Raw genomic sequence first — 69,837 nt, forward strand, 5'->3', positions numbered from 1 at the left:
ACCTTGCTTTGCAGGCTGTTTACAATATGGTTTTGCAATACTGTGACCAGAGAAGCTCAGGTTCGAATCCTTGCTGTGCTGTGGAAGCTTGTGGGGTGACCTTGGGCCAGTCACACTCAGCCCTGTCACTTGTATTTGGATGGGGATCTCCAAGAAATATCAGGGTCATGACACACAGGGGTGCCATAAATCAGACGTGACTTGACAGCACGCACACACCATCAGTATTTATTCTGTTATTAGGCTTTTTGTCACTAACCTTTTCGTTATTAACCTTCTTGGTTACCTGGTTTTTCTGGGTTGAAGTCCCCCCCCCATCTTTTGGTGTTTGTATCAGATTTTATACAAATGCTTCTAAAAGCAATCAATGATGCAAACAACCTAGTCACAGACTACAGTATAATATATGCAAATAAGTGGATGACAACACAAAATAGCTTCCGCCCTTAGCACAGCAAATAACCTGTTGCTGAAGAAAGCAACTGCCAAAATAGTTGAGTACAATACTTTATTCCACTCAGTTCTGTCACCCAATTATTTTTTGAAAAAAACCAACATGTACAAACCTTTAAATATATTCACACGCACCTAATATATATTAAAAGACAGTCTGTAGAAGTTCAGGGATACTTTGATCTTGGGTTCTCAAAAAATTTCTATTAATTAAAAAAGACACTCTGTACATGTTCACAGGCAAGCAGGCTTTTAAACAAGGAGAACCTTATGCCAGAATTAGAATTTTCTATAATGCTTTTTGCAAGGTTCAATATATTCCCTTCCAAATACTTGACAGGTAAGTTCAAAGGTGTTCTCACTTGACAGGAACTCCAGGAACTTCGTGTGCTGGCTTCCCTTCCAAATACTTGACAGGTATATTCTCCCTGTAACTTGGAGGACACAGAAATTCCAACCTATTCTTTCAAAACTGTAAGTTGTACCATCGCAAGTGCCAACTAAAGATTTCCCCCTGTTGTTGAACGTGAGTGGAAACTCAGCTCAGTCTTATGTCCACTTTCTGTTAGAAGAAAAAGCGGTAGGATTACTTTGGAGGTAGCAAATTTTTGGGCGGAGGTATTTAGACGGAAAAACCCAGAGAATCCCAGATGTCGATTCCTAGTGTAAATTGTATGTTTTAATACTTTGTCTCTTGTGTACGTTCACAATATTTATTTGCTGTTTTGCTATTCAGTGGGTACAGTATTTTCCAATTTGTACATGATTATTTTTATCAGTTTGGTCAGAAGTCTGTAACAAATAAAATTAAAATAATGCTTTTTATCCCCTCCTCCCCCACAAATCCTGCGCATAAAAAAAAAAGATACAAACAAATACTGCAGTATGGTTAAACTTTGCCTCTTCCACTATTGGCCAGGAACTCTTCAGATGTAAATTGAATCATTCTATCAGTTTCTACCAGCATGGCCAATTGGCCATGCTGACAGAGGCTGATGGGAATTGTAGTTCCTGAACATCTGGAGAGCCGTAGGTTCCCTACCCCTGCACTATTGGGAATTCCACTTGTTCCTTCTTGACTCCAGGAACTCGTGTGCTGGCTTCCCTTATCCGCCGTCTCTTAATTCTAGTTGAACAAATGCCCTTCGCAAACATGGCTGCTGCGAAGGTCGGGTACCCTGCCTCAATATGGCCGACGACGATTCACGTTACTCTTTTAAGTTCTACGGAGGGAAGAGCGCCTGCGCAATTGGGGCTCCCTGCCCGTCATCAAAATGGCCGCGCGAGAAAGCGAGAAAAGAAACCGTTACAGGTGCCCTTTACAAATATGGCCGCCCAGGCGCCACTGGGTTAGCAAACTAAGACCAAGCGGCCCTTAAGCAACATGGCCGCGCAACGGTTTCGCCGGAAGGCTCGACGTGCCCTTTACAAACATGGCGGCAGGGGTGACCCTGAGGCGAAGCGCCCCTCTCCAACATGGCCGACTGACGGTTATTGTATTCTGTCAGGCGGCGAGAGGTGAAAGGCGGCGGGCGGCTTAGTGGCTTCGGGAAAATGGCAGAAAGCGAGCGGCAGCCGGGTGAGTCCTGAGGGGACCCTTCCGCCGGGCGGAGGAAGAAAAGGGGGGGGCTGCATTCAATGGGTGCTCTGTCAGGGGGAGCTTCCGGGCAGGATTCCGGGGGACGCGCACCCCATAATAAGGGGGGATCCGTTTAGGCAGGCAGGCGCCCCGGGGTGCGGTGTGGGTTCGTGTGGGGTTCCCAGTGTGGGACTTTCTGCAGCGCGTTGGGGCCTGAGGAGTCCTCGTGGAATGACTTTCGATGCCACGACCTGGGAAGAGGCACCTGGTGACGGTGCGGCTGGGATCGTGGCCCCTCTTACCACAGAGTAACGTGTTTACTAATAGTTAGCTAATAAGCTTGAGCCGACAAGGGCTAATTAAATAAATAATTTTTATTCCAAACCCTCAGAGGGTCTGTTATGGAATCAGAGGAGTCGCCCTGAGTATACAAAAGTCACAGTTCTTATAGGATAAAGACAGCTGATGCATCATAAATGTTGCAAAGCCAAACCCTGTCAATTCATGACGTTTCAATATTCCCATCATGGCGCTACATTGTTAAATAGCATTCTTAAGAATATAGTTTCTCACATGGCTTGACTCTCTTTCTTTGCTTTAATTCTGCTTGGTCAGTTATTTTTCTACACACACACTTTCTCAGCTCATTGCTAAGTAAAAGTATCTTTTCTTTGGAATGTGGGAAGAGACAATAGGGGCTGTTTTGGAAAGCAAAGTACCTTTTGCTATTTCTGAGCCATAATTCTTAACAACACTAAAATGCTCTTCAAGAAAACTTGCTTTAGTTACATATGGCAGTATACTTCAGTTGAAATAATCATTTAAATGCTTTATTTCTATTTTCTATGTCTGTGCTTTAGTTGAAGATATTATTTTCATGAGCCTTTTACTTGCACACAAGCATTAAAAGTATCTTTTTCTGGAATGCAGGAACATTGAATGCTTTTTCTTAACAAAGACACTTTTTCATGATTCTGTGAAATGACTTTAAGCTGTATTTCTGCCAGAATCTTTTTCTCTCCATTATTTTCCTAAATAATGGGGAGAAGGAAGAAATAACCTTCTGGTAAATCTAAAATCATTTCCTTTTTCTCTTTCTCTCACTTTCTTTCACTTTCTCTCACTTTCTATTTCCTTCTTACTTTCACTCTTTTCCTTCTGTGCCTACACTCGTGGAATGACTTTCGATGCCACGACCTGGGAAGAGGCACCTGGTGACGGTGCGGCTGGGATCGTGGCCCCTCTTAAGGGGTTATTTCGGGGCTGGGCTTTTTTCCTAGGGCAGCGATGGCGAACCTTTTCGAGGCCGAGTGTCCCAAATGGCAACCCCAAACCCCACTAATGTATCGCAAAGGGCCCACACGGCCATTGAACCTGAATACTGAAGTTTTAGTCTAGAGAAAACGGCGGGCTCCGAGGCGTGCGTTACTCGGGAGTAAGCCTGGTGGTAGTCGGTGGCTTTGCTTTGAAGCAACCGTGCAACTCTTCCAACGGGTGAATCGCGACCCTGGGAGGGTTTACTCAGAAGCAAGCCCCATTGCCAGCAACCGAGCTTACTCCCAGGTAAAGGATCGTGCTTTAGTTCTTTGCATGAAAATCAGTGGGGTTTAGAATAGAATAGAATAGAATAGAATAGAATCTTTATTATTGGCCAAGTGTGATTGGACACACAAGGAATTTGTCCCCGGTGCATATGCTCTCAGTGTACATAAAAGAAAATACATTTGTCAAGAATCATAAGGTACAGCACTTAATGATTGTCATATAGGTCTAGTAAGCAATCAGGAAACAATCAGTAGTAATGAAAACATAAAATGTAAAATCATAAAAATAAAATCAAATGTCAGCGCAGGCTATCGTCATACAGCCATAATTGGGAGGAGATGGGCAGCTAGGAATGATGAAAAAAAGTAGTGCAGCAATTATTATACAATAAATATATAATAAATAGTTTGACATTATCGAGGGAATTATTTGTTTAACAGAGTGATGGCATTCGGGAAAAAACTGTTCTTATGTCTAGTTGTCTTGGTGTGCAGTGCTCTGTAGCGACGTTTAGAGGGTAAGAGTTGAAACAGTTTATGTCCAGGCTGCGAGGGGTCAGTAAATATTTTCACAGCCCTTTTTTTGACCCGTGCTTTTGAAAGGCTAGTGATGTACCATTTGAAAACCATCACGGATCCACTGTTGGACCCCTTGCAATTTGCATACCGAGCAAATAGATTTAACAGGGTTACCCATACTCCTTCTCCAAAACTAGGTCTTAGGTTTAATGCTAATAATCGAGCCCACGACCCAGGCCACCCTAGATGGGGGGGGGGCACTCTGCACGTGCCCATGGAGAGGGCTCTGAGTGCCACCTCTGGCACCCGTGCCATAGGTTCGCCACCACTGTCCTATGGGGAGCAGGGACTATCAAGGCATAAGGCTGGGATAGGCCCCCAAGCACTGATACTTATGGCTGATAATACACGGTTGCACACTGAAGACGGAGGATCAACGTGTTCAATAAATGTATTCATGTATATTTTATAATTGTCCAGTTACTGAATCCAATGATTGTACATCCAGTTTTTTCCAACAATAAAAGTTCATTTTTTGAGATATACAATCCATATCTTCAATATCTACTGAACAAAAATAGTTCATTTTTTTTCAATATCTTTAAGATAATTATATTCCATATAGAAAGTACTTCCCAAACGACTCGCGCGTTTATAGGTACGTTTTCACCGTAGTCTTCCTCAGGAGAAGCAATTCTTTCAGGAAAAATTATTCATTCGTTTGCCATGTGCAGGTCTTTCTACAAATAAATAAACAACATAGTATAATTTATGCATTAGATCAGGGGTGGCGAACCTATGGCACGGGTGCCAGAGGTGGCACTCAGAGCCCTTTCTGTGGGCACATGTCCACAGAGTTCATCATGTGGGGGGAGCAGAAAATCACCCCCCACACAAACACATTTAGGCTGGCCTGGGCACGATCCTTTACTTGGGAGTAAGCTCGGTTGCTGTCTTGGGTGCTGTCCAAAGGGCCCTTAGACAAAAATGGATTTTTTATGTTGTCTTCACCACACCCTCTTTCTCTGCACTCTTCTGCGGAAGGGAAGTCTGAAATCAAGCAAGATCTGACCTTGGGGGTCAATGCACATCCTGGTGTATGTTCTGCTTTGGGAAAGTCTTCAAATAATTCTACAAGGAGCAGCAGTGGCGTAGGAGGTGAAGAGCTCGTGTATCTAATCTGGAGGAACCGGGTTTGATTCCCCGCTCTGCCGCCTGAGCTGTGGAGGCTTATCTGGGGAATTCAGATTAGCCTGTACACTCCCACACACGCCAGCTGGGTGACCTTGGGCTAGTCACAGCTTCTCGGAGCTCTCTCAGCCCCACCCACCTCACAGGGTGTTTGTTGTGAGGGGGGGAAGGGCAAGGAGATTGTAAGCCCCTTTGAGTCTCCTACAGGAGAGAAAGCAGGGATATAAATCCAAACTCTTCTTCTTCTTCTTCTTCTCTCTGACCTTAATTTGTTTTGGGATTGGAAGGGATCTGTGCAGCTCTGTGTCGGCTTATCTTCCCATATAGGCGGTGGTTTGGCTCACTGGCTCAAGCTATCTCAAATTGTACATACTTACGCCTGATGTGGAAAAAATGGAAGATAATTTTTTTTCCTGTCCAAAATATTAGAAATTAGAGGCACCCAATTGGCCATGCTGGCAGGGGCTGATGGGAATTGTAGTCCCTGAACATTTGGAGTGCCATAGGTTCACCACCACTGACATAGAACGTTAGACTAGAATTTGGGAGATCTGTGTTGAAATTCACACACTTCCACGAGGCTTGTTGGAGCCAGCCACTGTCTTTTTCCACCATATTCTATGACTAAGTTGTAGTGTTGTTTTGAGGATACAGTATGTGCCAGCCTGAACTTCTGACTTAGATGGACAGCTCAACAGATGGGGTGTAGGCGGTGGGGGTATTTATGTATTTCCTGCTTTTTAGCTGGAGGTCTGCTCCCAGAGCAAGTCACTGAACTCCAAAGACAATGCATGTTCCAATTAACATTTGATGAAAAGTAAGCCTTGCAGGGGGTCACTCAGCTGGTTGCTTCCTGACTTCCCTCTTATGTCCTCATCACGGGAGTTGAAAGAAGGGGTGGGGTGGGGGCATTCAACTAGGTCTGGATCTGGGCAGGAGGCAGGCCTGCCTGACCGTGGCGTCCTCCGATGGAGTCTGTTCCAGACCCGGCGGAAGGGTGCCCGTCTACCTCTTGCTTCTGCCCTGCTTCATTGATGGCAACTGGGAATCATTAGGGAATCATCAGGGAACTGGGGATCATTAGGAAAGGAGTTGATAATAAAACTGCAAGGATTGTCATGCCCTTATATAAAACAGTGGTGCGACCACACTTGGAGTCCTGTGTCCAGTTCTGGTCGCCGCATCTCAAAAAGGATATCGAAGAGATAGAAAAAGTGCAGAGAAGGGCAACAAGGATAATTGAGGGACTGGAGCACCTTCCTTATGAGGAGAGGCTGCAGCATTTGAGACACTTTAGTTTGGAGAGGAGACGGCTGAGGGGGGATATGATTGAAGTCTATAAAATTATGCATGGGGTAGAAAATGTTGACAGAGAGAAATTTTTCTCTCTTTCTCACAATACTAGAACCAGGGGGCATCCATTGAAAATGCTAGGGGGAAGAATTAGGACTAATAAAAGGAAACACTTCTTCACGCAACGTGTGTTTGGTGTTTGGAATATGCTGCAGGGGCGTACCTAGGCACACTGGCTACCTCGGGACAAAAACCTTAGTTTGCGCTCCCCCCGTTCAAGCGATATGCCACCCTCCCCCACCATGACTAAATAATGATTTTTTGTACCAGCTCACAAACATCTCCCACCCCAGCAAAACATACATGGCTCTCCCACCAATTCTTTTCCTAATTTCCCAATCACAACAACCCTATGAGGTAGGTTGTTACCTCGAGAAACAACTCCAAGCCAGTGCAAGTGGGTATTAAGTATGTTAATCTCACAAATCACCCCCCAGCAAAACATTTACTAAAACAAATGTCAGCATCATCTCTCACAAAACACCTTAGTGGAATTCACCTCCCCCCAAAAAACAGCATCATTTTCAATGGTGTTTAAACCAGGGAGCTCAGATTCTTCTTTTAAATCTACCTTAAAGGGAGAATCTGGGGTCCCTGTTAAACAAATTGAAAGTGATGCTGTTTGGGTGGATTCTCCCCACCCCGAAACAGCATCACTTTTGAGGGTTGGAGATCCAGATGAAACAAATAGCAGATTTGGGTGGAATTTGGGGCAAATTTGGGCACACGGACAAAAAGTGTCCGGATATGTCCTGCCCAAATATGAACAAATGCTAATGCAAGGTATTTTGGGGTTTGGGGGTATTTTTGGTGTTTTTCGCCTGCAGGGAGCGATTTTTAAAGCTAGTGGCACCATGATTTCAGGGCATCATCCAAAGACTGCCCCTGATGATACCACCCAAGTTTTACGATGTTTGGTTCAGGGCAGCAAACCTATGGGACGCTTCAAAATGGAATGCCCCCATCCCCACTGTTTTCAATGGAGCCAACCTGAGATGGGCTCCACTCCATTTGAGGGACCATAACTTCTTTGGTTCTGAACATAACTTCACTGTGTCTTGTGAGACATAAGAATATTAACACATGATACCCTGAATTTATGTCACTAGCTTTGTAAACAGCGATCCTTTCCATCTTGCTCAAGATTCTATTTGCAGTGACTTTGCTCCATTGTGGAATTTCTGAGGTAGGCTGCACATTTTGAAGATAGAAGCCGCCCAGACTCTCTCACAAGGTGGCCCAAGAGTGTCTTGAGCAATAGCATCCACCTTGGTGAGCTTTGCTTCTGGGTGGAGGGGGGGGAGCTGAGGAGAGTTCTGAGAGAACCCAGCCCACAGGCTTCTGCGTGCAGGAGCAGGGAAACAAAATAAGCCTTTGGGGCCCATAAAATTGAACCCCAGAAGCAAAGGTCTCCAAACCTGATGCTATTACTGAGTAGCCCTCCTAGAGCCACTCCTGAAAGTCTGGAAAATTCTATCTTCAAAATGTAGCCTGCCTACACAGTCAGAAATTCCCCATTGGCTAAGCAATGGAGCAAAGTCACTGCAAAACAAAGAATCTTGGGCAATTCCCTCTTTGGGGTGCCTGAAGGGTGTATTTTAAAGCTAGTGATTTAAATTTCAGGTATCATCTGTTAACTATTCTATGATGCCACCCAAGTTTGGTAGTTATGTTCAGGGAACCAAAGTTATCAGTCCTCAAATGGGTACCCCTATCTCAGGTTATTTCCATTGAAAGTTATGGGGATGGGGCTCCCCATTTGGGGTTCCATATCTTTGCTGCTTCTGAACCAAACATCACCAAATCCTGGGTGGTACTTCATCAGACAGTCTCTGGATGACACCTCGAAATTTTGCGCCGATAGCCTTAAAAATGCGCCCCCTGCAGGCCGGAACGTGAAAAAACACTTTAAAAATTTAAAAACACACAAACGACCCTGAAATGTTGGTGCCCCCCCACGTGACCAAATGGGGGCGCCCGGGGACAAAGGGTACCCCCTGTCCCTAGGCAGGAACGCCACTGATATGCTGCCACAGGAGGTGGTGATGGCCACTCACCTGGATAGCTTTAAAAGGGGCTTGGACAGATTTATGGAGGAGAAGTCGATCTCTGGCTACCAATCTTGATCCTCTTTGATCTCAGATTGCAAATGCCTTAGCAGACCAGGTGCTCGGGAGCACCAGCTGCAGAAGGCCATTGCTTTCACACCTTGCATGTCAGCTCCCAAAGACACATGGTGGGCCACTGCGAGTAGCAGAGAGCTGGACTAGATGGACTCCGGTCTGATCCAGCAGGCTTGTTCTTATGTTCTTATGAAATCTTTGGAAAGAATTATTGAGCTAATGAATGTGGGCTCTCGGGAAGGAAGGACTCCCTCTTAGATGCCCGTGCAATGCCTCCCCTGCCTCGTCTATTATTTTCTCATGGCGGTGCTTCTGGCTTCGCCCTTCTTTTCAGCAATGTGACTGTTTTCACCTTGAAACAGAGTTCTCGGTGCTGCCGTCTCCCCCTCCCTCCCTGAATGCTGAGCAGAGCCATTCATCCTCGGGAGCAGGTAACTTTAGAACGGAAGCATCCTTCGTGTGCAGATTTGGGTGCTTTTGACAGGAGGTCAGGGGCCGGACTGGCTTCCTGGCTAATCAGGAAAAATGAACTGTACACCTAGACGAGGGAGGAGGAGGAGGGAAAGGAGTCCCGCTGACTCTGCGAGATGGCCATCGGCATTTTCCTCTGGGCTCCGGGGACTTCTGAATGCTTGCTCGCTTTGTCCCTCCAGCGCAGTCCAAAAATGCTGGTCCAGTCATCCTTTTTAGGCTTGGGCCGCTTTTAAAGTAAAATTAATGTGTGAGGATCCCCCCCCCCCCCCGCACCCAGCAAGGACATCCAATCATGTTGACCCCCTTCCTCTTTAGAGAATTTCCGTCTCATTTGACTTGTGCTTCTACTGGGAGTACTCACGCACGCCAGTTTCTCTCTGTCAGGCGCTTCTTTGCGCAGATCGTATTCACAAAGACTGGGGGCTTTATGGGTCTTTGGGCGCAGGGTTTCGTGGCTGTCTCCCCTGCAGCTCCCTTCTGGCTGCAGATTCTGCCCCTTTGCTTCCCACAAATTGGGGCTCCCCTTTTCCCCCAGTTGCAAGGACACAGCAGAGAGTGACAAGTCTCTTTCTCACACACCTGTCAGAGAATGGATGAAGGAGACAGCTGCCCATTGTTACGCAATGGAGAGATGGGAAATCTCTCTGAGTGAAAATAACCAGCCTTTCAATAATTTGCTTCTTTCTAAGCCAGTATTTTTGCAAGACCACGATTCCCATGGCTCTTGAGGGAGGGGGCAAAGCCATCCTAGTTGAAACTGGGGTAAGAGACGGAGCATAGATATACTGCACATGTATCAAGAGCAGGCTTAAAACGAAAATGTTCTGTTTTCCTTTGTTGTTGATGACAACTGGGCATTTGATAATTGGAAACATCTCAGGACCTTCGGCGGCGCACCTTGTTAAAACGTCCCAGGTTTGTTGCACAGTGCAGTGATTTGTTGGCAAAGGAAAGTTCCCGGACTGACGGAACTGTGTCTTTCTGAATGGGGGCCTAAACTGGAATGAATATGGCATGGACGTAGCTTTAAAAAGGGCTTGGACAGATTTATGGAGGAGAAGTCGATCTATGGCTACCAATCTTGATCCTCCTTGATCTCAGATTGCAAATGCCTTAGCAGACCAGGTGCTCAGGAGCAGCAGCAGCAACAGAAGGCCATTGCTTTCACCTCCTGCATGTGAGCTCACAAAGGCACCTGGTGGGCCACTGCGAGTAGCAGAGTGCTGGACTAGATGGACTCTGGTCTGATCCAGCAGGCTCGTTCTTATGTTCTTATGTTCTTATGACAATCCTAAAACTGAATCAGGAGCATCTCAGCAGAAAGCGGAGCCCTTAATTATTACAACTGACTCTCTTAGATGACGAAGAATCTCTCTTACTTCATGGCTCTAAAATCCAGAAGTAACTTTGCTGGGTTATTTCCCCCCCAAAAATGTACACAGGAGTAGAGATGATCTTTTGTGTCCTAGCCGTGTTTGACCCCTTCTTCCTCTGTCTTTCAGAGTCATCCGTGGAGGTGCTGCCGCCTCCCCAGCGGAACTTCATGATCCCGCAGAAGGAGATCAACATGGTTCCCGACATGGCCAAGTGGAAACGCTCTCAGGTGCAGAAGGGACTTTGCCTGGGGATGAGGGTTGAAATTACAAGAACCAGGGCTAAACCAATAGATGGGAATCAGTCCAGTCCCTACATATGGAAAACTTCAGGCGTGGCATCCCGGGGTGAGTGGCTTCCTACCTTACACAGGACAAGAGCAAAAAAAGCCAAGCCTCCTACAAACACCCATAGTTCTATCTGCCACAGGGGAAGGGCTGCCTAGGGAATTGTATGCAGTAGTCTAACTCACAGGTCCTTGGTGTGGGACAGAGGTGTACCAGGGGTAAATGGCGCCCGGAGACAAATTGTCTCCAGGACACCCCTAGGCTCTGCCTTGCCCCCCACCCCACAGGCTCTGCCCTGCTCCCCGGCTCCGCCCCCCACTTCCCTCAACCCCGCCCATGTCACCATGGACATGGGCAAGGTCTAGGGTGCCTACCTCCCCCTCCAGACTCCCCCTGCTGGCTGGGCTCCCAGCCGGCAGCCTGCAGTCTCTTCTGACCTCCCCTCCGGGCAGGCCAGAAGAGACTGCAGTCCTGGCCTCGGAGACCTTCTTTTATAAGCACTGAGGCCAGGGGGGTGGGGCTTGGGAAGGGGTGGGACTTCCTGCTCCCCAAGCCCCACCCTCGGCCTCAGTGCTTATAAAAGAAGGTCTCCGAGGCTGGGACTGCAGTCTCTTCTGGCCTCCCCGGAGGGAAGGTCAGAAGAGACTGCAGGCTGCCGGCTGGGAGCCCAGCCAGTAGTGGGGGAAGGAAGGGAGGGGGGAGTCCAGGGCAGGGTTGAGGGCGCTTGGAGGCAACAGGAAGTCCTGCTGTCTCGTCGTTTTTGCTTGCCTTGGGGTCGAGAGCACGAAACAAGCTTGATGAGACGAGCAAGTTTCCTGGCTCTATGGAGAACGACTTGTACCCCCCACGTGACCAGAAGAGTGGCGCCCGGGGACAAGGGGTACCCCTTGTCCCTAGGCAGATATGCCACTGGTGTGGGACCTGCGGGTGCCATGATGCCTGTCAGCATCTTTCCTGGAACCTGCCAACTGTGTGTAGAAAATGGGCAGGGTCAGGTGGATCTTTTGCCCAATAGAGCTGGGGTGTCAAACATGCAGCCCAGGGACCAAATCCACCCCCTTGAGAGGTCTTATCAGGCCAGCAAGCCAGCTGAGGAAACTCCCACTCCCCCCACTCCCCCCTGCTCCCCGGTTGGGCTCGCCAGGCTAGATTGGGAACAAGGATTTTTCAAAACGTTGCTTTGACAGCAGTTGCTACCACAGCACAAGGGTAGTGGTTAGGAGCTGGTGAACTGTAATCTGGAGAACTGGGTTTGATTCCCCACTCCTCCCCATGAGCAGAGGGCTCTTCTCTGGTGAACTAAATTTGTTTCCCTACTCCTACACATAAAGCCTGCTGGGTGATCCTACAACATCCTACAGTATCCTACAATAAAGCCTGCTGGGTGACCTTGGGCGAGTCACAGTTCTTTCAGAACTCTCTCAGCCCCCACCTACTTCACGAGGTGTCCATTGTGCAGAGAGGAAGGGAAGGAGTTTGTAAGCCCCTTTGAGTCTCCTTACAGGAAAGAAAGGGTGGTATAAATCCAAACTCCTCCTCCTCCTTCTCCTTTTCCTTCCCCTCCTCCTCCTGACTGAAGGTGAGCTGTGGCAGTTGCTGACTAATGAGTCTGAGGCTGATTCTGCATGGGCCAAAAACAGTGGTGTGAAGATGGCCCTTTCCCCACTTACCATTTGCGGCGCGCTACTCTCAGCGCGAGTCATTTCTGATGCGGGGTCGTGTTCCCCACGTGCCGTTGTTTCAGTGCCAGAAATGACGCGCGCTGAGGGGGTGCGAGAGCGGCAGAGTCGGGGCGGCTGTGTTGTCGCCGCCCGGACTCGTGGGGAGCGCTGCTGGACCCCGCGCTATTTGGGGAGAGTAGGCGCTTTTAGCCAACGGCAGGTGAGGAAAGGGTAATGATCGAAAACAGTATAAAACCCTTTTACACCTGGCTTTAAATGCTTTCACGCATTTGCTAGCTGGTATTTTCGAAAGCACATGCCGAATGAGCCTGAATTCATACCTCAGATTTTGGAGACTCGCTTGTGTTCGGCTTGTGCAGGGGTAGGGAACCTTTAACACTCAAAGAGCCATTTGGACCCGTTTTCCATGGGAAAAGAAAACACTTGGAGCCGCAAATGGTACGGCATTTTAAGAATAAAGATAACACTGTATATATTGGAGTTTTTTTGCTTTTACTCCGGCTCATTCTGAGAAGCGGAATGTAGTCGTCCGCCCTACTGCCATTTACAGGGCGGGCAAGAATAAAGACCATGACTTGGCATATTGGCCGCCATCAAAACCGAAAGGCGGGCAGACGAGAGGGGAAGCCGGCATTGTAAACCAGTAGGCCGTGGGAATTTGGTATTCCGCCGTGCTGCCTGCTGCGTGGCAAGAATCGAGGCAGGAGCTGCGGCTAAACGTGGAGCTGCGGTTGGGCAGAAGAGCCGCATGCGGCTCTAGATGGGCGGATTCCCTACCCCTGGGCTTGTGTCGCCAGCAGCATAAATTTAATCTGTTTGTACTGCCCCCCCCCCCTTTCTTTGCAGGCTTATGCAGACTACATAGGCTTCATTCTCACTCTCAACGAAGGTGTCAAAGGCAAGAAGCTGACCTGCGAGTACAAAGTGTCCGAGGTGGGTGAATGGATGAGGCGGCCTCAGGCGGAGTCAGACCGTCCAGTTAGGACTGATCAATGTCAGTTGCTCTCGAGAGAGAAAGGGAAGGCCTTGCCCACCACTTGAGTCCCTTTGGCCCAAGAATCTGAGGGTTGACCCTGAGGCAGAGGTGGGATCCAGCAGGTTCTCACAGGTTCCCGAGAGTAGGTTACTAATTATTTGTGTGTGCCGAGAGGGGGTTACTAATCAGGTGAAGTTTTACCCGCGTGATTTTGGCCTGAGGATTCACGCCCCTCCTCTCAGCGGTAGTGGCGCAGAACTTAGAGCAGTCCTAGCAGGAGGTGCACCCGGCGTCGCGTGGCAGCCTGCGCCTTCGTGCATTCCGTTTTAATGACCGGCGCATGGCGGCTTCGTCATACCGCCACAGCCCCGCCCAGCGGTACTTTGCCCCGGAATGCCCGGCCACGCCCCCGTCATGCCCCATTGGTTCTACACCACAGTTTGAATCCCACCACCATGGGAACCTGTTACTAAAATTTTTGGATCCCACCACTGCCCTGAGGCCTTCTGTGCACAAATCACACTGAGACCCCGGAACGCCACACTGTCTTGTTACTGGGCCTATGCTGGTTTCTGAGCCACGTTCCCCAGATAGAATTGAGCGACATGGTGTGTCGAAGGTTCACCCCTGAGTACTAGAAGTCCTACTTGGTCCCCCCCTCCTCTAGTGGCAAGGGTTTTCTTCATCATGCTTTTAGATGGTGGGAAACCATGTATTTTAAATATTTTTAATATATAAATGAGTAACACAGTGAAGATTATAGAAATCCAAGTCCAGTCGCGCCTTAGATTTTCAGAGTATAAACTTTTAAGAGTTAAAGCTGCCTTCATCAAGTACCTGACAGTAAGCATAAGCATTTTATTGTCATTGTGCACGCACAACGAAATTTTCAGCAGCATTCCTCGATGCACACAATTTCAGACTCATACCCCATCCTCACTTCCCCCTTCCTCCACCCATCCCTACACAGCCCCAAACACATCAACACGGAGCCACGGAGTTCAGCATAGCCACAGCTCTAGAGTAGAAGCTGTCTCTAAGCCTCTTTGTCCTAGATTTTGTTGATAGGTCTGTATAAATGCAGGATAGTCGCAGTTCAAAAAGAGAGTGTGCTGGATGGGGCCAGGGTCTCTCCAACAGAATATTTGGAGCTTTCTTTGGAAGCCTTACAGGGAATTATAGAGTTCTTCCAAGGAGGGGAGAGGGCAGCCGATAATCCTCTGTGCAGTAGTGATCACCCTTTGGAGCGCCTTCCTATCTGCCACTGTGCAACTGGAGAACCATACACAGATGCAGTTGGTTAAGACACTCTCTATAGCTCTGACTCTCAGAAGCTGATCCCCTGAAGAGATGGTTCGTCTCTAAGATACTCCTGGCCTTGAATCCAGCTCTTTTCCGTCAGTTAACCCGGCCACTTTCTGAAACACTGAAGACTAGAAACCCATTTCTTTTCCTCCCTCACCAGATTGTCAGGCTTCTGGGTTTTGTATCCATTTCTGCATTTAGGCTGTGCTGTCACAGAGTTTGTGGCAGCGCTTTCAGATCTGTCACCAAATAAACGCACAGGAAAATAGGCCGTTGGTTTGTCTAACGATAGTGGGCCGCTACAGATGCAGTGCTTTGATTTCAGAGCTTGGCAGGCAGCCATAGGATCCACCCAGGGATGCAATTACAGTTAATGCAGATCTGGGTTTTTATTTTAACCAGGTTTTGAATTGGATTTGCAAACCTTGGTTAAAAAAGGAAACTTGGTTAGCTCTAGCAACAGGCAGGTTTGGTGAAGTTTTTATCCAAAACTGTGGCTTCGAGGGGAAGGCAGGGGAGACTGTCACTGAAGAGGCCGAATGGAGTGTCTGTCTCACCCCTGGCTAGAAACCGCAAACCACACTGGTTCAGCAAAGGCAGAGTTGTTGTTGTTGTTGTGGTGGTGGTGGTTGTTGTTGTTTTTCGCCGCCGCCGCCGCCGCCGCCTCCTCCCCCTCCTCCTCCTTCTCCTCCTCCTCCTCCTCCTTCTCCTTCTTCTCCTTCTTCTCCTCCTCTTCCTCCTCCTCCTTCTCCTCCTCCTTCTTCTCCTTCTTCTCCTTCTTCTCCTTCTTCTTCTCCTCCTCCTCTTCCTCCTCCTCCTCCTTCTCCTCCTCCTCCTTCTTCTCCTCCTCCTCCTCCTCCTTCTTCTCCTTCTTCTTCTCCTCCTCTTCCTCCTCCTCCTCCTCCTCCTCTTCCTCCTTCTTCTCCTCCTCCTCCTCCTCTTCCTCCTTCTCCTCCTCCTCCTCCTCCTCCTCCTCCTCCTCCTTCTCCTTCTTCTCCTCTTCCTCCTCCTCCTTCTTCTCCTTCTCCTCCTCCTCCTCCTCCTCTTACTTTTCTTCTCCTTCTCCTCCTCCTCCTTCTCCCCCTCCCCCTCCTTCTCCTTCTTCTCCTTCTCCTCCTCCTTCCTCCTCCTCTTCGATTGGATATCCCATTCTCCCCACCACAAGGGCTCAGAATGACTAACAACTGACATAAATACAATTATAAAACAATAAACACAGTACATAAAGTTGTAAAACAATTTAAACCAGTTAAAAACTATCCAAGATGGTTCATTGAGAGTGGAACAATACTTTGGTTCCTCATTTCAGTTCCAATAATGGGAAAAGGGAGGGTGGCCAGGCACGATTGGAGATGAACTCTGGCAGCTGTCCTCAACTATAGGCCTAGCGGAATAGCTCCACCTTGTAGGCCCTGCAGAACTATTACACGTCCCAGAGGGCCCAGATGCTCGATGGCGGGGAGCATTCCTACGGAAGCCCTGGTTGAGGGGCGGTAGACGCTTTACAGGCAAGGAACCGCCAACAAATAGTTATTAGCAGAGCGTAGTGCCCTCCAGGAACCGCCAACAAATAGTTATTAGCAGAGCGTAGTGTCCTATCAGTGACACTTTTTGACTCGTTCCAGTCCCTCCCCCCCTCCATTTTGTCTTTGCAACAGCCTTGTGAGGTAGGCTAAGCAGAGCGATCACTTTCCCAGTGAGCTTCAAAACGGGGAGGGGAGACATTGAGAACTGAACCCACTTCTAAGCTGCCGCATGGATTTCTAAAGTCCAAATGGAACTGGAGAGGCCAGGCAAACGCAGCCTGCTCTGCATCCCACTATGGTTCCGGCGTTGGTTAGCCCTTGGCAAGCAGCCTGCTTTTCATAATGCTCTCCTTCCCTCCCCAGACAAGTGGCCTGCTCGGTTAATTATTTATCAAGGAGGGGGAGCAGACAGCTGTATTCCACTGGCTCAGCTGCCGGCTGCAGAGCTCTTTGTCATCCCTTCGCGAAAAGCAAAGGGGAGAAGATGCGCGGTTGCTGTTCTTTCCCCCTCAAGACAGAGAAGTTCGCGCGGGGGGTGGGGGTGCGGGGTCTTGCCAACCAGTGGTGTAGGAGGTTAAGAGCTCGTGTATCTAATCTGGAGGAACCGGGTTTGATTCCCAGCTCTGCCGCTGTGGAGGCTTATCTGGGGAATTCAGATTAGCCTGGGCACTCCCACACACGCCAGCTGGGTGACCTTGGGCTAGTCACAGCTTCTCGGAGCTCTCTCAGCCCCACCTACCTCACAGGGTGTTTGTTGTGAGGGGGGAAGGGCAAGGAGATCGTCAGCCCCTTTGAGTCTCCTGCAGGAGAGAAAGGAGGGATAGAAATCCAAACTCCTCCTCCTCCTCCTCCTCCTCCTCTTCTGCTTCCTCTTCTTCTGCTTCTTTTTCATCTTCTTCTTCTTCTTCCGCTGCTGCTGCTGCTGCTGCTGCTGCTTCTTCTTCTTCTTCTTCTTCTTCTTCTTCTTCTTCTTCTTCTTCTCCTTCTCCTCCTCCTCCTCCTCCTCCTCCTCCTCCTCCTCCTCCTCCTCCTCTCCCAGTGCCTGGATTCCAAATGAGGAGCCTTTTGGTGTTGGCTCTAACAGCCAAGGGTGGCTCACTGGTGGTCTTTTGTTACTTAGATCCCATTCACTGGACCCAAGAGTGGATGAGGAACCCACGTGGTGTCTTTCTGCTGGAGATCTCTGGTCTCTAGTACCATCCAAATGCTAGTTGTGTTGGCATCCCAATATACACTCTGATGCTTGTCAGGGGAGGCTCCAGGCGTCGCACACAGTTTTGGAGCTTTGGACTGACATTCGAGAGTCCTGGGTTCAGATCTCTGCAAAACAGAGCGACCATAATTAGTTTCTCTCTTAATGGATCTCGCCGTTTTGCAGAGTTCCGCAGGGCCTGTAAGACTGAGTTGTTCCACCGGGCCTTTGGTGAGACCAGCCGCTGAGGGTGCCCCCTGCCCCTCCTTTTTTGCCCCATATGGGTTCCTTATACTTTTAGGACCCATCATGTATATTTATTTCTGGGGAGGGTCTAAACAAAGGTTCGTGGGACGCTATGTTAGGCATCAACTGTTGTTTTAATTGTATTTATGATTATTAATTTGTGATGATTTTATGTATGATTTTATGTTGTTCACCGCCCTGAGCCCTCGGGGGATAGGGCGGTATATTAAATTAAACAAACAACAACAACAACAACAACAACTACTACTACTACTTATAGTCTATTAAGTTTATAGAAGCTGGGTCCCATTTTTTTAAATCCAAGATTTTAATTCAAGGATTTGACCTTTTTAGCATTGTTTTTCTAGTCCGCTTCTGGTTTGAGGACTGGGTTACGAGCAGTGGTGGGATCCAAAAACTTTAGTAACAGGTTCCCATGGTGGTGGGATTCAAACTGTGGTGTAGCGCCAGTGGGGCTGGGTGGGGCACAACGGGAGTGTGGCCAGGCATTCCGGGGCGGGGCATTCCTGGGCAAGGCTGTGGCAAGGACACAGCCACTGCACCGGTCCTTGGACGGGAAACGAATGCACGCAGGCACAGGCTGCTGCGCACGCCGGTGCACCTCCTGCTAGACTGCTTCAAGTTCTGCGCACTACTGCTGAGAGGAGGGGCGTAACTAAGGCAAAAATCACGTGGCAAAATCACCCATTAGTAACCCCCTCTTGGCACACACAAATAATTAGTAACCTACTCTTGGGAACCTGTGAGAACCTGCTGGATCCCACCTCTGGTTATGATGATTGGTTTTAAGCTGCTCAACATTTTATGTTGTTTAATGACCTGGCCCAGTTTTTAACAGCTGATGAATCATTACCCACCTCAGTGGTGCTTTGTGTTTTTGCGATGTTTTGCTTTGTAAGCTGCCTGAAGCATTTTCTTTGGAAAGGCGGCCCAGAAGATTTCGAAGTAAATAAAAGATAGCTTGTTCAGGGGAGGCCGGCCAAGATGTGAGTTTCGCCCCTTTAGATTTTACCTTTCTGAGCTTCTGCTCCGTTTTTTGGTACATTTCGCCCCCCTACGTCTGTCTCCCGGTCCCATATGGGCCCAGAGAACCAGCTGTGCGCCCGGCCGTGCGCCCAGTTTAGATGACCACTGGTGCTTGCAGAGGCGGAATGAGCTCTGTGCGCGCAGAGGAGACGGCCGCTCTTGGCTCACCTCTCCCCATCACTCTCTCCTCCTCTGGCGACGCTTCAAGGGCTGGGAAGTTGCTGGCCTCAGCAGTTCCTCATCCCTCCTCCCACAAGCTGGCGGAGTGATGGATTGAACTTCTGCTCAGGAGACCGGAGGATTTCTCCCTGACGATGCCTCCAGCAAAGTCAAAGCCGGCGCGGCTATTTTTTGCCCTCTTTGTTCTTGCTTGGTGGAGAATTCCTTTCTGGAGGGGCTGCAGTTGGCCGGCTGCTGCTGCTGAGCCTTGGGTGCCAGGAGCCCCAAATTCATTGCTGGGGGCGAATGAGAGAAAGAACCCGAGCGGGGGTGGGGGAGGATTTATTGAAAGTATTGATATGCCTGCCTTTCTTCTGATAAAATAGGGCTTCAGCCAGGCCTTTACACTTTATTAGTGTTAGTATTTTTTGAAGTCACAGCCACCAGATCTTCAGCCAGTGTTGACCTTCAGAGAGCAGCAGTGGCGTAGGAGGTTAAGAGCTTGTGTATCTAATCTGGAGGAACTGGGTTTGATTCCCAGCTCTGCCGCCTGAGCTGTGGAGACTTATCTGGGGAATTCAGATTGGCCTGTACACTCCCACACACGCCAGCTGGGTGACCTTGGGCTAGTCAAAGCTTCTCGGAGCTCTCTCAGCCCCACCTACCTCACAGGGTGTTTGTTGTGGGGGGGGGGAAGGGCATGGAGATTGTAAGTCCCTTTGAGTCTCCTGCAGGAGAGAAAGGGGGGATATAAATCCAAACTCTCCTTCTCCTTCTCCTTCTCCTTCATATGCATTGGATGATGATGATCTTCTTTGTTATAATTATTAGCAGATGAATGAGCAACACATAGGGCAGTGGTGGCGAACCTTTGGCACTCCAGATGTTATGGCCAATTGGCCATACTGGCAGAGGCTGATGGGAATTGTAGTCCATAACATCTGGAGTGCCAAAGGTTCACCACCACGGACATAGGGGTTTTCCACCTTGGGGCCCCTTTCTGGCAGGGGGAGGCGGGACACAAACATTTTCCTAAGTAAGTAGTCCTCAGACACAGAGTTCAAAAGCACCAGCCCTGCAGACTAAGGTACTCTTTAGTGCTTTCTGTATACAGCAGAGCATTGAAAGCCCCCTCCCCCACCAGAAGAGGAAGTCCTAGAGATAAATGCCTCTCCAAGGAAGAACTGATCTCTGGGTTCCAACTAGGATTGTCAAGTCCTGCTTGAGGAATTCCTGGGGATTAGGGGGCAGTACCTGTGGATCGGGGAATTTGGGGAGAGATCTCACCCTAGAGTCTATCTTAGACCGTGCAGTCAGCCCTCAAGCTGCCATTTTTTCCAAGGGAATTGATCTATACAATCTGGAGATTGGCAACCCTGTTTCCAACCCACAGTTATCCCCATCCTATAGATGTGTTAGTATTGCCTCTAAAGCAGTGGTGGCGAACCTATGGCATGGGTGCCAGAGGTGGCACTCAGAGCCCTCTCTGTGGGCATGCACAGAGTGCCCCCCCCCCGGCCTGGGCCACTGGGCTCGATTATTAGCATTAAACCTAAGACCTAGTTTTGGGGAAGCAGTGTAGGTAACCCTTTTAAGCGCTGTTAAACCCCACTGATTTTCATGTGAAGAACTAAAGCGCAATCCTTTACCTGGGAGAAAGCTCGGTTGCTGGCAATGGAGCTTGCTTCTAAGTAAACCCTCCTAGGGTCGTTGGAAGAGTTGGACGGTTGCTTCAAAGCAAAGCCATTGACTACCAAGCTTACTCCCGAGTAACACACGCCTTGGACTCAACCGTTTTTTCTAAACTAAAACCTCAGTATTCAGGTTAAATTGCCGTGTTGGCACTTTGCGATAAATAAGTGGGTTTTGGGTTGCAATTTGGGCACTCGGTCTCGAAAAGGTTCGCCATCACTGCTCTAAAGCCTTGGATGGCCCCAGACCTCAGCATCTGATGGGTTGGCTGTCTTCTCCTGTGTGAATCTGCCTATTGGTTCCAGGAAGACAGAAGAATCAAAACCCTGTTCATGATTCTCCTGTCTTCTGAGTTTGGTCGGGGGGGGCAGAGGGGCGTCTAGCATGGATGGGGCCTTTGCTGTTGCGGAATCCTCACTATGGAATGCCTTCCCCCATTGTCCATGCTGGCAGGGGCTGATGGGAATTGTAGTCCATGAACATCTGGAGAGCCGCAGACCCCTGCTTTAGTGTGTCTGTTCCAAGGGGTATGTGTATGTGTGTGTTTAGAACGTCTTTATTTTTCAGTATTGTTTCTTGACCATGATTTCAGTAAGATGGAAAGGAAGGAATGTTTCAACTGTGGGTGTGGTTTAGGACTGCCAATCTCCAGCTGCCAATCTCCAGCTGCCAATCTCCAGACTACCGAATTCAATTCTGCTGGAGCAAATGGCCCCACCGTCCCAGGCACTGTCTGCAAATTGCCGGGAATTTGTCAAGCTGGAGTTGGCAAGTAAGACAGAGAGGGGCTGCAAGGCAAAAATCGTCAAAATCGGCGGGGGATATTTTGCCCTACTTACGCTGCTGCGTGCCAGGTAGCAGAGGCTGCGCCTGAAGCGGCTTGCCAAATGTGCTTACATGACAACGAAAGGCGGGAGGGCCCTTTCAGAGTTGCACCCGAGTATGGGGAGAGACTTGGTGTTCGTCAGCATCCCCTTGCCTCCCTTCCTGAATGACCGGCTGCCTTTCCCTCGTGACAGGCCATAGAAAAGCTGGTTGCTCTCCTGAATACGCTCGACAGGTGGATCGATGAGACCCCGCCGGTGGACCAACCCTCTCGCTTCGGGAACAAGGCCTTTCGGACTTGGTATGCCAAGTTAGACCAGGTAGGTCTGAGCAGGAGAATGGCCAAGTTCTCTCGTCAAAGTTGGGTCCCTGTGCCTTTTGGTAGGGATGCAGGGTGGTTTAATGTGGCCAGTCTGTTGCATTTGAAAAGAAATTCACCCTTTAAGCAGGGATCCGGGCACACAGCCCAACCCAATAGAAATTACACTGAAGAAGGCCTGCAGCAATTGTGTAGTGCAGTGGCGTAGTGGTTAAGAGCAGGTGTACTTTGATCTGGAGTTTGATTCTCTGTTCTGCCGCCTGAGCTGTGGAGGCTTGTCTGGGGAATTCAGATTAGCCTGTAAACTCCAACACACACCAGCTGGGTTACCTTGGGCTAGTCACAGTTCTTCTGAGCTCTCTCAGCCCCACCTACCTCACAGGGTGTTTGTAGTGAGTGAGAAAAAGAAAGGAGATTGTAAGCCCCTTTGAGTCTCCTACAGGAGAGAAAGGGGGGATATAAATCCAACTCTTCTTCTACTACTTTCAGATGAAGTCTTGCTATAAATACAATACGTGTGCAAAACCAACAACAATACAGCAGTACCACGAGGTATCTGAAATACAGACCCTAGTAACACTGATAAAAAATCCTGTGTAATACAGTGACAATCCACTAAGCCACAGGTGTCAAACTCGTGGTCCTCCAGATGTTATGGACTACAGTTCCCATCATCCCCAGCCAGCATGATGCTGGCAGGGGATGATGGGAACTGTAGTCCATAACATCTTCCACCCCCCCCCCCCCCCACCCCCCCCCCCCCCCACCCCCCCCCCCCCCCACCCCCCCCCCCCCCCACCCCCCCCCCCCCCCACCCCCCCCCCCCCCCACCCCCCCCCCCCCCCACCCCCCCCCCCCCCCACCCCCCCCCCCCCCCACCCCCCCCCCCCCCCACCCCCCCCCCCCCCCACCCCCCCCCCCCCCCACCCCCCCCCCCCCCCACCCCCCCCCCCCCCCACCCCCCCCCCCCCCCACCCCCCCCCCCCCCCACCCCCCCCCCCCCCCACCCCCCCCCCCCCCCACCCCCCCCCCCCCCCACCCCCCCCCCCCCCCACCCCCCCCCCCCCCCACCCCCCCCCCCCCCCACCCCCCCCCCCCCCCACCCCCCCCCCCCCCCACCCCCCCCCCCCCCCACCCCCCCCCCCCCCCACCCCCCCCCCCCCCCACCCCCCCCCCCCCCCACCCCCCCCCCCCCCCACCCCCCCCCCCCCCCACCCCCCCCCCCCCCCACCCCCCCCCCCCCCCACCCCCCCCCCCCCCCACCCCCCCCCCCCCCCACCCCCCCCCCCCCCCACCCCCCCCCCCCCCCACCCCCCCCCCCCCCCACCCCCCCCCCCCCCCACCCCCCCCCCCCCCCACCCCCCCCCCCCCCCACCCCCCCCCCCCCCCACCCCCCCCCCCCCCCACCCCCCCCCCCCCCCACCCCCCCCCCCCCCCACCCCCCCCCCCCCCCACCCCCCCCCCCCCCCACCCCCCCCCCCCCCCACCCCCCCCCCCCCCCACCCCCCCCCCCCCCCACCCCCCCCCCCCCCCACCCCCCCCCCCCCCCACCCCCCCCCCCCCCCACCCCCCCCCCCCCCCACCCCCCCCCCCCCCCACCCCCCCCCCCCCCCACCCCCCCCCCCCCCCACCCCCCCCCCCCCCCACCCCCCCCCCCCCCCACCCCCCCCCCCCCCCACCCCCCCCCCCCCCCACCCCCCCCCCCCCCCACCCCCCCCCCCCCCCACCCCCCCCCCCCCCCACCCCCCCCCCCCCCCACCCCCCCCCCCCCCCACCCCCCCCCCCCCCCACCCCCCCCCCCCCCCACCCCCCCCCCCCCCCACCCCCCCCCCCCCCCACCCCCCCCCCCCCCCACCCCCCCCCCCCCCCACCCCCCCCCCCCCCCACCCCCCCCCCCCCCCACCCCCCCCCCCCCCCACCCCCCCCCCCCCCCACCCCCCCCCCCCCCCACCCCCCCCCCCCCCCACCCCCCCCCCCCCCCACCCCCCCCCCCCCCCACCCCCCCCCCCCCCCACCCCCCCCCCCCCCCACCCCCCCCCCCCCCCACCCCCCCCCCCCCCCACCCCCCCCCCCCCCCACCCCCCCCCCCCCCCACCCCCCCCCCCCCCCACCCCCCCCCCCCCCCACCCCCCCCCCCCCCCACCCCCCCCCCCCCCCACCCCCCCCCCCCCCCACCCCCCCCCCCCCCCACCCCCCCCCCCCCCCACCCCCCCCCCCCCCCACCCCCCCCCCCCCCCACCCCCCCCCCCCCCCACCCCCCCCCCCCCCCACCCCCCCCCCCCCCCACCCCCCCCCCCCCCCACCCCCCCCCCCCCCCACCCCCCCCCCCCCCCACCCCCCCCCCCCCCCACCCCCCCCCCCCCCCACCCCCCCCCCCCCCCACCCCCCCCCCCCCCCACCCCCCCCCCCCCCCACCCCCCCCCCCCCCCACCCCCCCCCCCCCCCACCCCCCCCCCCCCCCACCCCCCCCCCCCCCCACCCCCCCCCCCCCCCACCCCCCCCCCCCCCCACCCCCCCCCCCCCCCACCCCCCCCCCCCCCCACCCCCCCCCCCCCCCACCCCCCCCCCCCCCCACCCCCCCCCCCCCCCACCCCCCCCCCCCCCCACCCCCCCCCCCCCCCACCCCCCCCCCCCCCCACCCCCCCCCCCCCCCACCCCCCCCCCCCCCCACCCCCCCCCCCCCCCACCCCCCCCCCCCCCCACCCCCCCCCCCCCCCACCCCCCCCCCCCCCCACCCCCCCCCCCCCCCACCCCCCCCCCCCCCCACCCCCCCCCCCCCCCACCCCCCCCCCCCCCCACCCCCCCCCCCCCCCACCCCCCCCCCCCCCCACCCCCCCCCCCCCCCACCCCCCCCCCCCCCCACCCCCCCCCCCCCCCACCCCCCCCCCCCCCCACCCCCCCCCCCCCCCACCCCCCCCCCCCCCCACCCCCCCCCCCCCCCACCCCCCCCCCCCCCCACCCCCCCCCCCCCCCACCCCCCCCCCCCCCCACCCCCCCCCCCCCCCACCCCCCCCCCCCCCCACCCCCCCCCCCCCCCACCCCCCCCCCCCCCCACCCCCCCCCCCCCCCACCCCCCCCCCCCCCCACCCCCCCCCCCCCCCACCCCCCCCCCCCCCCACCCCCCCCCCCCCCCACCCCCCCCCCCCCCCACCCCCCCCCCCCCCCACCCCCCCCCCCCCCCACCCCCCCCCCCCCCCACCCCCCCCCCCCCCCACCCCCCCCCCCCCCCACCCCCCCCCCCCCCCACCCCCCCCCCCCCCCACCCCCCCCCCCCCCCACCCCCCCCCCCCCCCACCCCCCCCCCCCCCCACCCCCCCCCCCCCCCACCCCCCCCCCCCCCCACCCCCCCCCCCCCCCACCCCCCCCCCCCCCCACCCCCCCCCCCCCCCACCCCCCCCCCCCCCCACCCCCCCCCCCCCCCACCCCCCCCCCCCCCCACCCCCCCCCCCCCCCACCCCCCCCCCCCCCCACCCCCCCCCCCCCCCACCCCCCCCCCCCCCCACCCCCCCCCCCCCCCACCCCCCCCCCCCCCCACCCCCCCCCCCCCCCACCCCCCCCCCCCCCCACCCCCCCCCCCCCCCACCCCCCCCCCCCCCCACCCCCCCCCCCCCCCACCCCCCCCCCCCCCCACCCCCCCCCCCCCCCACCCCCCCCCCCCCCCACCCCCCCCCCCCCCCACCCCCCCCCCCCCCCACCCCCCCCCCCCCCCACCCCCCCCCCCCCCCACCCCCCCCCCCCCCCACCCCCCCCCCCCCCCACCCCCCCCCCCCCCCACCCCCCCCCCCCCCCACCCCCCCCCCCCCCCACCCCCCCCCCCCCCCACCCCCCCCCCCCCCCACCCCCCCCCCCCCCCACCCCCCCCCCCCCCCACCCCCCCCCCCCCCCACCCCCCCCCCCCCCCACCCCCCCCCCCCCCCACCCCCCCCCCCCCCCACCCCCCCCCCCCCCCACCCCCCCCCCCCCCCACCCCCCCCCCCCCCCACCCCCCCCCCCCCCCACCCCCCCCCCCCCCCACCCCCCCCCCCCCCCACCCCCCCCCCCCCCCACCCCCCCCCCCCCCCACCCCCCCCCCCCCCCACCCCCCCCCCCCCCCACCCCCCCCCCCCCCCACCCCCCCCCCCCCCCACCCCCCCCCCCCCCCACCCCCCCCCCCCCCCACCCCCCCCCCCCCCCACCCCCCCCCCCCCCCACCCCCCCCCCCCCCCACCCCCCCCCCCCCCCACCCCCCCCCCCCCCCACCCCCCCCCCCCCCCACCCCCCCCCCCCCCCACCCCCCCCCCCCCCCACCCCCCCCCCCCCCCACCCCCCCCCCCCCCCACCCCCCCCCCCCCCCACCCCCCCCCCCCCCCACCCCCCCCCCCCCCCACCCCCCCCCCCCCCCACCCCCCCCCCCCCCCACCCCCCCCCCCCCCCACCCCCCCCCCCCCCCACCCCCCCCCCCCCCCACCCCCCCCCCCCCCCACCCCCCCCCCCCCCCACCCCCCCCCCCCCCCACCCCCCCCCCCCCCCACCCCCCCCCCCCCCCACCCCCCCCCCCCCCCACCCCCCCCCCCCCCCACCCCCCCCCCCCCCCACCCCCCCCCCCCCCCACCCCCCCCCCCCCCCACCCCCCCCCCCCCCCACCCCCCCCCCCCCCCACCCCCCCCCCCCCCCACCCCCCCCCCCCCCCACCCCCCCCCCCCCCCACCCCCCCCCCCCCCCACCCCCCCCCCCCCCCACCCCCCCCCCCCCCCACCCCCCCCCCCCCCCACCCCCCCCCCCCCCCACCCCCCCCCCCCCCCACCCCCCCCCCCCCCCACCCCCCCCCCCCCCCACCCCCCCCCCCCCCCACCCCCCCCCCCCCCCACCCCCCCCCCCCCCCACCCCCCCCCCCCCCCACCCCCCCCCCCCCCCACCCCCCCCCCCCCCCACCCCCCCCCCCCCCCACCCCCCCCCCCCCCCACCCCCCCCCCCCCCCACCCCCCCCCCCCCCCACCCCCCCCCCCCCCCACCCCCCCCCCCCCCCACCCCCCCCCCCCCCCACCCCCCCCCCCCCCCACCCCCCCCCCCCCCCACCCCCCCCCCCCCCCACCCCCCCCCCCCCCCACCCCCCCCCCCCCCCACCCCCCCCCCCCCCCACCCCCCCCCCCCCCCACCCCCCCCCCCCCCCACCCCCCCCCCCCCCCACCCCCCCCCCCCCCCACCCCCCCCCCCCCCCACCCCCCCCCCCCCCCACCCCCCCCCCCCCCCACCCCCCCCCCCCCCCACCCCCCCCCCCCCCCACCCCCCCCCCCCCCCACCCCCCCCCCCCCCCACCCCCCCCCCCCCCCACCCCCCCCCCCCCCCACCCCCCCCCCCCCCCACCCCCCCCCCCCCCCACCCCCCCCCCCCCCCACCCCCCCCCCCCCCCACCCCCCCCCCCCCCCACCCCCCCCCCCCCCCACCCCCCCCCCCCCCCACCCCCCCCCCCCCCCACCCCCCCCCCCCCCCACCCCCCCCCCCCCCCACCCCCCCCCCCCCCCACCCCCCCCCCCCCCCACCCCCCCCCCCCCCCACCCCCCCCCCCCCCCACCCCCCCCCCCCCCCACCCCCCCCCCCCCCCACCCCCCCCCCCCCCCACCCCCCCCCCCCCCCACCCCCCCCCCCCCCCACCCCCCCCCCCCCCCACCCCCCCCCCCCCCCACCCCCCCCCCCCCCCACCCCCCCCCCCCCCCACCCCCCCCCCCCCCCACCCCCCCCCCCCCCCACCCCCCCCCCCCCCCACCCCCCCCCCCCCCCACCCCCCCCCCCCCCCACCCCCCCCCCCCCCCACCCCCCCCCCCCCCCACCCCCCCCCCCCCCCACCCCCCCCCCCCCCCACCCCCCCCCCCCCCCACCCCCCCCCCCCCCCACCCCCCCCCCCCCCCACCCCCCCCCCCCCCCACCCCCCCCCCCCCCCACCCCCCCCCCCCCCCACCCCCCCCCCCCCCCACCCCCCCCCCCCCCCACCCCCCCCCCCCCCCACCCCCCCCCCCCCCCACCCCCCCCCCCCCCCACCCCCCCCCCCCCCCACCCCCCCCCCCCCCCACCCCCCCCCCCCCCCACCCCCCCCCCCCCCCACCCCCCCCCCCCCCCACCCCCCCCCCCCCCCACCCCCCCCCCCCCCCACCCCCCCCCCCCCCCACCCCCCCCCCCCCCCACCCCCCCCCCCCCCCACCCCCCCCCCCCCCCACCCCCCCCCCCCCCCACCCCCCCCCCCCCCCACCCCCCCCCCCCCCCACCCCCCCCCCCCCCCACCCCCCCCCCCCCCCACCCCCCCCCCCCCCCACCCCCCCCCCCCCCCACCCCCCCCCCCCCCCACCCCCCCCCCCCCCCACCCCCCCCCCCCCCCACCCCCCCCCCCCCCCACCCCCCCCCCCCCCCACCCCCCCCCCCCCCCACCCCCCCCCCCCCCCACCCCCCCCCCCCCCCACCCCCCCCCCCCCCCACCCCCCCCCCCCCCCACCCCCCCCCCCCCCCACCCCCCCCCCCCCCCACCCCCCCCCCCCCCCACCCCCCCCCCCCCCCACCCCCCCCCCCCCCCACCCCCCCCCCCCCCCACCCCCCCCCCCCCCCACCCCCCCCCCCCCCCACCCCCCCCCCCCCCCACCCCCCCCCCCCCCCACCCCCCCCCCCCCCCACCCCCCCCCCCCCCCACCCCCCCCCCCCCCCACCCCCCCCCCCCCCCACCCCCCCCCCCCCCCACCCCCCCCCCCCCCCACCCCCCCCCCCCCCCACCCCCCCCCCCCCCCACCCCCCCCCCCCCCCACCCCCCCCCCCCCCCACCCCCCCCCCCCCCCACCCCCCCCCCCCCCCACCCCCCCCCCCCCCCACCCCCCCCCCCCCCCACCCCCCCCCCCCCCCACCCCCCCCCCCCCCCACCCCCCCCCCCCCCCACCCCCCCCCCCCCCCACCCCCCCCCCCCCCCACCCCCCCCCCCCCCCACCCCCCCCCCCCCCCACCCCCCCCCCCCCCCACCCCCCCCCCCCCCCACCCCCCCCCCCCCCCACCCCCCCCCCCCCCCACCCCCCCCCCCCCCCACCCCCCCCCCCCCCCACCCCCCCCCCCCCCCACCCCCCCCCCCCCCCACCCCCCCCCCCCCCCACCCCCCCCCCCCCCCACCCCCCCCCCCCCCCACCCCCCCCCCCCCCCACCCCCCCCCCCCCCCACCCCCCCCCCCCCCCACCCCCCCCCCCCCCCACCCCCCCCCCCCCCCACCCCCCCCCCCCCCCACCCCCCCCCCCCCCCACCCCCCCCCCCCCCCACCCCCCCCCCCCCCCACCCCCCCCCCCCCCCACCCCCCCCCCCCCCCACCCCCCCCCCCCCCCACCCCCCCCCCCCCCCACCCCCCCCCCCCCCCACCCCCCCCCCCCCCCACCCCCCCCCCCCCCCACCCCCCCCCCCCCCCACCCCCCCCCCCCCCCACCCCCCCCCCCCCCCACCCCCCCCCCCCCCCACCCCCCCCCCCCCCCACCCCCCCCCCCCCCCACCCCCCCCCCCCCCCACCCCCCCCCCCCCCCACCCCCCCCCCCCCCCACCCCCCCCCCCCCCCACCCCCCCCCCCCCCCACCCCCCCCCCCCCCCACCCCCCCCCCCCCCCACCCCCCCCCCCCCCCACCCCCCCCCCCCCCCACCCCCCCCCCCCCCCACCCCCCCCCCCCCCCACCCCCCCCCCCCCCCACCCCCCCCCCCCCCCACCCCCCCCCCCCCCCACCCCCCCCCCCCCCCACCCCCCCCCCCCCCCACCCCCCCCCCCCCCCACCCCCCCCCCCCCCCACCCCCCCCCCCCCCCACCCCCCCCCCCCCCCACCCCCCCCCCCCCCCACCCCCCCCCCCCCCCACCCCCCCCCCCCCCCACCCCCCCCCCCCCCCACCCCCCCCCCCCCCCACCCCCCCCCCCCCCCACCCCCCCCCCCCCCCACCCCCCCCCCCCCCCACCCCCCCCCCCCCCCACCCCCCCCCCCCCCCACCCCCCCCCCCCCCCACCCCCCCCCCCCCCCACCCCCCCCCCCCCCCACCCCCCCCCCCCCCCACCCCCCCCCCCCCCCACCCCCCCCCCCCCCCACCCCCCCCCCCCCCCACCCCCCCCCCCCCCCACCCCCCCCCCCCCCCACCCCCCCCCCCCCCCACCCCCCCCCCCCCCCACCCCCCCCCCCCCCCACCCCCCCCCCCCCCCACCCCCCCCCCCCCCCACCCCCCCCCCCCCCCACCCCCCCCCCCCCCCACCCCCCCCCCCCCCCACCCCCCCCCCCCCCCACCCCCCCCCCCCCCCACCCCCCCCCCCCCCCACCCCCCCCCCCCCCCACCCCCCCCCCCCCCCACCCCCCCCCCCCCCCACCCCCCCCCCCCCCCACCCCCCCCCCCCCCCACCCCCCCCCCCCCCCACCCCCCCCCCCCCCCACCCCCCCCCCCCCCCACCCCCCCCCCCCCCCACCCCCCCCCCCCCCCACCCCCCCCCCCCCCCACCCCCCCCCCCCCCCACCCCCCCCCCCCCCCACCCCCCCCCCCCCCCACCCCCCCCCCCCCCCACCCCCCCCCCCCCCCACCCCCCCCCCCCCCCACCCCCCCCCCCCCCCACCCCCCCCCCCCCCCACCCCCCCCCCCCCCCACCCCCCCCCCCCCCCACCCCCCCCCCCCCCCACCCCCCCCCCCCCCCACCCCCCCCCCCCCCCACCCCCCCCCCCCCCCACCCCCCCCCCCCCCCACCCCCCCCCCCCCCCACCCCCCCCCCCCCCCACCCCCCCCCCCCCCCACCCCCCCCCCCCCCCACCCCCCCCCCCCCCCACCCCCCCCCCCCCCCACCCCCCCCCCCCCCCACCCCCCCCCCCCCCCACCCCCCCCCCCCCCCACCCCCCCCCCCCCCCACCCCCCCCCCCCCCCACCCCCCCCCCCCCCCACCCCCCCCCCCCCCCACCCCCCCCCCCCCCCACCCCCCCCCCCCCCCACCCCCCCCCCCCCCCACCCCCCCCCCCCCCCACCCCCCCCCCCCCCCACCCCCCCCCCCCCCCACCCCCCCCCCCCCCCACCCCCCCCCCCCCCCACCCCCCCCCCCCCCCACCCCCCCCCCCCCCCACCCCCCCCCCCCCCCACCCCCCCCCCCCCCCACCCCCCCCCCCCCCCACCCCCCCCCCCCCCCACCCCCCCCCCCCCCCACCCCCCCCCCCCCCCACCCCCCCCCCCCCCCACCCCCCCCCCCCCCCACCCCCCCCCCCCCCCACCCCCCCCCCCCCCCACCCCCCCCCCCCCCCACCCCCCCCCCCCCCCACCCCCCCCCCCCCCCACCCCCCCCCCCCCCCACCCCCCCCCCCCCCCACCCCCCCCCCCCCCCACCCCCCCCCCCCCCCACCCCCCCCCCCCCCCACCCCCCCCCCCCCCCACCCCCCCCCCCCCCCACCCCCCCCCCCCCCCACCCCCCCCCCCCCCCACCCCCCCCCCCCCCCACCCCCCCCCCCCCCCACCCCCCCCCCCCCCCACCCCCCCCCCCCCCCACCCCCCCCCCCCCCCACCCCCCCCCCCCCCCACCCCCCCCCCCCCCCACCCCCCCCCCCCCCCACCCCCCCCCCCCCCCACCCCCCCCCCCCCCCACCCCCCCCCCCCCCCACCCCCCCCCCCCCCCACCCCCCCCCCCCCCCACCCCCCCCCCCCCCCACCCCCCCCCCCCCCCACCCCCCCCCCCCCCCACCCCCCCCCCCCCCCACCCCCCCCCCCCCCCACCCCCCCCCCCCCCCACCCCCCCCCCCCCCCACCCCCCCCCCCCCCCACCCCCCCCCCCCCCCACCCCCCCCCCCCCCCACCCCCCCCCCCCCCCACCCCCCCCCCCCCCCACCCCCCCCCCCCCCCACCCCCCCCCCCCCCCACCCCCCCCCCCCCCCACCCCCCCCCCCCCCCACCCCCCCCCCCCCCCACCCCCCCCCCCCCCCACCCCCCCCCCCCCCCACCCCCCCCCCCCCCCACCCCCCCCCCCCCCCACCCCCCCCCCCCCCCACCCCCCCCCCCCCCCACCCCCCCCCCCCCCCACCCCCCCCCCCCCCCACCCCCCCCCCCCCCCACCCCCCCCCCCCCCCACCCCCCCCCCCCCCCACCCCCCCCCCCCCCCACCCCCCCCCCCCCCCACCCCCCCCCCCCCCCACCCCCCCCCCCCCCCACCCCCCCCCCCCCCCACCCCCCCCCCCCCCCACCCCCCCCCCCCCCCACCCCCCCCCCCCCCCACCCCCCCCCCCCCCCACCCCCCCCCCCCCCCACCCCCCCCCCCCCCCACCCCCCCCCCCCCCCACCCCCCCCCCCCCCCACCCCCCCCCCCCCCCACCCCCCCCCCCCCCCACCCCCCCCCCCCCCCACCCCCCCCCCCCCCCACCCCCCCCCCCCCCCACCCCCCCCCCCCCCCACCCCCCCCCCCCCCCACCCCCCCCCCCCCCCACCCCCCCCCCCCCCCACCCCCCCCCCCCCCCACCCCCCCCCCCCCCCACCCCCCCCCCCCCCCACCCCCCCCCCCCCCCACCCCCCCCCCCCCCCACCCCCCCCCCCCCCCACCCCCCCCCCCCCCCACCCCCCCCCCCCCCCACCCCCCCCCCCCCCCACCCCCCCCCCCCCCCACCCCCCCCCCCCCCCACCCCCCCCCCCCCCCACCCCCCCCCCCCCCCACCCCCCCCCCCCCCCACCCCCCCCCCCCCCCACCCCCCCCCCCCCCCACCCCCCCCCCCCCCCACCCCCCCCCCCCCCCACCCCCCCCCCCCCCCACCCCCCCCCCCCCCCACCCCCCCCCCCCCCCACCCCCCCCCCCCCCCACCCCCCCCCCCCCCCACCCCCCCCCCCCCCCACCCCCCCCCCCCCCCACCCCCCCCCCCCCCCACCCCCCCCCCCCCCCACCCCCCCCCCCCCCCACCCCCCCCCCCCCCCACCCCCCCCCCCCCCCACCCCCCCCCCCCCCCACCCCCCCCCCCCCCCACCCCCCCCCCCCCCCACCCCCCCCCCCCCCCACCCCCCCCCCCCCCCACCCCCCCCCCCCCCCACCCCCCCCCCCCCCCACCCCCCCCCCCCCCCACCCCCCCCCCCCCCCACCCCCCCCCCCCCCCACCCCCCCCCCCCCCCACCCCCCCCCCCCCCCACCCCCCCCCCCCCCCACCCCCCCCCCCCCCCACCCCCCCCCCCCCCCACCCCCCCCCCCCCCCACCCCCCCCCCCCCCCACCCCCCCCCCCCCCCACCCCCCCCCCCCCCCACCCCCCCCCCCCCCCACCCCCCCCCCCCCCCACCCCCCCCCCCCCCCACCCCCCCCCCCCCCCACCCCCCCCCCCCCCCACCCCCCCCCCCCCCCACCCCCCCCCCCCCCCACCCCCCCCCCCCCCCACCCCCCCCCCCCCCCACCCCCCCCCCCCCCCACCCCCCCCCCCCCCCACCCCCCCCCCCCCCCACCCCCCCCCCCCCCCACCCCCCCCCCCCCCCACCCCCCCCCCCCCCCACCCCCCCCCCCCCCCACCCCCCCCCCCCCCCACCCCCCCCCCCCCCCACCCCCCCCCCCCCCCACCCCCCCCCCCCCCCACCCCCCCCCCCCCCCACCCCCCCCCCCCCCCACCCCCCCCCCCCCCCACCCCCCCCCCCCCCCACCCCCCCCCCCCCCCACCCCCCCCCCCCCCCACCCCCCCCCCCCCCCACCCCCCCCCCCCCCCACCCCCCCCCCCCCCCACCCCCCCCCCCCCCCACCCCCCCCCCCCCCCACCCCCCCCCCCCCCCACCCCCCCCCCCCCCCACCCCCCCCCCCCCCCACCCCCCCCCCCCCCCACCCCCCCCCCCCCCCACCCCCCCCCCCCCCCACCCCCCCCCCCCCCCACCCCCCCCCCCCCCCACCCCCCCCCCCCCCCACCCCCCCCCCCCCCCACCCCCCCCCCCCCCCACCCCCCCCCCCCCCCACCCCCCCCCCCCCCCACCCCCCCCCCCCCCCACCCCCCCCCCCCCCCACCCCCCCCCCCCCCCACCCCCCCCCCCCCCCACCCCCCCCCCCCCCCACCCCCCCCCCCCCCCACCCCCCCCCCCCCCCACCCCCCCCCCCCCCCACCCCCCCCCCCCCCCACCCCCCCCCCCCCCCACCCCCCCCCCCCCCCACCCCCCCCCCCCCCCACCCCCCCCCCCCCCCACCCCCCCCCCCCCCCACCCCCCCCCCCCCCCACCCCCCCCCCCCCCCACCCCCCCCCCCCCCCACCCCCCCCCCCCCCCACCCCCCCCCCCCCCCACCCCCCCCCCCCCCCACCCCCCCCCCCCCCCACCCCCCCCCCCCCCCACCCCCCCCCCCCCCCACCCCCCCCCCCCCCCACCCCCCCCCCCCCCCACCCCCCCCCCCCCCCACCCCCCCCCCCCCCCACCCCCCCCCCCCCCCACCCCCCCCCCCCCCCACCCCCCCCCCCCCCCACCCCCCCCCCCCCCCACCCCCCCCCCCCCCCACCCCCCCCCCCCCCCACCCCCCCCCCCCCCCACCCCCCCCCCCCCCCACCCCCCCCCCCCCCCACCCCCCCCCCCCCCCACCCCCCCCCCCCCCCACCCCCCCCCCCCCCCACCCCCCCCCCCCCCCACCCCCCCCCCCCCCCACCCCCCCCCCCCCCCACCCCCCCCCCCCCCCACCCCCCCCCCCCCCCACCCCCCCCCCCCCCCACCCCCCCCCCCCCCCACCCCCCCCCCCCCCCACCCCCCCCCCCCCCCACCCCCCCCCCCCCCCACCCCCCCCCCCCCCCACCCCCCCCCCCCCCCACCCCCCCCCCCCCCCACCCCCCCCCCCCCCCACCCCCCCCCCCCCCCACCCCCCCCCCCCCCCACCCCCCCCCCCCCCCACCCCCCCCCCCCCCCACCCCCCCCCCCCCCCACCCCCCCCCCCCCCCACCCCCCCCCCCCCCCACCCCCCCCCCCCCCCACCCCCCCCCCCCCCCACCCCCCCCCCCCCCCACCCCCCCCCCCCCCCACCCCCCCCCCCCCCCACCCCCCCCCCCCCCCACCCCCCCCCCCCCCCACCCCCCCCCCCCCCCACCCCCCCCCCCCCCCACCCCCCCCCCCCCCCACCCCCCCCCCCCCCCACCCCCCCCCCCCCCCACCCCCCCCCCCCCCCACCCCCCCCCCCCCCCACCCCCCCCCCCCCCCACCCCCCCCCCCCCCCACCCCCCCCCCCCCCCACCCCCCCCCCCCCCCACCCCCCCCCCCCCCCACCCCCCCCCCCCCCCACCCCCCCCCCCCCCCACCCCCCCCCCCCCCCACCCCCCCCCCCCCCCACCCCCCCCCCCCCCCACCCCCCCCCCCCCCCACCCCCCCCCCCCCCCACCCCCCCCCCCCCCCACCCCCCCCCCCCCCCACCCCCCCCCCCCCCCACCCCCCCCCCCCCCCACCCCCCCCCCCCCCCACCCCCCCCCCCCCCCACCCCCCCCCCCCCCCACCCCCCCCCCCCCCCACCCCCCCCCCCCCCCACCCCCCCCCCCCCCCACCCCCCCCCCCCCCCACCCCCCCCCCCCCCCACCCCCCCCCCCCCCCACCCCCCCCCCCCCCCACCCCCCCCCCCCCCCACCCCCCCCCCCCCCCACCCCCCCCCCCCCCCACCCCCCCCCCCCCCCACCCCCCCCCCCCCCCACCCCCCCCCCCCCCCACCCCCCCCCCCCCCCACCCCCCCCCCCCCCCACCCCCCCCCCCCCCCACCCCCCCCCCCCCCCACCCCCCCCCCCCCCCACCCCCCCCCCCCCCCACCCCCCCCCCCCCCCACCCCCCCCCCCCCCCACCCCCCCCCCCCCCCACCCCCCCCCCCCCCCACCCCCCCCCCCCCCCACCCCCCCCCCCCCCCACCCCCCCCCCCCCCCACCCCCCCCCCCCCCCACCCCCCCCCCCCCCCACCCCCCCCCCCCCCCACCCCCCCCCCCCCCCACCCCCCCCCCCCCCCACCCCCCCCCCCCCCCACCCCCCCCCCCCCCCACCCCCCCCCCCCCCCACCCCCCCCCCCCCCCACCCCCCCCCCCCCCCACCCCCCCCCCCCCCCACCCCCCCCCCCCCCCACCCCCCCCCCCCCCCACCCCCCCCCCCCCCCACCCCCCCCCCCCCCCACCCCCCCCCCCCCCCACCCCCCCCCCCCCCCACCCCCCCCCCCCCCCACCCCCCCCCCCCCCCACCCCCCCCCCCCCCCACCCCCCCCCCCCCCCACCCCCCCCCCCCCCCACCCCCCCCCCCCCCCACCCCCCCCCCCCCCCACCCCCCCCCCCCCCCACCCCCCCCCCCCCCCACCCCCCCCCCCCCCCACCCCCCCCCCCCCCCACCCCCCCCCCCCCCCACCCCCCCCCCCCCCCACCCCCCCCCCCCCCCACCCCCCCCCCCCCCCACCCCCCCCCCCCCCCACCCCCCCCCCCCCCCACCCCCCCCCCCCCCCACCCCCCCCCCCCCCCACCCCCCCCCCCCCCCACCCCCCCCCCCCCCCACCCCCCCCCCCCCCCACCCCCCCCCCCCCCCACCCCCCCCCCCCCCCACCCCCCCCCCCCCCCACCCCCCCCCCCCCCCACCCCCCCCCCCCCCCACCCCCCCCCCCCCCCACCCCCCCCCCCCCCCACCCCCCCCCCCCCCCACCCCCCCCCCCCCCCACCCCCCCCCCCCCCCACCCCCCCCCCCCCCCACCCCCCCCCCCCCCCACCCCCCCCCCCCCCCACCCCCCCCCCCCCCCACCCCCCCCCCCCCCCACCCCCCCCCCCCCCCACCCCCCCCCCCCCCCACCCCCCCCCCCCCCCACCCCCCCCCCCCCCCACCCCCCCCCCCCCCCACCCCCCCCCCCCCCCACCCCCCCCCCCCCCCACCCCCCCCCCCCCCCACCCCCCCCCCCCCCCACCCCCCCCCCCCCCCACCCCCCCCCCCCCCCACCCCCCCCCCCCCCCACCCCCCCCCCCCCCCACCCCCCCCCCCCCCCACCCCCCCCCCCCCCCACCCCCCCCCCCCCCCACCCCCCCCCCCCCCCACCCCCCCCCCCCCCCACCCCCCCCCCCCCCCACCCCCCCCCCCCCCCACCCCCCCCCCCCCCCACCCCCCCCCCCCCCCACCCCCCCCCCCCCCCACCCCCCCCCCCCCCCACCCCCCCCCCCCCCCACCCCCCCCCCCCCCCACCCCCCCCCCCCCCCACCCCCCCCCCCCCCCACCCCCCCCCCCCCCCACCCCCCCCCCCCCCCACCCCCCCCCCCCCCCACCCCCCCCCCCCCCCACCCCCCCCCCCCCCCACCCCCCCCCCCCCCCACCCCCCCCCCCCCCCACCCCCCCCCCCCCCCACCCCCCCCCCCCCCCACCCCCCCCCCCCCCCACCCCCCCCCCCCCCCACCCCCCCCCCCCCCCACCCCCCCCCCCCCCCACCCCCCCCCCCCCCCACCCCCCCCCCCCCCCACCCCCCCCCCCCCCCACCCCCCCCCCCCCCCACCCCCCCCCCCCCCCACCCCCCCCCCCCCCCACCCCCCCCCCCCCCCACCCCCCCCCCCCCCCACCCCCCCCCCCCCCCACCCCCCCCCCCCCCCACCCCCCCCCCCCCCCACCCCCCCCCCCCCCCACCCCCCCCCCCCCCCACCCCCCCCCCCCCCCACCCCCCCCCCCCCCCACCCCCCCCCCCCCCCACCCCCCCCCCCCCCCACCCCCCCCCCCCCCCACCCCCCCCCCCCCCCACCCCCCCCCCCCCCCACCCCCCCCCCCCCCCACCCCCCCCCCCCCCCACCCCCCCCCCCCCCCACCCCCCCCCCCCCCCACCCCCCCCCCCCCCCACCCCCCCCCCCCCCCACCCCCCCCCCCCCCCACCCCCCCCCCCCCCCACCCCCCCCCCCCCCCACCCCCCCCCCCCCCCACCCCCCCCCCCCCCCACCCCCCCCCCCCCCCACCCCCCCCCCCCCCCACCCCCCCCCCCCCCCACCCCCCCCCCCCCCCACCCCCCCCCCCCCCCACCCCCCCCCCCCCCCACCCCCCCCCCCCCCCACCCCCCCCCCCCCCCACCCCCCCCCCCCCCCACCCCCCCCCCCCCCCACCCCCCCCCCCCCCCACCCCCCCCCCCCCCCACCCCCCCCCCCCCCCACCCCCCCCCCCCCCCACCCCCCCCCCCCCCCACCCCCCCCCCCCCCCACCCCCCCCCCCCCCCACCCCCCCCCCCCCCCACCCCCCCCCCCCCCCACCCCCCCCCCCCCCCACCCCCCCCCCCCCCCACCCCCCCCCCCCCCCACCCCCCCCCCCCCCCACCCCCCCCCCCCCCCACCCCCCCCCCCCCCCACCCCCCCCCCCCCCCACCCCCCCCCCCCCCCACCCCCCCCCCCCCCCACCCCCCCCCCCCCCCACCCCCCCCCCCCCCCACCCCCCCCCCCCCCCACCCCCCCCCCCCCCCACCCCCCCCCCCCCCCACCCCCCCCCCCCCCCACCCCCCCCCCCCCCCACCCCCCCCCCCCCCCACCCCCCCCCCCCCCCACCCCCCCCCCCCCCCACCCCCCCCCCCCCCCACCCCCCCCCCCCCCCACCCCCCCCCCCCCCCACCCCCCCCCCCCCCCACCCCCCCCCCCCCCCACCCCCCCCCCCCCCCACCCCCCCCCCCCCCCACCCCCCCCCCCCCCCACCCCCCCCCCCCCCCACCCCCCCCCCCCCCCACCCCCCCCCCCCCCCACCCCCCCCCCCCCCCACCCCCCCCCCCCCCCACCCCCCCCCCCCCCCACCCCCCCCCCCCCCCACCCCCCCCCCCCCCCACCCCCCCCCCCCCCCACCCCCCCCCCCCCCCACCCCCCCCCCCCCCCACCCCCCCCCCCCCCCACCCCCCCCCCCCCCCACCCCCCCCCCCCCCCACCCCCCCCCCCCCCCACCCCCCCCCCCCCCCACCCCCCCCCCCCCCCACCCCCCCCCCCCCCCACCCCCCCCCCCCCCCACCCCCCCCCCCCCCCACCCCCCCCCCCCCCCACCCCCCCCCCCCCCCACCCCCCCCCCCCCCCACCCCCCCCCCCCCCCACCCCCCCCCCCCCCCACCCCCCCCCCCCCCCACCCCCCCCCCCCCCCACCCCCCCCCCCCCCCACCCCCCCCCCCCCCCACCCCCCCCCCCCCCCACCCCCCCCCCCCCCCACCCCCCCCCCCCCCCACCCCCCCCCCCCCCCACCCCCCCCCCCCCCCACCCCCCCCCCCCCCCACCCCCCCCCCCCCCCACCCCCCCCCCCCCCCACCCCCCCCCCCCCCCACCCCCCCCCCCCCCCACCCCCCCCCCCCCCCACCCCCCCCCCCCCCCACCCCCCCCCCCCCCCACCCCCCCCCCCCCCCACCCCCCCCCCCCCCCACCCCCCCCCCCCCCCACCCCCCCCCCCCCCCACCCCCCCCCCCCCCCACCCCCCCCCCCCCCCACCCCCCCCCCCCCCCACCCCCCCCCCCCCCCACCCCCCCCCCCCCCCACCCCCCCCCCCCCCCACCCCCCCCCCCCCCCACCCCCCCCCCCCCCCACCCCCCCCCCCCCCCACCCCCCCCCCCCCCCACCCCCCCCCCCCCCCACCCCCCCCCCCCCCCACCCCCCCCCCCCCCCACCCCCCCCCCCCCCCACCCCCCCCCCCCCCCACCCCCCCCCCCCCCCACCCCCCCCCCCCCCCACCCCCCCCCCCCCCCACCCCCCCCCCCCCCCACCCCCCCCCCCCCCCACCCCCCCCCCCCCCCACCCCCCCCCCCCCCCACCCCCCCCCCCCCCCACCCCCCCCCCCCCCCACCCCCCCCCCCCCCCACCCCCCCCCCCCCCCACCCCCCCCCCCCCCCACCCCCCCCCCCCCCCACCCCCCCCCCCCCCCACCCCCCCCCCCCCCCACCCCCCCCCCCCCCCACCCCCCCCCCCCCCCACCCCCCCCCCCCCCCACCCCCCCCCCCCCCCACCCCCCCCCCCCCCCACCCCCCCCCCCCCCCACCCCCCCCCCCCCCCACCCCCCCCCCCCCCCACCCCCCCCCCCCCCCACCCCCCCCCCCCCCCACCCCCCCCCCCCCCCACCCCCCCCCCCCCCCACCCCCCCCCCCCCCCACCCCCCCCCCCCCCCACCCCCCCCCCCCCCCACCCCCCCCCCCCCCCACCCCCCCCCCCCCCCACCCCCCCCCCCCCCCACCCCCCCCCCCCCCCACCCCCCCCCCCCCCCACCCCCCCCCCCCCCCACCCCCCCCCCCCCCCACCCCCCCCCCCCCCCACCCCCCCCCCCCCCCACCCCCCCCCCCCCCCACCCCCCCCCCCCCCCACCCCCCCCCCCCCCCACCCCCCCCCCCCCCCACCCCCCCCCCCCCCCACCCCCCCCCCCCCCCACCCCCCCCCCCCCCCACCCCCCCCCCCCCCCACCCCCCCCCCCCCCCACCCCCCCCCCCCCCCACCCCCCCCCCCCCCCACCCCCCCCCCCCCCCACCCCCCCCCCCCCCCACCCCCCCCCCCCCCCACCCCCCCCCCCCCCCACCCCCCCCCCCCCCCACCCCCCCCCCCCCCCACCCCCCCCCCCCCCCACCCCCCCCCCCCCCCACCCCCCCCCCCCCCCACCCCCCCCCCCCCCCACCCCCCCCCCCCCCCACCCCCCCCCCCCCCCACCCCCCCCCCCCCCCACCCCCCCCCCCCCCCACCCCCCCCCCCCCCCACCCCCCCCCCCCCCCACCCCCCCCCCCCCCCACCCCCCCCCCCCCCCACCCCCCCCCCCCCCCACCCCCCCCCCCCCCCACCCCCCCCCCCCCCCACCCCCCCCCCCCCCCACCCCCCCCCCCCCCCACCCCCCCCCCCCCCCACCCCCCCCCCCCCCCACCCCCCCCCCCCCCCACCCCCCCCCCCCCCCACCCCCCCCCCCCCCCACCCCCCCCCCCCCCCACCCCCCCCCCCCCCCACCCCCCCCCCCCCCCACCCCCCCCCCCCCCCACCCCCCCCCCCCCCCACCCCCCCCCCCCCCCACCCCCCCCCCCCCCCACCCCCCCCCCCCCCCACCCCCCCCCCCCCCCACCCCCCCCCCCCCCCACCCCCCCCCCCCCCCACCCCCCCCCCCCCCCACCCCCCCCCCCCCCCACCCCCCCCCCCCCCCACCCCCCCCCCCCCCCACCCCCCCCCCCCCCCACCCCCCCCCCCCCCCACCCCCCCCCCCCCCCACCCCCCCCCCCCCCCACCCCCCCCCCCCCCCACCCCCCCCCCCCCCCACCCCCCCCCCCCCCCACCCCCCCCCCCCCCCACCCCCCCCCCCCCCCACCCCCCCCCCCCCCCACCCCCCCCCCCCCCCACCCCCCCCCCCCCCCACCCCCCCCCCCCCCCACCCCCCCCCCCCCCCACCCCCCCCCCCCCCCACCCCCCCCCCCCCCCACCCCCCCCCCCCCCCACCCCCCCCCCCCCCCACCCCCCCCCCCCCCCACCCCCCCCCCCCCCCACCCCCCCCCCCCCCCACCCCCCCCCCCCCCCACCCCCCCCCCCCCCCACCCCCCCCCCCCCCCACCCCCCCCCCCCCCCACCCCCCCCCCCCCCCACCCCCCCCCCCCCCCACCCCCCCCCCCCCCCACCCCCCCCCCCCCCCACCCCCCCCCCCCCCCACCCCCCCCCCCCCCCACCCCCCCCCCCCCCCACCCCCCCCCCCCCCCACCCCCCCCCCCCCCCACCCCCCCCCCCCCCCACCCCCCCCCCCCCCCACCCCCCCCCCCCCCCACCCCCCCCCCCCCCCACCCCCCCCCCCCCCCACCCCCCCCCCCCCCCACCCCCCCCCCCCCCCACCCCCCCCCCCCCCCACCCCCCCCCCCCCCCACCCCCCCCCCCCCCCACCCCCCCCCCCCCCCACCCCCCCCCCCCCCCACCCCCCCCCCCCCCCACCCCCCCCCCCCCCCACCCCCCCCCCCCCCCACCCCCCCCCCCCCCCACCCCCCCCCCCCCCCACCCCCCCCCCCCCCCACCCCCCCCCCCCCCCACCCCCCCCCCCCCCCACCCCCCCCCCCCCCCACCCCCCCCCCCCCCCACCCCCCCCCCCCCCCACCCCCCCCCCCCCCCACCCCCCCCCCCCCCCACCCCCCCCCCCCCCCACCCCCCCCCCCCCCCACCCCCCCCCCCCCCCACCCCCCCCCCCCCCCACCCCCCCCCCCCCCCACCCCCCCCCCCCCCCACCCCCCCCCCCCCCCACCCCCCCCCCCCCCCACCCCCCCCCCCCCCCACCCCCCCCCCCCCCCACCCCCCCCCCCCCCCACCCCCCCCCCCCCCCACCCCCCCCCCCCCCCACCCCCCCCCCCCCCCACCCCCCCCCCCCCCCACCCCCCCCCCCCCCCACCCCCCCCCCCCCCCACCCCCCCCCCCCCCCACCCCCCCCCCCCCCCACCCCCCCCCCCCCCCACCCCCCCCCCCCCCCACCCCCCCCCCCCCCCACCCCCCCCCCCCCCCACCCCCCCCCCCCCCCACCCCCCCCCCCCCCCACCCCCCCCCCCCCCCACCCCCCCCCCCCCCCACCCCCCCCCCCCCCCACCCCCCCCCCCCCCCACCCCCCCCCCCCCCCACCCCCCCCCCCCCCCACCCCCCCCCCCCCCCACCCCCCCCCCCCCCCACCCCCCCCCCCCCCCACCCCCCCCCCCCCCCACCCCCCCCCCCCCCCACCCCCCCCCCCCCCCACCCCCCCCCCCCCCCACCCCCCCCCCCCCCCACCCCCCCCCCCCCCCACCCCCCCCCCCCCCCACCCCCCCCCCCCCCCACCCCCCCCCCCCCCCACCCCCCCCCCCCCCCACCCCCCCCCCCCCCCACCCCCCCCCCCCCCCACCCCCCCCCCCCCCCACCCCCCCCCCCCCCCACCCCCCCCCCCCCCCACCCCCCCCCCCCCCCACCCCCCCCCCCCCCCACCCCCCCCCCCCCCCACCCCCCCCCCCCCCCACCCCCCCCCCCCCCCACCCCCCCCCCCCCCCACCCCCCCCCCCCCCCACCCCCCCCCCCCCCCACCCCCCCCCCCCCCCACCCCCCCCCCCCCCCACCCCCCCCCCCCCCCACCCCCCCCCCCCCCCACCCCCCCCCCCCCCCACCCCCCCCCCCCCCCACCCCCCCCCCCCCCCACCCCCCCCCCCCCCCACCCCCCCCCCCCCCCACCCCCCCCCCCCCCCACCCCCCCCCCCCCCCACCCCCCCCCCCCCCCACCCCCCCCCCCCCCCACCCCCCCCCCCCCCCACCCCCCCCCCCCCCCACCCCCCCCCCCCCCCACCCCCCCCCCCCCCCACCCCCCCCCCCCCCCACCCCCCCCCCCCCCCACCCCCCCCCCCCCCCACCCCCCCCCCCCCCCACCCCCCCCCCCCCCCACCCCCCCCCCCCCCCACCCCCCCCCCCCCCCACCCCCCCCCCCCCCCACCCCCCCCCCCCCCCACCCCCCCCCCCCCCCACCCCCCCCCCCCCCCACCCCCCCCCCCCCCCACCCCCCCCCCCCCCCACCCCCCCCCCCCCCCACCCCCCCCCCCCCCCACCCCCCCCCCCCCCCACCCCCCCCCCCCCCCACCCCCCCCCCCCCCCACCCCCCCCCCCCCCCACCCCCCCCCCCCCCCACCCCCCCCCCCCCCCACCCCCCCCCCCCCCCACCCCCCCCCCCCCCCACCCCCCCCCCCCCCCACCCCCCCCCCCCCCCACCCCCCCCCCCCCCCACCCCCCCCCCCCCCCACCCCCCCCCCCCCCCACCCCCCCCCCCCCCCACCCCCCCCCCCCCCCACCCCCCCCCCCCCCCACCCCCCCCCCCCCCCACCCCCCCCCCCCCCCACCCCCCCCCCCCCCCACCCCCCCCCCCCCCCACCCCCCCCCCCCCCCACCCCCCCCCCCCCCCACCCCCCCCCCCCCCCACCCCCCCCCCCCCCCACCCCCCCCCCCCCCCACCCCCCCCCCCCCCCACCCCCCCCCCCCCCCACCCCCCCCCCCCCCCACCCCCCCCCCCCCCCACCCCCCCCCCCCCCCACCCCCCCCCCCCCCCACCCCCCCCCCCCCCCACCCCCCCCCCCCCCCACCCCCCCCCCCCCCCACCCCCCCCCCCCCCCACCCCCCCCCCCCCCCACCCCCCCCCCCCCCCACCCCCCCCCCCCCCCACCCCCCCCCCCCCCCACCCCCCCCCCCCCCCACCCCCCCCCCCCCCCACCCCCCCCCCCCCCCACCCCCCCCCCCCCCCACCCCCCCCCCCCCCCACCCCCCCCCCCCCCCACCCCCCCCCCCCCCCACCCCCCCCCCCCCCCACCCCCCCCCCCCCCCACCCCCCCCCCCCCCCACCCCCCCCCCCCCCCACCCCCCCCCCCCCCCACCCCCCCCCCCCCCCACCCCCCCCCCCCCCCACCCCCCCCCCCCCCCACCCCCCCCCCCCCCCACCCCCCCCCCCCCCCACCCCCCCCCCCCCCCACCCCCCCCCCCCCCCACCCCCCCCCCCCCCCACCCCCCCCCCCCCCCACCCCCCCCCCCCCCCACCCCCCCCCCCCCCCACCCCCCCCCCCCCCCACCCCCCCCCCCCCCCACCCCCCCCCCCCCCCACCCCCCCCCCCCCCCACCCCCCCCCCCCCCCACCCCCCCCCCCCCCCACCCCCCCCCCCCCCCACCCCCCCCCCCCCCCACCCCCCCCCCCCCCCACCCCCCCCCCCCCCCACCCCCCCCCCCCCCCACCCCCCCCCCCCCCCACCCCCCCCCCCCCCCACCCCCCCCCCCCCCCACCCCCCCCCCCCCCCACCCCCCCCCCCCCCCACCCCCCCCCCCCCCCACCCCCCCCCCCCCCCACCCCCCCCCCCCCCCACCCCCCCCCCCCCCCACCCCCCCCCCCCCCCACCCCCCCCCCCCCCCACCCCCCCCCCCCCCCACCCCCCCCCCCCCCCACCCCCCCCCCCCCCCACCCCCCCCCCCCCCCACCCCCCCCCCCCCCCACCCCCCCCCCCCCCCACCCCCCCCCCCCCCCACCCCCCCCCCCCCCCACCCCCCCCCCCCCCCACCCCCCCCCCCCCCCACCCCCCCCCCCCCCCACCCCCCCCCCCCCCCACCCCCCCCCCCCCCCACCCCCCCCCCCCCCCACCCCCCCCCCCCCCCACCCCCCCCCCCCCCCACCCCCCCCCCCCCCCACCCCCCCCCCCCCCCACCCCCCCCCCCCCCCACCCCCCCCCCCCCCCACCCCCCCCCCCCCCCACCCCCCCCCCCCCCCACCCCCCCCCCCCCCCACCCCCCCCCCCCCCCACCCCCCCCCCCCCCCACCCCCCCCCCCCCCCACCCCCCCCCCCCCCCACCCCCCCCCCCCCCCACCCCCCCCCCCCCCCACCCCCCCCCCCCCCCACCCCCCCCCCCCCCCACCCCCCCCCCCCCCCACCCCCCCCCCCCCCCACCCCCCCCCCCCCCCACCCCCCCCCCCCCCCACCCCCCCCCCCCCCCACCCCCCCCCCCCCCCACCCCCCCCCCCCCCCACCCCCCCCCCCCCCCACCCCCCCCCCCCCCCACCCCCCCCCCCCCCCACCCCCCCCCCCCCCCACCCCCCCCCCCCCCCACCCCCCCCCCCCCCCACCCCCCCCCCCCCCCACCCCCCCCCCCCCCCACCCCCCCCCCCCCCCACCCCCCCCCCCCCCCACCCCCCCCCCCCCCCACCCCCCCCCCCCCCCACCCCCCCCCCCCCCCACCCCCCCCCCCCCCCACCCCCCCCCCCCCCCACCCCCCCCCCCCCCCACCCCCCCCCCCCCCCACCCCCCCCCCCCCCCACCCCCCCCCCCCCCCACCCCCCCCCCCCCCCACCCCCCCCCCCCCCCACCCCCCCCCCCCCCCACCCCCCCCCCCCCCCACCCCCCCCCCCCCCCACCCCCCCCCCCCCCCACCCCCCCCCCCCCCCACCCCCCCCCCCCCCCACCCCCCCCCCCCCCCACCCCCCCCCCCCCCCACCCCCCCCCCCCCCCACCCCCCCCCCCCCCCACCCCCCCCCCCCCCCACCCCCCCCCCCCCCCACCCCCCCCCCCCCCCACCCCCCCCCCCCCCCACCCCCCCCCCCCCCCACCCCCCCCCCCCCCCACCCCCCCCCCCCCCCACCCCCCCCCCCCCCCACCCCCCCCCCCCCCCACCCCCCCCCCCCCCCACCCCCCCCCCCCCCCACCCCCCCCCCCCCCCACCCCCCCCCCCCCCCACCCCCCCCCCCCCCCACCCCCCCCCCCCCCCACCCCCCCCCCCCCCCACCCCCCCCCCCCCCCACCCCCCCCCCCCCCCACCCCCCCCCCCCCCCACCCCCCCCCCCCCCCACCCCCCCCCCCCCCCACCCCCCCCCCCCCCCACCCCCCCCCCCCCCCACCCCCCCCCCCCCCCACCCCCCCCCCCCCCCACCCCCCCCCCCCCCCACCCCCCCCCCCCCCCACCCCCCCCCCCCCCCACCCCCCCCCCCCCCCACCCCCCCCCCCCCCCACCCCCCCCCCCCCCCACCCCCCCCCCCCCCCACCCCCCCCCCCCCCCACCCCCCCCCCCCCCCACCCCCCCCCCCCCCCACCCCCCCCCCCCCCCACCCCCCCCCCCCCCCACCCCCCCCCCCCCCCACCCCCCCCCCCCCCCACCCCCCCCCCCCCCCACCCCCCCCCCCCCCCACCCCCCCCCCCCCCCACCCCCCCCCCCCCCCACCCCCCCCCCCCCCCACCCCCCCCCCCCCCCACCCCCCCCCCCCCCCACCCCCCCCCCCCCCCACCCCCCCCCCCCCCCACCCCCCCCCCCCCCCACCCCCCCCCCCCCCCACCCCCCCCCCCCCCCACCCCCCCCCCCCCCCACCCCCCCCCCCCCCCACCCCCCCCCCCCCCCACCCCCCCCCCCCCCCACCCCCCCCCCCCCCCACCCCCCCCCCCCCCCACCCCCCCCCCCCCCCACCCCCCCCCCCCCCCACCCCCCCCCCCCCCCACCCCCCCCCCCCCCCACCCCCCCCCCCCCCCACCCCCCCCCCCCCCCACCCCCCCCCCCCCCCACCCCCCCCCCCCCCCACCCCCCCCCCCCCCCACCCCCCCCCCCCCCCACCCCCCCCCCCCCCCACCCCCCCCCCCCCCCACCCCCCCCCCCCCCCACCCCCCCCCCCCCCCACCCCCCCCCCCCCCCACCCCCCCCCCCCCCCACCCCCCCCCCCCCCCACCCCCCCCCCCCCCCACCCCCCCCCCCCCCCACCCCCCCCCCCCCCCACCCCCCCCCCCCCCCACCCCCCCCCCCCCCCACCCCCCCCCCCCCCCACCCCCCCCCCCCCCCACCCCCCCCCCCCCCCACCCCCCCCCCCCCCCACCCCCCCCCCCCCCCACCCCCCCCCCCCCCCACCCCCCCCCCCCCCCACCCCCCCCCCCCCCCACCCCCCCCCCCCCCCACCCCCCCCCCCCCCCACCCCCCCCCCCCCCCACCCCCCCCCCCCCCCACCCCCCCCCCCCCCCACCCCCCCCCCCCCCCACCCCCCCCCCCCCCCACCCCCCCCCCCCCCCACCCCCCCCCCCCCCCACCCCCCCCCCCCCCCACCCCCCCCCCCCCCCACCCCCCCCCCCCCCCACCCCCCCCCCCCCCCACCCCCCCCCCCCCCCACCCCCCCCCCCCCCCACCCCCCCCCCCCCCCACCCCCCCCCCCCCCCACCCCCCCCCCCCCCCACCCCCCCCCCCCCCCACCCCCCCCCCCCCCCACCCCCCCCCCCCCCCACCCCCCCCCCCCCCCACCCCCCCCCCCCCCCACCCCCCCCCCCCCCCACCCCCCCCCCCCCCCACCCCCCCCCCCCCCCACCCCCCCCCCCCCCCACCCCCCCCCCCCCCCACCCCCCCCCCCCCCCACCCCCCCCCCCCCCCACCCCCCCCCCCCCCCACCCCCCCCCCCCCCCACCCCCCCCCCCCCCCACCCCCCCCCCCCCCCACCCCCCCCCCCCCCCACCCCCCCCCCCCCCCACCCCCCCCCCCCCCCACCCCCCCCCCCCCCCACCCCCCCCCCCCCCCACCCCCCCCCCCCCCCACCCCCCCCCCCCCCCACCCCCCCCCCCCCCCACCCCCCCCCCCCCCCACCCCCCCCCCCCCCCACCCCCCCCCCCCCCCACCCCCCCCCCCCCCCACCCCCCCCCCCCCCCACCCCCCCCCCCCCCCACCCCCCCCCCCCCCCACCCCCCCCCCCCCCCACCCCCCCCCCCCCCCACCCCCCCCCCCCCCCACCCCCCCCCCCCCCCACCCCCCCCCCCCCCCACCCCCCCCCCCCCCCACCCCCCCCCCCCCCCACCCCCCCCCCCCCCCACCCCCCCCCCCCCCCACCCCCCCCCCCCCCCACCCCCCCCCCCCCCCACCCCCCCCCCCCCCCACCCCCCCCCCCCCCCACCCCCCCCCCCCCCCACCCCCCCCCCCCCCCACCCCCCCCCCCCCCCACCCCCCCCCCCCCCCACCCCCCCCCCCCCCCACCCCCCCCCCCCCCCACCCCCCCCCCCCCCCACCCCCCCCCCCCCCCACCCCCCCCCCCCCCCACCCCCCCCCCCCCCCACCCCCCCCCCCCCCCACCCCCCCCCCCCCCCACCCCCCCCCCCCCCCACCCCCCCCCCCCCCCACCCCCCCCCCCCCCCACCCCCCCCCCCCCCCACCCCCCCCCCCCCCCACCCCCCCCCCCCCCCACCCCCCCCCCCCCCCACCCCCCCCCCCCCCCACCCCCCCCCCCCCCCACCCCCCCCCCCCCCCACCCCCCCCCCCCCCCACCCCCCCCCCCCCCCACCCCCCCCCCCCCCCACCCCCCCCCCCCCCCACCCCCCCCCCCCCCCACCCCCCCCCCCCCCCACCCCCCCCCCCCCCCACCCCCCCCCCCCCCCACCCCCCCCCCCCCCCACCCCCCCCCCCCCCCACCCCCCCCCCCCCCCACCCCCCCCCCCCCCCACCCCCCCCCCCCCCCACCCCCCCCCCCCCCCACCCCCCCCCCCCCCCACCCCCCCCCCCCCCCACCCCCCCCCCCCCCCACCCCCCCCCCCCCCCACCCCCCCCCCCCCCCACCCCCCCCCCCCCCCACCCCCCCCCCCCCCCACCCCCCCCCCCCCCCACCCCCCCCCCCCCCCACCCCCCCCCCCCCCCACCCCCCCCCCCCCCCACCCCCCCCCCCCCCCACCCCCCCCCCCCCCCACCCCCCCCCCCCCCCACCCCCCCCCCCCCCCACCCCCCCCCCCCCCCACCCCCCCCCCCCCCCACCCCCCCCCCCCCCCACCCCCCCCCCCCCCCACCCCCCCCCCCCCCCACCCCCCCCCCCCCCCACCCCCCCCCCCCCCCACCCCCCCCCCCCCCCACCCCCCCCCCCCCCCACCCCCCCCCCCCCCCACCCCCCCCCCCCCCCACCCCCCCCCCCCCCCACCCCCCCCCCCCCCCACCCCCCCCCCCCCCCACCCCCCCCCCCCCCCACCCCCCCCCCCCCCCACCCCCCCCCCCCCCCACCCCCCCCCCCCCCCACCCCCCCCCCCCCCCACCCCCCCCCCCCCCCACCCCCCCCCCCCCCCACCCCCCCCCCCCCCCACCCCCCCCCCCCCCCACCCCCCCCCCCCCCCACCCCCCCCCCCCCCCACCCCCCCCCCCCCCCACCCCCCCCCCCCCCCACCCCCCCCCCCCCCCACCCCCCCCCCCCCCCACCCCCCCCCCCCCCCACCCCCCCCCCCCCCCACCCCCCCCCCCCCCCACCCCCCCCCCCCCCCACCCCCCCCCCCCCCCACCCCCCCCCCCCCCCACCCCCCCCCCCCCCCACCCCCCCCCCCCCCCACCCCCCCCCCCCCCCACCCCCCCCCCCCCCCACCCCCCCCCCCCCCCACCCCCCCCCCCCCCCACCCCCCCCCCCCCCCACCCCCCCCCCCCCCCACCCCCCCCCCCCCCCACCCCCCCCCCCCCCCACCCCCCCCCCCCCCCACCCCCCCCCCCCCCCACCCCCCCCCCCCCCCACCCCCCCCCCCCCCCACCCCCCCCCCCCCCCACCCCCCCCCCCCCCCACCCCCCCCCCCCCCCACCCCCCCCCCCCCCCACCCCCCCCCCCCCCCACCCCCCCCCCCCCCCACCCCCCCCCCCCCCCACCCCCCCCCCCCCCCACCCCCCCCCCCCCCCACCCCCCCCCCCCCCCACCCCCCCCCCCCCCCACCCCCCCCCCCCCCCACCCCCCCCCCCCCCCACCCCCCCCCCCCCCCACCCCCCCCCCCCCCCACCCCCCCCCCCCCCCACCCCCCCCCCCCCCCACCCCCCCCCCCCCCCACCCCCCCCCCCCCCCACCCCCCCCCCCCCCCACCCCCCCCCCCCCCCACCCCCCCCCCCCCCCACCCCCCCCCCCCCCCACCCCCCCCCCCCCCCACCCCCCCCCCCCCCCACCCCCCCCCCCCCCCACCCCCCCCCCCCCCCACCCCCCCCCCCCCCCACCCCCCCCCCCCCCCACCCCCCCCCCCCCCCACCCCCCCCCCCCCCCACCCCCCCCCCCCCCCACCCCCCCCCCCCCCCACCCCCCCCCCCCCCCACCCCCCCCCCCCCCCACCCCCCCCCCCCCCCACCCCCCCCCCCCCCCACCCCCCCCCCCCCCCACCCCCCCCCCCCCCCACCCCCCCCCCCCCCCACCCCCCCCCCCCCCCACCCCCCCCCCCCCCCACCCCCCCCCCCCCCCACCCCCCCCCCCCCCCACCCCCCCCCCCCCCCACCCCCCCCCCCCCCCACCCCCCCCCCCCCCCACCCCCCCCCCCCCCCACCCCCCCCCCCCCCCACCCCCCCCCCCCCCCACCCCCCCCCCCCCCCACCCCCCCCCCCCCCCACCCCCCCCCCCCCCCACCCCCCCCCCCCCCCACCCCCCCCCCCCCCCACCCCCCCCCCCCCCCACCCCCCCCCCCCCCCACCCCCCCCCCCCCCCACCCCCCCCCCCCCCCACCCCCCCCCCCCCCCACCCCCCCCCCCCCCCACCCCCCCCCCCCCCCACCCCCCCCCCCCCCCACCCCCCCCCCCCCCCACCCCCCCCCCCCCCCACCCCCCCCCCCCCCCACCCCCCCCCCCCCCCACCCCCCCCCCCCCCCACCCCCCCCCCCCCCCACCCCCCCCCCCCCCCACCCCCCCCCCCCCCCACCCCCCCCCCCCCCCACCCCCCCCCCCCCCCACCCCCCCCCCCCCCCACCCCCCCCCCCCCCCACCCCCCCCCCCCCCCACCCCCCCCCCCCCCCACCCCCCCCCCCCCCCACCCCCCCCCCCCCCCACCCCCCCCCCCCCCCACCCCCCCCCCCCCCCACCCCCCCCCCCCCCCACCCCCCCCCCCCCCCACCCCCCCCCCCCCCCACCCCCCCCCCCCCCCACCCCCCCCCCCCCCCACCCCCCCCCCCCCCCACCCCCCCCCCCCCCCACCCCCCCCCCCCCCCACCCCCCCCCCCCCCCACCCCCCCCCCCCCCCACCCCCCCCCCCCCCCACCCCCCCCCCCCCCCACCCCCCCCCCCCCCCACCCCCCCCCCCCCCCACCCCCCCCCCCCCCCACCCCCCCCCCCCCCCACCCCCCCCCCCCCCCACCCCCCCCCCCCCCCACCCCCCCCCCCCCCCACCCCCCCCCCCCCCCACCCCCCCCCCCCCCCACCCCCCCCCCCCCCCACCCCCCCCCCCCCCCACCCCCCCCCCCCCCCACCCCCCCCCCCCCCCACCCCCCCCCCCCCCCACCCCCCCCCCCCCCCACCCCCCCCCCCCCCCACCCCCCCCCCCCCCCACCCCCCCCCCCCCCCACCCCCCCCCCCCCCCACCCCCCCCCCCCCCCACCCCCCCCCCCCCCCACCCCCCCCCCCCCCCACCCCCCCCCCCCCCCACCCCCCCCCCCCCCCACCCCCCCCCCCCCCCACCCCCCCCCCCCCCCACCCCCCCCCCCCCCCACCCCCCCCCCCCCCCACCCCCCCCCCCCCCCACCCCCCCCCCCCCCCACCCCCCCCCCCCCCCACCCCCCCCCCCCCCCACCCCCCCCCCCCCCCACCCCCCCCCCCCCCCACCCCCCCCCCCCCCCACCCCCCCCCCCCCCCACCCCCCCCCCCCCCCACCCCCCCCCCCCCCCACCCCCCCCCCCCCCCACCCCCCCCCCCCCCCACCCCCCCCCCCCCCCACCCCCCCCCCCCCCCACCCCCCCCCCCCCCCACCCCCCCCCCCCCCCACCCCCCCCCCCCCCCACCCCCCCCCCCCCCCACCCCCCCCCCCCCCCACCCCCCCCCCCCCCCACCCCCCCCCCCCCCCACCCCCCCCCCCCCCCACCCCCCCCCCCCCCCACCCCCCCCCCCCCCCACCCCCCCCCCCCCCCACCCCCCCCCCCCCCCACCCCCCCCCCCCCCCACCCCCCCCCCCCCCCACCCCCCCCCCCCCCCACCCCCCCCCCCCCCCACCCCCCCCCCCCCCCACCCCCCCCCCCCCCCACCCCCCCCCCCCCCCACCCCCCCCCCCCCCCACCCCCCCCCCCCCCCACCCCCCCCCCCCCCCACCCCCCCCCCCCCCCACCCCCCCCCCCCCCCACCCCCCCCCCCCCCCACCCCCCCCCCCCCCCACCCCCCCCCCCCCCCACCCCCCCCCCCCCCCACCCCCCCCCCCCACCACCCCCCCGCCCCCCCACCCCCCCCCCCCCCCCCCCCCCCACCCCCCCCCCCCCCCCCCCCCCCCCCCCCCCCCCCCCCCACCCCCCCCCCTCCCCCCCACCCCCCCCCCCCCCCCCCCCCCCCCCCCCCCCCCCCCCCACCCCCCCACCCCCCCCTCCCCCCCCCCCCCCCACCCCCCCCCCCCCCCCCCCCCCCCCCCCCCCCCCCCCCCCCCCCCCCCCCCCCCCCCCCCCCCACCCCCTACCCCCCCCCCTCCCCCCCCCCCCCTCTCCTCTCCTCTCCTCTCCTCTCCTCTCCTCTCCTCTCCTCTCCTCCCATCCACTGCAGTTGGAAGTTGGGTCAGTTCAGGGGTCTGCAACCTGCGGCTCTCCAGATGTTCATGGGCTACAATTCCCATCAGCCCCTGCCAGCACGGCCAATTGGGATTTGTAGTCCATGAATATCTGGAGAGCCGCAGGTTGCAGACCTCTGGTCCAGTTCCTATTGGGGGGGGAGGGGGAGCATCCGCTGCCTCTGCTTGTTCTTCCTCAAGTAAAGAGGGAAGATAGCTCAGTCTCTTCACCCTCTCCTGTCACATGATATCTGTCCCCTGGGGGGGAGGCTGCCCTTTATCACCCTTACTGTCCCGGAGGGCTTGTCTGCACGAGACCTGTGATGTAAGCCCAGTTGAGCTCAGTCACAAGACCGGGGTGAAGAGGGCCATCCCGTGGCCTTTGCCACTCTGGAAAAGGATGCGGGAGGGAAGGCAGGAGCGATCCGTTCCTTCAAGCAGCACCCCTGAGCTGCAGCAAGCAACAGAGAGCTTCCTGTGGTGAATTCCCCAAAGGTACTTGTGATCGCATGACAGGTCAGTGGATGAGTTGCATCGAACGCTTTGTGTAGACAAGCCCTTGGGCCAGCCCTTTAAGCTGGGCACAGAAGCCAATGCGGAGCCAGGAAAAAAACGATAAGGGCCATCCACAGGCCCGGAAGGATTGCTCTGGGTGCTTAACTCTAAGGGTGATCTGTAACATCTGTGTTGGCTTGGTCATGTCTGTAAAGCTAAAGAAAAGGGGGAGGAGTGGATATATTGAGCTGACCCAGGAGCACCCCAAAGGGCTAATCCCAGAGGTGGGATCCAGCAGGTTCTCACAGCTTCCCGAGAGTAGGTTACTAATTATTTGTGTGTGCCGAGAGGGGGTTACTAATGGGTGATTTTGCCACGTGATTTTTGCCTTCGTTACGCCCCTCCTCTCAGCAGTAGCGTGCAGAACTGGAAGCAGTCTAGCAGGAGGTGCACCGGCGTGCGTGGCAGCCTGCGCCTGCGTGCATTCGTTTCCCGCCCAAGGATTGGTGCAGCAGCTGCGTCCTTGCCACAGCCCCGCCCAGGAATGCCCTGCCCCCGGAATGCCCGGCTATGCCCCCGTCATGCCCCGCCCAGCCCCATTGGTGCTACGCCACAGTTTGAATCCCACCACCATGGGAACCTGTTACTAAAATTTTTGGATTCCACCACTGGCTAAGCCCCTGTTGGAGCCACCCTTTCTCATCTGGGAGCTCACCTGTTCTCTTCTCCCGCCCCTTCCTGTTCATACTCAGTATCCTGTTTGGGTTTTTTTTTTAAATCTAGAAGGGATTCCCTTCTAAGGCCTCAGCTGAATCTTCCCAATCGTAGTTTTGCGCAGCTTCTCTTTGTCTCCTTTGCCCCCCTCCCCCGTGGCAATCTGTGCAAACCATTTATCTTTTCTTTTGGACTCTGAGCCAACTGACCGTTTTTGGGAATGCATCTGTAGCCTGTGCCCAAGATTGCATGGTCGTGGTAAAATGTTTCCAAACGCGTTCCTCTTTGGCACAGTGAAAACAACAGGCATCAAGTCGGATAAATTCTGCATCATTCTAAACTGGGGCTGGGGAGGATTGGGTGACGATGAACATCACCGCACAGTGGGACTCACGATAAAAGTGGGGGAGCAACTTAAGCCATGAAAAATGCTGGCTTTTAAGCCCGTCTTCCTCTTCTTTCTTTGCAGTGCCTGGAGAAGTTTCCGGTGATCCAGCACTTCAAGTTTGGCAGCCTGCTGCCCATCCAGCCCGTCACATCTTAAGGAGGTCATCTTTGGGACAAGGCTCTGGAGAAAGCGGGGCACAGTCCGTGCTCTTCTCCCCCCTCCCCCCCTCCCCCCTTGCCTCCACGCAACCCACTCTTCCTGGTGGGTTCTATCGTGCCAGCACGTGGGGCGGGGCAAGGGGGAAGAAGCGCTTGAGGATCTTGCGTGCAAGAAGCTGGAGGGGGAGGACCTGCCAAAACGCAAGAGCTCAAAGCGACCGTGGACCACGACAATCCGGCACCCGTGTTCCTCGCCGCACCTCCGTACCGAGCCTCCCGTCACCCCCAGCATGTTCAGCCTCTCGCCGCTTGCATTTTATTTTTGGAGGCCTGCTGTTGACAGCTCCAGGGAGAACACGGGTGCTTTAAACGGAGGGGTGAGGCTCATAACGCTGAGGCTGTTCAGGGTGCGTGTGGCTTTCCTCTTTATTTTTCTTTAATTCACTGGAAGACTGGACTGGGGAGGGGCACACATGCGGTCTGGGTGTATTGCACAGTGTGAAGGCCAATCGGGTGTTTTGTTTTGCCGCAGAGGGTGTTAGTTGCCTCCTCTGTGCTCGAGGCTCCTTTCTTATGAATTATCGGCAGGAGGCGTGTGCCTGTGTATGGTAGTCTTCCTATTGCTGGGGTGGCTCAAATGCAAGAGTCCGGACGGTTGGGGCCACACGAGCAAAGCTTTCTGTCCATCATCTCTGTGTGCACCTTCGACACGCCTTGCAGCTTCCCTCCGGAAGTTCCAAATGTGGGCAGAGACGGATGGGTTGTGCAAATGACACCAGTTGTGCAAATATGGTACCGGAGCAGTTCCTTCCTAGTCCGCCTCTCTTTTTTGTAGCTCATGGCAATGATCCTCTCTCGTCATAGCCAGGATTAGAGCAGGATGGGGGGACCCCTCCCCACCCTTTTCCTGGTCTTTGGAAACCTCCCCATTTATTTCTCAGCAGATATCAACTTTGAAGGAAGATGAGCCCTTCAGAATGGCTTCTGAGATTTTGGCAGTACTCCCACTTTTTTTTTAAAGCCCTCTCCCCCCCGCCCCCCCACAAATAGCCAAACCATTCATAGAGGAGCGGCTCATCTCTTAAAACTAGACAAGCCAACCAGCCTTCCTGTTTTTCTAGCAGGACTCTTAGTGCTCAATATACTGGGCGTCTCTGCGGTGGTTTGACCAACGATCGGCTTGTTTAGCTGTCGTGTCTTTCCGCTCGCGACGGATCGGATCCACTGCTCAAGGCTCCTCGCAATTTTGCCTAAGCTGCGACCCCCATACGGGAAACCATGAGGCACCTTCACGGATATAAAAAGGGTTTCTGATCTGTCAGCTCAACATGCCCCTCCTGGGCATCTCAAGACATCACCTGCTGCTCCGTGTTCCTTTCAGACCCGCAAAGCTTAAGCTACCCGAACACACTTCCTCTCCAGCCGCACCTGACATCGAGGAACCTTTGGGGTCTGCAGCTTGCCTGGGCCTCCAAAAGCACAAAATGCACGTGGAGCACCTTGTAGGCATGGCTGGTGGCTAAGGACGTAGCCGTCTTAACAAAAATCTGAACAAAAATCCTGAAGTCCTATGTTTGAACCAGGTTTGAACAAATCTGGATTGTTCCCCCCACCCACCCCCCCACCCCCTAAATATAAGGTAACATCAGAGACTTCTGATTTCTGGCAGTGACAGGCAGAAAGAGGCGGCCAGAACATTGCTAAGGCTGCTGCAAAACCAAGTGTCAAAGATTTGCTTGAGTTTGCCTCGGCCTCTCCTAAGTCTAAGCTTGATAGGAATTCATCCCGCCACATGGAGCCTCTTTTTGCGTCTGCCCCATTTTGTGTTCATCCATATTTGAGAGGCGTGAGCACGTTGCATCCCAAGGAAGCTGGGGTGGGGGGTGGGGTTGACTGGTTATCCCTCCCCCTTGTTGGCACAAGCGGGGGGCTGGAGTGGCTTACACTGTTTGGGACTGCAGTCCGCAGATGCCAGCTTCGAAGGTTATGTTCACATAAGCGTCTCAGTACAAACAGGAAGATAGCTCAGCCGGTCAACATGTTCTCTTTGCTTGCTGCGCTAGATTTCCATTTGCAAAGAAGTGGTTTTTTTTTTCCTCAGCGGGGAGCCTTCCAAAACGGTGGTCCTCCATCGCTTTCTGAAGGGAAGCAGTGTCTTCTGCCACCTCAGGTCTCTGCCTTGGCAGCTCAGGGTGTGTGGGGGAGAGCATGACTCTTGCCTGCTCAGAATCTGGTTCCTTAGCTCTTGTGCATAACCCTTCAGCCGTGTTCTTCTTCCACCTCTGTGTGTTACATGTAGCAGCCAGCCTGTGTCCAAAATCTTGTGTTTAAGCATAACTAAAAAATAAAATGGAAAGATTTAAGACGTACGTGCAAAGGGGGAAATTGGACTGTGGAGGATACGCCGGGGTTTCCGAAGTGATTTGATTGGTCAAGGTGATGATGCATTTTACAAGCTTCGAAGGATCAGAATGAGATGAAGGGGTCGTCTCTATTGCCACAATGAAATATTGGGCCCATCCCTTGGGCAGGGTGGGTATAATGATGCCCCGGCTTTAAACAGTCTGTACTGTCCCCAAAAGGTTCTGATGAGGGCTTGGGGAATGTGGAAAAAAATTGCCACCCTCTCTGCTTCTTTGCCTGGGCCAGCAGGTACCACTAATGTAGGGATTTAGCTGGGACTTATCACAACACAACACAAGCCTTTATTGGCATACAAAACAGGATGAAAATTTAAAACAAAACAAGGTTAAGCAATGCAGTTAAAATTACTAATTTCCAGTATAAAATTTGCAACAGTTTCACAAATGAGCACATCAGAGCTGTTCAGGAGATTGGGTATCTTATAACACTCACGCCACTGAGAACATTGCAAGAAAATGGAATTAATGTATTTCATGCGTATCTTATCATATTTAGGGCATACAAACAGAGAATGGTCAAGTGTTTCAACCGTAATCAGATCACATGAACAAACTCTTTTAGAACGTTCCATATTCTTAAATCTTCCCTCCAGCAGAGCTGATGGCAGCATATTACATCTTGCAGTAGCCAAGGCTCTCCTCTGGGTGGGATTAATCAGCAGACGAAGATATGCTGCCATAATTCCACGCTTACATGGGATTAATAATGTAGTCGGAGAACAGGTTGTCTTGGCAGCAAGAGTCAAATTATGAAAATCAAGATCCAAGAGCCTATTCTTAACTAGTCTGAAGGCTTCCGCCTTTGTGAGCATAAGGAGTGATTCCAAGGGGAAACCAATAGCTTCAACCTTTCTAAAGATCAAAGTATACCATTCTGAAATAAAGTGATCTGATAACAGAGAGGGAATATAGCTATTGGATCCCACTAGAAAATGTATATGCAGCCAATACTTTATGGCCCTTATCCATGCCAAGGTTTCTAAGAGTTGTTTGGCCCATCTCTATGCACAACGCAGCTATCAAGGGGAGCTGCATCTTAGCTCAGTAATATTGGAATTGGGGGCTGCCTGTCTCCCTATTTTAAAATAAAAGTTCCTGCAGGAGATGAAAAAGCACTGCCAGGCATGAGAGAGAAAGAGTGGGGGATACACACTGAAATAGATTATAGCAAATGTAGATTTTTCAGAAGAGATCCACTGACACAAAGAACAGATTCCCAACACTTGGGGGGAAAGAAGTTATGTTATACTAATATCACACAATGCAGGTTGTTCTAAGTTGGAGGCAGGCAGATGTTCTTCAGAGAGGAAGGCGAAAAATTTGTCCAGTAGCAAAACTTAAGGTAAAAAAAACCTCACTTTTCTTCATACTGGGAAGAGAATTACAAACCACCTTCAGCTTTTAAAAAAACTCTTGTTTCCCTCCAAACTAATTTTCTTGGGGGAGGGGGCAGAATGTTCAGCACTGTAAAGGAGGATAATTTCTCACTTTTTGGGATATCGTGTGTTTGAGCTGGTTTCCATGTGGCTCTGTGTGGGAGATGTATGCGTAAAAAGGTATAGAAATGACACAGACCCCAGCCGCGAACCTCCGAGAAGTGGCAGTCCTGAGCAGGTACATCTACTTTTGCAATTAGGAACACGAAAAGGACAGACAACCTGGATCCGTTTAGTTAGCAGGGCCGATTAAAAAATTCTACGTCCGAGTGGGAATGCTGTGTCCCACCCCCAATCGATGCATATTCCAGACCAGTGGTGGCGAACCTTTGGCACTCCAATTGGCCATGCTGGGAGGGGCTGATGGGAATTGTAGTCCATAACATCTGGAGTGCCAAAGGTTCGCCACCACAGGTTCCAGACCATCTGTGAACTTGCTTGATGAGGCATTAGCAGTTTAAGAACATAAGAACATAAGAACAAGCCAGCTGGATCAGACCAAAGTCCATCTAGTCCAGCTCTCTGCTACTCGCAGTGGCCCACCAGGTGCCTTTGGGAGCTCACATGTAGGATGTGAACGCAATGGCCTTCTGCGGCTGTTGCTCCCGATCACCTGGTCTGTTAAGGCATTTGCAATCTCAGATCAAAGAGGATCAAGATTGGTAGCCATAAATCGACTTCTCCTCCATAAATCTGTCCAAGCCCCTTTTAAAGCTATCCAGGTTAGTGGCCATCACCACCTCCTGTGGCAGCATATTCCAAACACCAATCACACGTTGCGTGAAGAAGTGTTTCCTTTTATTAGTCCTAATTCTTTCCCCAGCATTTTCAATGGAATGCCCCTTGGTTCTAGTATATTGTGAGAAAGAGAGAAAAATTTCTCTCTGTCAATATTTTCTACCCCATGCATAATTTTGTAGACTTCAATCATATCACCCCTCAGTCAGCTTCCTCTCCAAACTAAAGAGTCCCAAATGCTGCAGCCTTCTCCTCATAGGAAGGTGCCCAGTCCCTCAATCATCCTTTTGTTGCCCTTCTCTGCACTTCTTCTTTTCTATCTCCCTCAATATCCTTTTGAGATGCGCGACCAGAACTGGACACAGTACTCCAAGCAGCGGGTCGTACTCAATTCTTTATATAAGGGCTATGACAATCTTTGCAGTTTTATGACTCAATTCCTTTTCTAATGATCCCCAGCATAGAGTTTCGCCTTTTTCAAGGAAGCTGCCAAGTTATTGCATTGAGTTGACATTCCCATGGAACTATCAACTAAGGACGCTTAAATCCCTTTCCTGGTTCTGTAGACTTGATAGCACTGACCCCCCTCAGCAGTCATGGTATGTGAAGTTTGGATTTTTGCCCCTATGTGCATCACTCTACATTTTGCTACATTGAACTGCATTTGCCATTTCTGAGCCCACTCACCTAATTTATCAAGGTCCGCTTGGAGCTCTTCGCAATTCTTTGTGGTTCTCACCACCCTACATAATTTGGTATCATCTGCAAACTTGGCCACCACGCTACCCACCCCTACTTCCAGGTCATTTATGAATAGGTTAAAGAGCACTGGTCCCAAAACGGATCCTTGGGGGACACCACTCCCGACATCTCTCCATTGTGAGAACTTCCCATTTACACCCACTCTTTGTTTCCTGTTTCTCAACCAGTTTTTAATCCATAGGAGGACTTCCCCTCTTATTCCTTCATTGCTGAGTTTTCTCAACAGTCTCTGGTGAGGAACTTTGTCAAAGCCTTTTGGAAATCCAAGTAGACAATGTCCACCGGTTCACCCCTGTCCACATGCCTGTTTACACCCTCAAAGAACTCTAGTAAGTTTGTAAGACAGGATTTGCCTCTGCATTTCATTTCTAATCTTCTGGATTGTGACCTACCACTTAATTATTTGGGCTAGTAAGGCCTTGGCCCATCAGGTCAAATGTATTTCTGTGCATACATAGCTGTCTCAGTGGCGAAGCTGCCACAGGGGCACGTGGGGACACACGCCCCGGGCGCACGCCAATTAGTCCCATGGGGGCGGTGGCGCAAAATGGCTTCCCCCTCCGAGCAGGCTGCTCGGCCTCCTGTCTGCTCATGCTCCAGGAAGCGCCGCAGTTGGAACGCGGCTGCCCTGATCCCCTCTCCGAGCAAGCTGCTTGGTCTCTGACCAGCCAGAGGCCAAGCAGCTCGCTCACACTCCAGGAAGCGGTGCGGCTGCAGGTTGGAACTCAGCTGTGGCCATGCCGCCCAGAGGTGGGATCCAGCAGGTTCTCACAGGTTCCCGAGAGTAGGTTACTAATTATTTGTGTGGGCCGAGAGGGGGTTACTCATGGGTGATTTTGCCACGTGATTTTTGCCTTAGCTACGCCCCTCCTCTCAGCAGTAGCGCACAGAACTTGAAGCAGTCTAGCAGGAGGCGCACCGGCCTGCGTGGCAGCCTGCACCTGCATTCGTTTCCCGCCCAAGGACTGGCGCAGCGGCTGCGTCCTTGCCACAGCCCCACCCAGGAATGCCCTGCCCCCGGAATGCCCGGCCACGCCCCCCGTCATGCCCCGCCCATCCCCATTGGTGTTATGCCACAGTTTGAATCCCACCACCATGGGAACCTGTTACTAAAATTTTTGGATCCTACCACTGATGCCGCCTACCTCTCCGAGCAGGCTGCTTGTGCTCCAGGAAGCGGCGCAGCTGCACCTGGAGCTCAGCAGTGGCCGTGCCACTTCCTTCTCTGAGCAGGCTGCTTGGCCTCCGGCTGGCGCCTTCTCGGAGCAAGGTGTTCTGTGCAGGCACCAGCGGGCACGCTTCCCCGCTGAGTGGGGGGGGTGGGGCCGCCTGGCAGGGGGGCGCCCAGGGCTGGTCATGCCCCAGGCACTATTTCTCCCTGCTATGCCTCTGACCTGTCTACAGTGGTGGGATCCAAAAATTTTAGTAACAGGTTCCCTCGCCAGCCCCCCCTCAGCAAAGGGGGCAGAGGCGTACCTAGGCAAACCTGAGCCCTGGGCACAACCCCATGGGCAGCCACCCCACCACGTCCTTAAAAATTTTTTTTGCACCAGGTCATTTCTAAATCATCATCACATTATAGAAAATGCCCCAACTCACAAATCTGAGCACAGCAATGGTGAAAACACACAGGTTCTTTGATAGAGACTGGTGAGATAAAAGGTACGAAAGGCTGAGAATCCATGAATTGCAGGACCTGGAAGGGATTAACCCAGTTCAGGGAGTGACATTATTCGTCGCAATTGCTATATGGAACCTTCACGTTCAAAGGCAGGATGCCTCTCGGGGAGGCGAGGGCGAAAGCGGACCCCAATTAGTAACCCCCTCTTGGCACACTCAAATAATTAGTAACCCACTCTCCGGAACTGGTGAGAACCTGCTGGATCCCACCTCTGCCTGTCTACCAGGAATTGCCATCCAACGTCTACGATGTAATCATTCCACGTGGCACACTTTAGCCTCTGAAGCTTCCCCGGTGCTGCGGCTTCGGTCATTTGCACCCAGTGAATGTTTTGCTTGATTCTGCACGAGCGAAAGAAAGTTTCATTGGAAATCTAAGGATGGAGGTAAGGATGTGGTTACACAGCCTACTCTTGAATCCTCGTCGAACTCCCATTATAGGGCTTGGCAGTCAGCGCCAAGTGATGCTGACTGTTTGTTCCTCTATACCAGGGGTCTTCAAACTATGGCCCTCCAGATGTTCATGGACTACAATTCCCATCAACCCCGGCCAAGTGGTAGGGCTCATGGGAATTGTAGTCTCTGAACATCTGGAGGGCCACAGTTTGAAGACCCCGGCTCTATACAGTCATGGCGATCCATGACCGGATCTTACAATGCATTTTTAATTTATTAATCAAAATCATAACATCGTCGTTGGAAAGACCCCAAGGGCCATCGAGTCCAATCTCTGCCATGCAGGAACACAATCAAAGCACTCCTGACAGATGGCCACCCAGCCTCTGTTGAAAAAACCTCCAAGTACCTGCTGAGGCAGCATATTCCACGGTTGAACGGACCTTACCGTCAAGATGTTTTTCCTAAAGTTTAGGTCAAATCTCTTTTCCTGTACCTTGAATCCATGACTCCTTGTCCTACTCTCTGGAGCAGCAAACAAAATAAGCTTGCTCTATCTTCAACATGACATCTCTTCAAATATTTCAACATGGCGATCATGTCACCCTTTAACCTTCTCCGGACTGAACATGCCCAGCTCCCTAAGTCTTTTGCGTCATAGGGCATGGAATCCAGACCTTTTAGCATCTTGGTTGCCAAATATTTATCTGTGACTCGTTTTGCTCAAAAGCGGCTATTAAAGGGGAATTTGAATCAGTACCTGTGTGTGGAAAGATGAGAGTTAAGTCTCTTTCTCCTCCTCACAATGCTAATGGAAACTCTCCTCACCAATTTGTTAGCTCCAGTAGGGAAGAATGACCGGTACAATATGGATGTGTGTCTTTTTCTGCCGCTGCAGCTGATAGCTACTTGTGGGTGGTTAATTCTATTGGGAAAATAGCAGTTCCAAATTTTCTACTTCCTTGCAAATGCTTTTTGAGGTTAGAAAAAAATGCATTGGGCAGGTCAATGCTGGATCTTTACCTTTTATTTTATTATTAATTTTATATACCGCCCTCCCCCTGAGGGCTCAGGGCGGTTCACAACAAGGTTAAAACATACATTAAAACATAATTTAAATATTAATTACATAAAAACAGAACCCATTTAAAATGTGGATGGCGTCTGGCTACCCCCCTCCCCCCCTTGTGCCCATGGGAGGCCAGATGACATGGTAGATGTATTTTTAACCAGGCTGGCCAAACGCCTCATGAACAGGGTCTCATGTTTTGGAGGCCCCATGGCGGAAACTCTGTAAGTCCCGCAGGGCCCTGATCTCCCTAGGGAGCCTGTTCCACCAGGTAGGGGCCAGGCCTGAAAAGGCCCTGCCCCTCGTGGAGGCCAGCCTGATCATTTTTGGGCCAGGGATCACGAGTAGGTCCTCCTCCGAGGAGCAGAGGGGCCTACCGGGGCAATATGGGGAGAGGCGGTCCCCCAGGTACGCAGGTCCGAGACCGCGAACGGCTTTGAAGGTCAAAACCAACACTTTAAACATAATCCGGAACTCAATCAGCAGCCAGTGCAGACGGTATAGGATCGGTGTGATTCGATCCCTGCTCGAACTGCCAGTAAGCAGCCTGGCTGCTGCATTCTGAATGAGTTTTGATTTCCGGATCATGGTCAAAGGCAAGCCCGCGTAGAGCGAGTTACAGTAGTCTAACCTGGAGGTGACCGTTGCATGGATCACCGTTGCTAGATCTTCCATGTTTAGTCCTGTGCAAATGTCTTCCGTGGATTCTATGGTGGATTCCACAGAGCATATGTGTCACGGTTTACACTTGTTATAAAGGAACATGTTTTCTTTTTTCCTGTTTGCACGTGTGCCTGTCAGCTGCTCAGGCCCATGGAAACAATCCAGGTTGCTTTCGCACTTTCACACGGAGACACTTCTCTCTCTTTTTAAAAAAATTCCCGCAACACATGCGTAGCTGTGCAGCCGTACAGAAATGAACCCCTGCAGCCACGCAGATTGTCCCTCAATATGATTGGCTGCACTGGCGTAGCTGTGCATGTGCAGCACACAAAAGAAGCAAAAAAGAAAAAGGGACCTCCCTGGCCGACGATCGCGAACGTGTTGCCGTAGGTCTGGCTTAAACTTAACTGGAGAACCTAGTCAAACTAAAATCCTAAACAGCGGGCACATCATAAATTCAACTAAAGAGGGGCTTTTATTACATCCTAGAATGGCATAAACAAGAGGGAAACCATATAGCATTGGTACAATCATACATAAGCGTTCTCTGTGAGCCTTGTGGAGGCTTCTGAACCACACAAGTCTCCGCGTCCGGGCATGGAGCCAGTGTAGCCAGGCAACCTGACTCAGGAAAATATTTTGTTTATTTTCCTGGCGGTAACAACACCCCCTACCCCATTCATCAAACATCTGAAGTGTGGTAGTAGTGTACAAATGTCAGCAAATGGAAACTGTCCCAGATAGCTAGGAAACGGTGCATCTGTCAATTGCGCCCAGGTGTGACAAACCTGTTTTGAGCATGCTGCCTTTGAGTCCCCTTGCGGGAAGAAGAGCAGACGGTAAATATTTTGACAAAGAAATCAAAGTAACATCGAAGGTGGGATGGGCACGAAAGAAGTGTTATTTATGTGACTACGCGAGGGATTGATCTACGGCCCGAGCGCTTCCTCAGTTGCGTGCAATTTCTTGGTTTAAAAGGTATCGGCATTGTGAGGAGAATCTCACCCGTGCTGTTTCCTCAAATTTTTGTCGGGGAAATGTGCTTCAAAATTCTCACCCCCCTGGCACCATTGCCTATGTGAGCGGCTGGATGCACACGACGGTGGTCAAAACTTGCCCCTAGCTCGGTTGGTCCACAGAAAAATGCTAAATTCTCTCCCACCCCCCACTCCAAAAGTGTCACATTTTAAGGAAGATGTGGCGTTTTAAGGAAGAAGGAAGTGTGATTTCAGGCCTGTCACGATCTCTTAGTCACCTTGCCTCAGAGGGCTGTTGTTAGAATAAATAGAGAAGGGATAGTCTGAGCCAGAGGTGGGATCCAGCAGGTTCTCACAGGTTCCCGAGAGTAGGTTACTCATTGTTTGTGTGCGCTCTAGAAGCTACTAATGGGTGATGGTGTTTGCCATCGCCGGATATTTGTTTGCGCTTTAGTTATTCCTCCTTCAGCAGTAGTCGCGCAGAACTGGAAGTAGCCCGGCATCGGCAGGTGCCTGCGCCGTACGCAGCTTCCAGCCTTCACCTGCGCGCATTCGCTTCCAATTCAAGGATCAAGCAGTTGTGTTCTTGCCACAAAGCCCCGCTTCAGGGAATGCCTCCCGCTGCTTCCCCTCGAATGCCCGGCCATCGCCTCGAATGTTACCAGTTCAGCCCCGTTATTGGCTTACGCCACAGTTTGAATCCCACCACCATGGGAACCTGTTACTAACATTTTTGGATCCCACCACTGGTCTGAGCTCGTTGGAAGAAAGGTGGCATATAAAATATGAGGAATGGGGCAATATATATATATATAGTCCACACAGTGAAAACCTAGGCATGTTAACAGGAAGCAAGTAATGGGACTGGTCCTCATATGTTTGGTTTTGGTCTGAGTGGGGGGATGTGCAGAGGAAATTTTAGTCTGGGGGCCCTGGTTGCTATCGACTGCCTCATTCAGAAGACTAAGCAAAGTATTGCTGAACACTGAAAAAACCTGGGGGGTCTCCAAAACACTTCATCAAGTCCAAAGTCACAACTTTACAGGGAAGAAATGTTCCGGCCAGTGGTGGGATCCAAAAATTTTAGTAACAGGTTCCCATGGTGGTGGGATTCAAACTGTGGCGTAGCACCAATGGGGCTGCGCGGGGCACGACGGGGGCGTGGCTGGGCATTCTGGGGGCGGGGCATTCCTGGGTGGGGCTGTGGCAAGGACGCAGCCGCTGAGCCAGTCCTTGGGCGGGAAATGAATGCACGCAGGCGCAGGCTGCCACGCACGCCGGTGCACCTCCTGCTAGACTGCTTCCAGTTCTGCGCGCTACTGCTGAGAGGAGGGGCGTAACTAAGGCAAAAATCACCAATGAGTAACCCCCTCTCGGCACACACAAATAATTAGTAACCTACTCTCGGGAACCTGTGAGAACCTGCAGGATCCCACCTCTGGTTCCGGCCCCTAGTTCGTACAGCAACCATTTTGTGTTTTACTGTGCATCTCCTTCTCCTTCTCCTTCTCCTTCTCCTTCTCCTTCTCCTTCTCCTTCTTCTTCTTCTGTGTTTACGGGACTTCTCTTCCTGCTGTGAGGAAATGTGGCTTGCTCACCAAGTCCCCAACATTTCCTGGATTGTTTGAGTTAGAGCCCAAATAGACTGCCCTTTCACGTTGGATCTACTCCATAATTTTGGTTGCTAACACTGTTTTGTTCAAAAGTCCTGGTTCTGCTATTCTTCCTCCATCTTTAAATAAGATCTGTTTATTTAAGTGAAGTTCAGGTTTTGAGTAGGGCACGCACAACACTTGCCCTTTTGTGGCTGAAAGAGTTGCAGAAGCAAGCAAGAAGAAAATGTACTGAACAAAATGGCCGCCCTCTTGTCAAGTCTCTACACCCCTGCCTTAGACCACTAGAACATGGTGGCTATCCTATCTTGATGGTGTTGACCTATATAATAAATAATTCAGTGGATTACTGGGGAGGGCCAATAACTGGCAAGTGTGCATGGAGTGATATGTTTAGTGAGGTGACCCACTGGAAGACATGCTACTTAGCTCTACCTCCTCCTCATCTGGAACTGGTCCTGAAAGCAGCATCCAGCCTTCCATGGGACCCAGTCTGTTGCTCCCAAACAGGGTGTGAAGGAGACCAGTTTCTGCTGCAGATGCTTTCCAACAACCTACCTGACAAGGTTGTTGGAATGGGTGGGATCCTGTGGATTTGTTTCACTAGTGCTAGCCCTTTTCTCTAACACAAGGAGCCTTCCTCTTATGTCCTGCTTTTCTCCTCTTTTTCGACCCAAAGCAGCTTACATTATCCTTCACTTTTCCACTTTATCCTCACGACAACCCTGTGAGGAAGGGAAGGCTGAGAAGATGACTGGTCCAAAGTCACCCAGAAAGCTTCCATAAGCAGAGGGGGGATTTGAATCTGGGTCTCCGAGATCCTAGACCTTGTCTGACACCGCGGCCATGACACCAAACTGGCACTCTATATAATTTTTGATAGCAAATTCCTTGGGATGGGAGGCTACCTTTTTCTTTGCAAAGCGCCATGCACGTCGCTACCACTGTTTTATTCATGGTACTGTAATGAATAATGAGAAATAAGGGTCGAATCCCCACAACCGTCTTAGCCAGGTTTCAGAACACAAACTAACCAGGTTTGAGGGACGACCTCCTCATTGCTTGCGTGGCAGATTCCGTTTCTGGCGCTCGTTCTCCCCATTAATCCGCATTCCGGCAGGACCTGGTTGCAAGTGGCACAGACCCCATTCACACGGTTCAGAGCTGATCCGAGGAGAGGGATGAGGGTTGAAACCCTGACTCGTTTCCCGCCCTGGAGTGTGACACGGAATTCAGGCAACCAATCAGCGCTGCGATGCGCGCACAGCCTTTCCTTAGTTTCCTTTCTGCTTTTGCGATTGGCCAGCAGAAGGGGACGCAAACGTTAAACAGTCAAACGTGTAACTTTGAATCATTCATGGTTTACACAGGTAACGATGAACTGTTTGCACAGTTAAACAGTTAAACGTTAAACTTTTACACACTGGTTTTTTTTTATCATGCCCCTACAATGTACGTTTCCACAGTGGGAAAAGGTCCCGCCCCATCAAGGCACGCCAGCCAATCAGGGGAGACTGGCAAAGCGAGCTCGCCTGGTAGTGGGGATTGCTAAGAGTTCTGCAACCGGGTGTGTCTGCTGTGTGCTCGCTGCGTTGGGGAGGGAGAAACTCCGATGAAGAGGACACGGTTTCACAACGAACAGGTTTGGATCAGCGTGCAAATTTCAAGTGGGGATTCGACCAAGATCACCTCCTGAAACAGGTTGAAGCTGCGGCACTTCTGAAATCAAGTACCAAACTGTTTGTGAAATATACAGAAGCTCTGAGACAGTAATTGCTGCATATCAATGGACAGAAAAAGCCCTTCTGGATCGAACTAGTGTTCCATCCATTGCAGTGCAGTGCCTTCTTTCCTACAGTTGTCAAGCAGATGCTCTCAAAAGTCGCAGCCCAAACCTTGCACTATTGTTATCCTTCAGGACCCGGTATTTAGTGAATTACTGCTTCTGAATGCAGATTTTCTATGTAGCCATCGTAGCTGACCACCATTCATGAACCCACCTGCCTTGAGATTGTCAAACCCCCTTTTGATGTTATCCAGGAGACCATTATATCCTGTGGCTGTGGCAGGGGTGGCTAAAGTGCCACCAAGTTGCAACTGACTTATAGCGACCCTGTAGAATTTTCAAGTCAAGAGATATTCAGAAGTGGTTTGCCAGTGCCTACATCTACATAGCAACCTGGGGCTCCTATGGTAGCCTTCCAAATATTTATCATGGTTGACCCTACTTCAGGGGCGGAGCGAGGGGGAGCTGCGCCTGGGGCGCACATGAGTCTCACGCCCCTGCCACAGCACTGCCTGTCCCAGAACGCCCCCAGAACGCCCAGGCCACGGCCCCACACCGGGGTGCGCCCAGGGCATTTCCCCCCACCCCATGGGGACTACACCACTGCCCTACTTGGCTTCTGAGATCTCACGAGATTGGACTAGCCTGGCCTAGTCAGGTCTGGGCCCTATGGTTATAGGGTTCCCTAATTTTTTCAGTGCCATCCAGAGGTGGGATCCAGCAGGTTCTCACAGGTTCCCGAGAGTAGGTTACTAATTATTTGTGTGTGCCGAGAGGGGGTTACTAATTGGTGACTTTGCCCCGTGATTTTTGCCTTAGTTACGCCCCTCCTCTCGGCAGTAGCGCGCAGAACTTGAAACAGTCTAGCAGGAGGTGCACCGGTGTGGGTGGCAGCCTGCGCGTGCATGCATTCATTTCCTGCCCAAGGACCAGCGCAGCGGCTGCGTCCTTGCCACAGCCCCGCCCAGGAATGCCCCGCCCCCGGAATGCCCGGCCATGCCCCCATCGTGCCCCGCCCAGCCCCATTGGCGCTACGCCACAGTTTGAATCTCACCACCATGGGAACCTGTTGCTAAAATTTTTGGATCCCACCACTGGTGCCGTCCTAAGCATTTATGTCCTTCTAAGCCCATTAACCTGTGGCTGTTCAGGATTGCAGCGTCTGTATTGTGTGAAAAAAAAAATTCCTTTTAGTCTGCCCTCAATTTCATGGGGTGCTCCTAAATCCTGGTAGTGTAGGAGATCTCTGCTTTTTCTGTAACATGTAATTTTATAAACCTGTGTCATTGTTTCTCCTTTTTTTGCCTTTCCCAAAACTTAAAAGCACCACAGGTTTGGTTTTTTTTGCTTTTGAGGTTGATCCTTTGCCCTTCTGGCAAAGACGGCTGCAGGGAGTGAGATAATGAAGTCTGAAACTGTGTATTCCAAACATTTGGAAATTAGGGTTTGAAGAACAGTGAAGCTATTTTCCCTGGTGAGGGTTCCAGGCAGACCCCATCCCTGCTATTTGAAATTTATCAAGATAGCAGCTCAAAAGCAGCCTGGGTAAATTTGAACGAATGGTGTTGGTGGAACGCGGCTTACATTCCAATGCAAGAGAAGCTGGGATTCTGTGGGAAAGCCAGAAGAACTCCAGTGATTAAGGATTAGCAGCTCCCCTTCAAAGCACGTTTACCTGGAGATTTTTCATTTACTGAAAGCACAGGTAAGGAAGGATGTGGTTGTGATTTATGTAACATTCTTAGGAAAATGTAAGTTGCGTTCTGTAAACAAAGATCTGATTTGTCTTTAAATGGAGCTCATGTTGGCTTACCACAAAAAAGTTTGTATGTAGACTTACAAGCAATAAAAACAATTTCAAAAGCTCAGAAAAAATGCAT

The 69,837-nt window shown here is 68.3% G+C and overlaps 1 protein-coding gene across 1 annotated transcript; it reads left to right on the forward strand.

Annotated features, from left to right (window-relative positions):
- Nucleotides 1-1,878: 1,878 nt before the first annotated feature.
- Nucleotides 1,879-56,777, forward strand: PTPA (protein phosphatase 2 phosphatase activator). Its single transcript, XM_048512179.1, has 6 exons — nt 1,879-2,032; nt 10,739-10,839; nt 13,426-13,512; nt 21,742-21,928; nt 54,163-54,251; nt 54,338-56,777. The coding sequence occupies exons 1-6, from the start codon at nt 2,008-2,010 to the stop codon at nt 54,410-54,412; spliced, it is 564 nt and encodes a 187-aa protein (XP_048368136.1). The 5' UTR covers nt 1,879-2,007; the 3' UTR covers nt 54,413-56,777.
- Nucleotides 56,778-69,837: the final 13,060 nt, after the last annotated feature.

This window comes from Sphaerodactylus townsendi, linkage group LG12 (assembly GCF_021028975.2).
Source record: "Sphaerodactylus townsendi isolate TG3544 linkage group LG12, MPM_Stown_v2.3, whole genome shotgun sequence".
NCBI lineage: Eukaryota > Metazoa > Chordata > Lepidosauria > Squamata > Sphaerodactylidae > Sphaerodactylus > Sphaerodactylus townsendi.

What these genes read in the sequence shown, in the direction of transcription:
- PTPA (XM_048512179.1), top strand. Translation starts at nt 2,008, where the DNA reads ATGGCAGAAAGCGAGCGGCAGCCGG. An exon ending in CCAAGTGGAAACGCTCTCAG is followed by an intron (nt 10,840 to 13,425) that starts GTGCAGAAGGGA and finishes CTTTCTTTGCAG; the next exon opens with GCTTATGCAGACTACATAGG. An exon ending in GCGAGTACAAAGTGTCCGAG is followed by an intron (nt 13,513 to 21,741) that starts GTGGGTGAATGG and finishes CCCTCGTGACAG; the next exon opens with GCCATAGAAAAGCTGGTTGC.